Source organism: Ctenocephalides felis, unplaced genomic scaffold (assembly GCF_003426905.1).
Source record: "Ctenocephalides felis isolate EL2017-DRISC unplaced genomic scaffold, ASM342690v1 CF-g0.4_SCAFFOLD_01886, whole genome shotgun sequence".
NCBI classification, from domain to species: domain Eukaryota; kingdom Metazoa; phylum Arthropoda; class Insecta; order Siphonaptera; family Pulicidae; genus Ctenocephalides; species Ctenocephalides felis.
The window spans coordinates 89,955,671-90,027,759 of NW_020538040.1; the positions used below are offsets into that span (position 1 = coordinate 89,955,671).

The following is a 72,089-nucleotide window of genomic DNA, read 5'->3' on the forward strand; positions in this document are numbered from 1 at the left end:
CCATTTACTTTATTTTGAATACCATAGTTACACCAACTTTGTAAAGTAATAATTATTAACTTCCCGTAGGGTAAGTTATAGATAGTAATCGAAAAAAATCGAAAATGAAGATTTTTGCATATCTTTACGTTTTAGAAGTTTCAACACATACTTTAGGAAAAAAGGATGTATGTATGTGTGTGTGTGACACAAATTCTTATTGACGATTTCGGGAACATGGATCAACCAATTTGAATAATTCAAACAACATTCGATTCGTATTTATGGGGAGACATGCTGATTAGTTTTTGACAAAGGCAGCAAAAAACATTTTACTTGATCGGCGAAGTGAAGAACTGATTAAATTTTTCCAGCGCTTTCTTAGATCCAAAAAAAGGGCAAAAATGCACATTTCACACTAGACATATGCACTTCAAATTATCAGATATTTTATAGAGATTTTAATAATAAGTACAAGTTTTGTTTACATTTCTATGCGCTTTGTTTGTGCTTATGTTTATCTGTTATATTTTTTGAAGAATCAACTCACAATACTCCAAGAAATAGTTTAAAAACGAAATTATGCAACAAACTAAATATATATTTTTTTAGGAATTAAAAATGCAAGTTATACCTCAGAGAACATCACATGAATCTTTATATATTATATATACAGTATATTTTTTCCACATTTTCTATTAATTCGTTCCAGCACAGTGTTTTTTGTATAATAAAAACAAATATAATAAAACATTATTGCTAAGAGCAAATACATATTCTGCAAAAAATAGCAGATTACTAAATAAAAAATGACTAAATCATCATTATAGTACTTTTTTTCTTTTTAAAAAACATCCCATGCGCATTTTTTCAAATTATCATATAAGGAAAATGAGTTATCCATGTTACGTCAAACAACTCCGATACTCCAGTAGTAGACCAGTAGCATCTTTTAAAGAGTCCAATTTTAATAATCATATCCAAAAACTTATCAACTTTGTCCTACATTGAACAATGCACAAAAATAATGACACAATTAGTATTAATTAATTGAATTTTTTTTCAATTTCAAAATAATTTACTTGATTTGTATTATAGTTAAATACAACTTGACATGCAAAAATCTTTGTTACAATCGATATTAGATGAACCTGTTTTATTTGCACCTCCATAAGCTTGCTTTAAGCCTCTCACTCGAACGTATCTCGAATTTTGCTCATATAACGAAGCAACGAATCCCTCCTTAGACGGCTCGTATGACGAAACAAACGAGCCCGAATTTTGGCGGCTCGTATCTCAAAACAATTGTATAAAAAGTCGCTCGTATAGCAGGGTACGGCTTTATACGTATATATAGTTAATTGCATCGTATAAATTCGCAAATTTTTTTTTACGCCAAATAAAGTTTTAAAAAAATCGTCATTTTTACGGTTACTGTTCAATACATATATTCAAGTTTTATCTACAAAAACACACAAGTTGCCTTATTAACTATATTGTTTATAGCATTTAAAGTCAGCATTTAAGTTACTACTGTGGCCCTTTAGTGCAATTCATATAGAAGTTTTTACTACTTGCAACCGGCCATTTTGTTTATGACTTAATGTGAGTGCTTCCTCATGTGTGCATGTGAGCGCGTAGATGTACGCTAAGCGCTCCTCGTAGCACTTCCGGCTTCCGAAACGTACTTGTAGTAAATGGCATCGCATCGAAATAACGAAAATGTTTTTTGGTCAATTTCGAAGTAAGTAAAAGGTTTTTAGACAGAATTTCACAAAGGCATCAACCCGTCATCAAAGTCTTAAAACGCGTTTAAAATTTTTTACAACAAAAATGTTTAAGGGGGGCTTTAGAGGCTTAAAAAAATTGTTTTTTTTGTAAAAATATCTTCCAAAACTAGCCAAGATTATATCTCTAGTTTCAGCAACAAATTAAAATTATTTGCGAAGTTATAGAAAAATAATTGAGCAAGAGTTGAGCATGTATACGAGCGGAACGAAAACTTCGACGGCGATTTCTCGGTTTTTCATTCTTTCGATTTTACCTAATATGCGGGAAAAATACTGAACTTCCTATCAAAACAAGCAAAAATTGTTTATATTCAGTATTAAATTCTCTTCTAGTTGAACCGAAAAAGGTTTGAAGAAAGTTATAATTAACCCACTTAATAAACAATTTAAAGTGAAATTTTTTATCAAAAAACATGATTTTTTAAAGTTGCGAAAAATTGGCAAATATCTCACTTTTGATTTTAAGATACTGCCAAAAAATAGCTAAAATAGGCCATTTTGAGGCCAAAACAAATATTTGCTTAATGCTTTAAATCCTTCAATACTATGTAGGGAATGCAATACCGATGGAAAATTTCAATACCGGTATTTCGGTAATTTTTCATTTTAAAACCGGAACACCGGTAAATTACCGGTATTTTTATTATCTTTAACAAACGTAAACAAAATTGAAAGTTACTAGTACAAATATAAAAAAATGTATATTCAACTACAACAATATTCAACTAAACGATAAAACATTAAGTAACATAATAACATAAAACATTAAGTTTATTTTTTTAATAATAATTTAAAAAATTATATCCAATTTAATTAATTCATTATCACTATCGAGTATATTGAGTTTACTTTTCACCAAAAACAAACTTATGAGAAAGACCAAAAACTCATAGAAGATCACATCGCATTATTATAATAAACTGTATTGTCTGTATCCGATGTGTTAAATTAGCATAATCTCCAATATTTAAAAAAAAATCTACAAATATATAATTTAGGATCGGATACTTTGTCGAGATAAATAATAAGTTACTATAATTGTTGAGTATTGCTATTTAAAACAATATGATGCTTCTATAGTATTTTCAAACTTCGAAACGTTTTCGAAAAATAATATTTTATAATTGTAATAAGAAGCAAGAATATTTAGTAATTATCATAATTATTATGTATAAAGTTAGAAAAAAATAAAGATTACGCAGGGGTAATCTGATATAAAATATTTCGGCGCAATTATCACTTAAAGAACTGTTACATTTTTACATAAGATGAAACGAACATCATTATCTATCAGTCGAATTCTATTTATTGTAACACGATATGTAGCCCTTAGTAAAGCAATAAATATTCAGTTTAATGACAAGTTGAGATAATATTTGACATTTGTTTATCTTATAGAATCACTTGAAGATATAGCTGTTTATGCGATTATGGAATTTAAAGATAAATTTGGTCCGAAAAATGTAAACTTTAATGTATTATGTATCGAAAATACCGGTATTTTTGGGATGAATACCGAAAAATCGGGCGGTTTACCAGTAATTCGGTATTCCCTAATACTATGCAAACATATTATCCGCAAAATTTTGGGTTGTGTTGCAATAAATTAGAAAAGTTCTTCGTAGCACTTACGGCTTCCGGAATGTACTTATAGTAAATGGCATCGCATCGAAATAACGAAAATGTTTTTTGGTCAATTTCGAAGTGAGTAAAATGTTTTGCGACAGAATTTCACAAAGGCATCAACCCGTCATTAAAGTCTTAAAACGTGTTTAAATGCCAGTTAATTTTTTACCACAAAAATATTTAAGGGGGGAGCTTATAAGATTTATGTAAGATTCAATTACGTAGCATTAAAATATTCAAGTTTGTATTTCGATTTTTTAGTAGGATAATTTAAAAATCAGACAGGAAAAAAGCGGCAGGCTAATTGTCCTTTCTGAGTATAACCAGACATTATATTATATTATATTATAAAATATTATATATCATATCATACCGTATCATATTATATTATATATTATATCCACATACCTGAAATAATACACAAGTTGCATTGACCCTTAGTAAGTAGGGTGCGGTGGACAGACGTGGACCACAGGGTAAAACTAGTGATATTTTGATCTTGCTCAATTTCAAAAAGCATTTGGAGGTTATAAACATACTCTCGCACTGTACATAAAAACGCGCTAAGAATTTCGTCGAGAAAGTTTTTACCGTCGTACGCTCTTACGTGAATTGTCATCGAATTTTCACGAGAAAAATACAAGTAAATATGCAGTATATTATATAAACATATAATCTTTGAAATGCAAAGTGGTTTTGCCGATTGTCTACATGGTGTTTTTGTGGAATGCATATGCAAAAAAGGCGTTTGTAGATAGAAGTGGGCTACTATTTGTGGACAGATATGGGCCACTTGCGTAATGCCGTTCTTTGCACAGTAAAGTGTTTTTATGAAATAATCGAACTTCTTGTTTACTTATTTTTGTCTCTTCAGTCTCAAAAAAACAGAAAACACCCAAAAAGTAGTGAATTATGAAAAATTAATTATTGCTATAAAGGAAGTGAAAATAAACAAAATATTGAAGCGTGTTGCTTCTGTTGTTACCAACATTAGTGGATTGTCTGTACAATGCATCCATACATTCCCTAAAAACAGAGAGGTTGCGGCAGAAGCAGCACAGGGTCAAAAATGGCAAGTACCAGCGAATGTTTCCAAGAAGGCCAATACTTCACAATCAGCTGTGAAAAACCAAAAAAATGAAATTCTTCGATTTCTTCAAATGAAGACATCGATTTTCATGATAAAACTCCATCGAGTGCGATAACTGCGACTGACCCTTCCACTTGGAGTGCGTCGATATGACCAAAACTGCACCGACTTAACGTGCACCAATTACGCCTAGAATCTGTGTTTTAATGTTGCAAAATGTTTTTTTCAACAATTTTATCATTCCAACTCTATTACTCCTCTTCAGACATTAAATGAACATTTTTACTGAAGTCACTCTTTTTTCAATATCTACCCTTCATTTCGTGTTAACGATTTTGTGAATTTGACAACGGATTCGTAATCGGCGTATTCGAAAACCCTTAGGGTAAGAATTTGAAGCATATAGCAGCATTTTTTCAGATAAAAATTTGGGTAGCCCACTTTTCCCCACATTTTCGGAAAATACGGTAAATACACTTTTTTGCCATTTAAAAATAGAAATACTTCCAAACATAATTGCAACCATTTGCTATGATAAAAAGTTGCATTTTGGAATACCCTTGAAACTAAAAAAAATAAGAAAATATTTTCATTTTTAACCATTTTACAACCAAAAATAAAAACGTGGCCCATTTCTGTCCACCGCACCCTAATAATTTTTACTGTGTATTATTCTAGAAGTCTAGAAGTTGTGGGGGTTTTTCGTCATAATTTATAACTAGTGGTGCATGGCATTGTGCCTTAAGGCAAATTGCTGGCACTTCCCGTAACGTAATTACACATGAAGGAATGAAAATAATCATTAATTGTTTTAAATCATTTCTTCTACAAATAACTTATGTGTATGTTTACAAAAAAATTGTTCATTTTTTTTTAATTTGATTTTATTGAATTTTTTTCAAAATTTTGAAAATTTTTTAAAAGTTCAAAATTTTTTGAAATTTTTGGAAAAAATCGTTTTTGAAAATTTTCTAAATATATTTTTCATCGCTAAACGTTTGCCAGGCTAGCTGGTATATATGCGTATTACATATTATATTTATAATAAAACTTAAGGCAGTGATTTCCAACCTGTGGGGCGTGCCCCCCTGGGGGGGCGTCATACCGTCCCAGGGGGGGCGCAAAGCTGTTTCAAAAATATTATTTTTAAATGCTGAGTAAGTGTCAAAAACAAATCAACAAAATATTTAAAGTACTTCTAAGAGTGTTTGAACTCAAAAAAGAAATTGCTATATTTCTTGCTAACAAAAGAGACGGAGCAATCTTGTTTTAGGACACAAAGTTCCTCGCAAAATTTGCGTATTTAGTTGATATTTTTCAAAGACTTAGCGATTTAATTAAATCAATGCAAGGATCTCAAATTCGTGCTTTTGTTCAGAAAGACAAGATTACAATAATTACGGCTTTAATGAAAAAAATAGATCTGTGTATAGCTAGTATCAAATAACTTTATAACTTTAACATGTTTCCCACTTTTAAAATTACTTGTGTTACTGATGAAATAGAAGTAAGTAAAGATCTTATTATTATATCAGTCATATGACTAGTCTACGAAACCAATTTTCGCATTACTTTATCTAATTACGTCCAAATACGAATGGATTAGAAATCCATTTGTCATTGAGAAACATGATGATTTTGGTAATTCAACAGCAGAGCAGAAAATGATAATTGATTTATCTAGTGATAGCACATTGACGCAGATGTTTCAGGACGAAAATATATTGTTAAGTTTTGGTTACCAGTAAAGGACGATTTTCCTACTTTGGTAAATAATGCTTTAGAATTTTCATTACCATTTGTGAGATCTTATTTATGTGAAACAGAAAATTCTTATAATAAATAGTTAGGTTTGTATGTATTTTTTATTTATTTGGCATAATTTCAGTTATATTAAGTATATTTAAATTAAATTGTTAGAAAAATAAGAATGGGAGGGGGCGCAATATTTTTATCATTCGAAAGGGGGGCGCAAGGAAGAAAAGGTTGGAAACCGCTGACTTAAGGTATAATACGTATTCTATTCTTTATCACTAAATAAAATATTTATATCTTGCAGTTAAGTTTTATTATTAGATGCGTCATCTATAGAAATGTTCAAGAATACTGCTATCAAAACAAGAGAAGAATCCCACCTATAATTTTTTTTATGTCAAATGATAAAATACTTATCCAAAATCTAATTGATAACTATCCAATTATCCATGTAAGTTGATCCATTAGTATATTGGTATATTTTTCTTTTTCTTTATAATAATTATAACCAAATTGCAGACGGCGCTATCTAGATGAATAACGAGAACCTGTCAAGTTTGACATTTGCAAAACTTAAACCCAATTTATAAAGAAACAATTGTGATCCAAAACAAAAACAAAAAAACACTGTTTTGTATATTTGTTAGTAAGTTGATTTTCTGTTCAAGTATTAACGTGACCATTTTCCACAGGTAAAGTTATTTTCTAGAAACGTTCGAAACCAAATTGACAATCAACTTTTTATTTAGAGATGGCTGATTTGAAAAAGGAATTGGACGAATACTTGTTATTAAATAGTGAGCAAAAAAAGTCGAATGTCCTCAACATTCCCAAGTTTTCAAAACCCGACTTACGCAAGTTATTTAACAGAGATGGTGATACTACTGTTAAACAATCTGATCCCGAAATAAGTTGTTGCCCCACAATGGTAAATAAAAGGGTTGAACTATATCTCTTTCAGCGCAGTATTATTATTTATTACATTATTTAAGCTATAACACTCAAGTTTACTGATACTTCTGCAGAATCGTTCTTTTTACAATGTAATATAGAAACACATTTTGAAATTTGTGAATTTGAACTTTTTGTGTACTTTTTCAATATTTATTCTAAAATCATAAATAATAACTTACTATTTTCTGTACATACATTTCTTTACACATTTTTTGTTATCAGAGAAAAGTTTCCAACAACACCTTCTAATTTTTTTTCTATTTCAGACGAGAGTGCAGAGATTAATCAGCTTTGTAATATGCTTGTCGATAGGGTTATTATGTTTTAGCTTATCTGCTATGTATATTCCAATGCTCGTGTTTAAAGCAAGAAAGTTCGCACTTTTGTTTACCTTGGGGAGTTTATTCTTCATATTCAGGTTATTATATGCTCATATATATATGTATATATATATATATATATATATATATATATACACCTAAGTCTGTTTTTACACGGTCTTTTTGTACACGGTTTTGATATAACACGGTTTGAAAATTGAATGTTTTTAATTTTTTTACACGATTTTATTCCATTTAGCACGATTTGCAATTTTATGTACTTAAATTTTTTTTGTCAAATTTAATTTTTGCGAAATATATTCATATCACAAAAAAGTATTTATGATAGAAAAAAGTCTGAAACCATCGACAGTATCGATAGTTTGCGAACACTAGCTTAAAGATTTAAGTGAATTCCCCTTTAGCGCGTACAAACAATTTTTACTGGTCAAAGCAAATGTGAATAGCACTAATTTAGGGAAACCTTAAAAATTGAATAACCTATTCTTTTCGTTCACAACATAGTTTTTTAGTTCCTGAACTTGCCATACATTTAATTTCTATTAATTTTAAGATTAGAGTGCATATCTTTTTTATCATTAATTACTATGCTTGTGAAAATAAGCATTATATATTTGATTTAATAAAATAAACATGAATTCTTGTTCTTAAAAATCCTTGTTTTTCACTAATTTTAATAGGTTTTAGAGATTAGGAACAAATCACCCATTTTTGTATAAGATCAATGTCTTTTTTTACACGTTTTTTTTTTACACGACTTCTTCTGGAACCAATCTACCGTGTAAAAACAGACTTAGGTGTATATATATATATATATATATATATATATATACATATATATACACAGAACCATTTATTGATATTTTCTCTTCTATAGATACAGTTTCATCATAACACTTTATCAATTTTCAACTATATTATCTATAGAGATTTTAGCAAGGTTTTATATCACTTAAAACACAGTAATAACATATTTACTACATTACTGTCATTGTTTACTCAAATATCATTAAAGTGAAATTCAATATTAATATATTTAATATTAAATTTAATATTATTATATTTGGTATCTCATAATAGTAAATATTTAATTATGTACAAAAGGTGACAACTATGATTCACAATTTCAGCGCATCATTTCTTTATGGACCTATAAACCATCTGAAGAGTTTGTTTTCTAAACCACGCATATTAACAACAACTTTTTATTTCGGATCATTGAGTGGAACTCTATACTGCGCATTATGTCTACAAAGTACTCCATTAACTGTGGTATTTGCAATATTGCAAGTTATAACACTCTTATGGAGTACTATAGCCAGTGTTCCAGGTGGCACAGCAGGACTTAAATTTTTGGGATCGTTATTCTCTAGATCTGGAAGTAGTCCTTTACTTCCAATTTGAGTCGCAGCCAAAGATTATTTAATTATAGAATAATGAGACTGATAATCAATTGAAATTCAATTGATTTTAATAATATTAAAGTTTTGTAAATAATATTTGTATTTAAAGGACATTGAGAAATATACTGTTAATAAATCCATGTTTTCGAATTGGCTATATATATATATATATATATATATATATATATACACGAGGGTTGTCTTTAATATGGGTATTTTCGAATTTTCTTGCTCCCAAGGGCTCAAATGGTTCCAAATTGATAAAAAACAATTCTCTGAAAGTTTTAGCTCTTAATATTAACTTTTAGATAGAGCGCAATTCAATTAAACTTCGTATGGAAATAGCATAGAAAAAATTTTGAAAATTAAATTTTTTTTTAAGTATAACTTAGCGACAAATGAATTAAAAGTGAAAATTTGTGTCACTTTTTATTGAAAATTTGATGCTCTGCAAAATTTTTGAAAATTTTTTCATGCTATGTCCATACAAAACTTTAATTGAATTTCGCTCTATCTAAAAGACAATATTAAGAGCTACAACTTTCAGAGAATTGTTGTCCAATGAATTTCAGAGAAATGAATGTTCATATTAACGACCACCCTAATATACACGCACAATAAGTGATAGTTGATTTTTTGTATTAATTCATTTTCAAGATTTTATGATCGAAGTATAAAATCCATGTATGCTACTTCTGAGATATAGTAATGGATTTTTAATCTATTTTAATTTTAAATGTAAATTTGGGTATGTCTGTACATAATCTTTGTATAGTATATTCATGTATATATATATATATATATATATATATATATATATATGTATATATAGAAGGGTTTTGGCTGAACGGAAAACGGAAATAATTCTACTAGTTCTTGAACAACAGATGTGCATGTATAACGCCAAGTCCATTCTACTTCATCATTAGGCAAAGATATTAAAAATATGTGATAGTAGTGATCCCTTTTTCGAAATATGAAAATGAACAATGTGATACTTTTCCAAAGTGAACTGAAACTATTTATAATAAGTGTTTTGAAAATGTTAAAATAGTTTTATATATTTCAATTTTTTTTTGGGTTTGTTGTTTGTACTAATTTTTCATTACCATCATATGAAAGAAAATATATATATATATATATATATATATGTGTGTGTGTGTGTGTGTGTGTGTGTATTTATTTATTTATAGCAGTCAGAATATTGTTTAATTCAATGTAGTGGAACATAATCAGAACTTGAAAAAATCTGAACCAAGATCTGCGCTTTCTATAAGAACACCTATGCCTGTGTGTCACTAGTGAACGAACTAAACTTGAATCTTTTTTATATTATTTTCACTGATATGAAGTTTAGATTAAATAAATAAATAATAAATACTAATGTTTTGACATACTCCCTAATACTTTTTTTAATATATATTCATATATGTGTTAATTTATATTAACTACGACATACTTGGCCATTGCAACAAGTGAAAAAAATCGCAGAATTCCTTTAATTTTCTTCAATTACTTTTTTAATCATACTTTAAGTCAGCAATATCACTTCATATTACACCCTTTTTACGTTAAACTAAGCATTACGTTATTGAAAATGTGCCAAACTGCAGGTTATGAATGCACAATTTCGCCCACGTGGTAAAAATGGAGTGTCATCTCTGCATTAACATTGAATACAAGTACTGTTTACCCGTGTTTCGGCTTTGTGTTTGAAAATATAGGTTTCCTTTTCTGTATGCAATCTGTTAACATGGTATCAGCTTCTAATGTTGCAACTTATTAGTGACATCGTTTTTCTGATAGCAATATGAATCCAAATGAAATAGCCCTTGCCCGGCATTGCTATATCCAAGAAGAAGTCATCAGAATTATTATATTATTATATCAGCAGTATTAGACTACCAATGCATTTATCAACAAGAGTTAGGCCCACCTTTGGCTCGCTTTCTAAAATCACGTTTTTCAGAAGTCATCACTAAGTACTTAACACGTAGCGGAATTAACACGTATTTTGAAGCCGGAGCGGCGTCATCCGAGTGGAAAGGGCTAACTTTTGATTGCTAGCAATAAAATGAATTTAAAGTATTACTACTTGCTTCCACTTTCCACTCCAAAAATGATAAATTAAATAAAATATAATAAATCATTATACGTCGGTACTAAAACCAAAACACCAAAAAGTTCTGTATGAATTATTTTTGTTCTACTTTTTTAGGCATATTCGGATGTTTCCATTATGGTCTTGAATTTCATAACTGGCTAGGTGGTGTTTATGTTTATTGTTATTATTATTATTATTCCTATTGTTATTATTTTATTATTTTTATTATTATGATTATTATTTCATTATTATTATTATTATCGTTATTATTATTTTATTATTGCTTTTAAAACCGCTACTTAATAGTTTTTTAAGCATGTTTTGATGACTTCTTCCTTTCTCTATTTGATATGTTTTATTATTAGAATTTTTCTAATTCTAACAATTATTACTTCGATGCGGCAATGCTTTTTGAAAACATAGTTTGATCCATATTTTCAGATGAAAACCATTATCATCACCGTTGCTTCACATCCGACTGTTTGAGGCGGATATCAAACCTAAAAAATATGAAAAATTATTTTATTATATTTTATTATTGAGATTATTCGGGTTTAAATTATTTATACAGTTTATTGTAGTTCATATCATACTCAAGATTTTTATCGAATTTCATGCCTGTAAAAAATAATATAATTATTAAATTACATTTTATAATATAAAAAATATATAATAAATTACGGTCTGCAGATATATTTTAAATATCTTCTGCAGTATGTTACCTGCATAGTCCAATCCACCCCGGATATTCCTGATCAAAAAAATCCAGCTACTAAAGTGATTAACTCTTGAAGATATGCCCTGTTTATGAATAGATATTTATTAGGCAGTTATAAGATATGTATTGTAGCACATAGCAAATACTTTGAACATTTATTATAATGAAAAAAAAATCTATGTGGCTTTATTTCTAAACTAAACTAAGACAAAATTATTCATTATTTCATTAATTTTATTTATTGGTAATGATTTTGTTAAAAGTGGCGACATTATCTGCTTGGGATATTCATAGAATATATATGCACTATCCCATCTCTTATCATTTTAAAGTAAAATTAGGAATTCACCAAGAGCTCATGCAGAACTGAGTTTTCGGTTTGAGTGCGTTAGCAATTATTGGATCATTTTTCGTTTTTTTTTCATTACTCGAAATTTTTCAATGCTAAAATTATCAAGTATTTTAACATTTTACAGAAATTGGTCTACACACTTTAGTACATTTTTTTCAAAGCAGGGCTTCTCAAATTGTGATATTTTTTTTGTATTGAGTCCTAGAAATTTTATTCACGGTTACGGTTACGGTTGCATAGTTTAAATGAACAAAATTAATGAAGGTTAACCTCAATAACCGTTAAATAGTCATAATTTCACCAAAGCCCTAGGTTGCACTTGAAATAGATTGCTCATAATTTATAAACAACGTGATATAATTTTTACGTTGCACTGTTGCATTTAAAAGCCTATAATTTCCGAATGAGATATTTTTTTTCTAATTTTTTTCAGGACAAGTAAGGTTTATACTATTATTCGTTTACGGCTTGACGTCAAGGTCTGAGATGATATATCTATATATATATATATATATATATATATATATATACATATACATATACACACATATAAACAGAGCCGGTCCTACATTAAATGCAATGCATGCGAAAAAGCGGGCGCACGCCTTAGGGGGCGTCAAAACGAGATTTGGATATGAAATTTATAATATAGTTTTTTCAATATCATTCAAGAAATATAAACTTTTCTTGCATCTTTTACTAATCTATGGACAATATTTTTAAAATACGTTAAAAATTTCACTTTGAAACAACAAATGGGAAAGTAAAGATGAATACATACAATTCGTCCCTTGCAATATCAATTAGGAGAAGTTTACCATGCAATTTTGGATATTTTAAATAATGAAAAATTAAATTAAAATAATCCAACATGAAGTACCAGCGCTATGTTTAATAATGAAAGGCTAGATTTTTTTAAAACTCTGATTTGCTTAATTCGGTAGTGCGACAACGATAGAAGACACAAAAATTTGATTATGAGCACCCGCTAGTTGCCTCGATCTTCTGAACAATTTTAAAATCAATGTATTTTTGCGTTTTTAGTTTACATATATCTAATTTTTTGTGTACTAAACACAGGATTATTAAAAAAGGATTTTAAAAAATGAATGCAAATTTTTGTATAATTTTGATGATGAACTGTTAAAACAGTTAAAATATTAGGGGGCGGGGCGCTGAGGACCCCAGGAATATATTCAATATATTCTTTTGATATCTGTTAAACACGATGACTGGAATGGATGCATTAAATAAACAATCTTCTTATTTGTAACAGGTACAAACGCAACCGACGGCTCCTCATGAATCGAAATTTGTGTTTTATTTGCCAAATATTTGTCACCGTTCGTGATTTATATCATAATAATTTCTTGCGCTGATCGACTATAAAACTTTTTTCGGAGCGCTTTTATATTCAAAATTTTATATACATATCTTATACATATATGCATTTATTATACAAAATATACATTTTGTTTTATAAGAAATTTATTTTTAATTCTTAAATTGAATACATGTATGTGAACAAAATCATATTTGTCATTTCCATATACAAATATTTGTTTGTAATAATATACATCGGATGGATCTCATAACAATATAAATATATAAACAATAATTATTATCAAATAACTAGAAATAACTAGAAATAGTGTTAATGAAGAAAAACAATATATTACAAAATCGCATAAAATTTTAATATATAATTCTATGATTAATCAATGCTTGACAAATGTTGAACGATACGTTATACCCAGTATAATATTATCGTTAATTTGTTTTATTCTTTATATTCAAAAAAAAAATATAAATATTATCACTCGTGCTACTCTTATATTGATAAATTAAAAACTTAAAAAACTATTTCAAGTCTAATACCAACGACGGTTAACATGATACGGTTTACAAACATGCTTTAACGTTCACATGTAATAATTAATAATAATTAATCTGATTAATTATTTTTTATAATCAACTATATATTTATATATACTTTTCCTCTGGTTGGAATTATTTATAGTTGATTTCGGAATATTGCACAATCCTGGCCGAAATTAACTTATCTACTAATAATTTTTATATATTATATTTATATGTAAATCACTGCTTTTTATATTGTTACGTTACTTATGTTGTAAATAACCTCTGCTAAAAATTTATACTACGTTTGTAATAAAAAAATCTCGATTGGAATGGCTGTTGTTAAAATACCAAGATTTCGTCTCTACATTTCTTTCATACATCATTGACTTTTCTTATTTGCAGGCCGTTTGGAAAAGGTGGAAAACTTGGAAGTGTTTGGCCATCCGTTTGATATTCAAGCAACGCCTTTTACAGAATAGACAAATGCCTAAATATATCTTGTTTTTAAGGCAGGGATTTTAAATAAAATCGATTTAAATACATCCAAATAATTAAAAATCAGTGATTTTTGTTAAAAATAATAACATATTAAAGAAATACTTTCAAATGTCTAGCACAATCTTACGTATATATATTTCTTATTTAAAAATAAAATAACATAATTCCATATACAATTCTTGTAAAGCAATTTAAAGATAAATATTTACAATTATATATACACAATAGTGTGGATATATAACACAAATTATCTTGACCTATTTATCCTAGCAATGCAAAGCAAACGCTCAAAACAAAATTATATTTTTAATTTAATTCAGATCTGACTTCTTTATTGATATTTTAAAAGATACGTTTTAAAATGAATATACAAATTTTCACTGTTGTGGTATATATATATGATAGAAATCTTTACCTGCATGGATACACTTATTTATTTTATTTATTTAAATTCTACAAACTATCAATAAAATATGGTTTTTAACACGATATAAAATGAGCACATTTTACAAATTAATATATTTCAATGAAATAACGAATAGAAAGTAATACAGAAAAATATTCTATTGAATTACTTATGACCCGCATATATTTGAATTAACTTAACGAGAAAACACTAACAAAAAGATCTATCAACAAAAAATTCAACAAACAATTGAATCAAATTGAAATCAAATATGTATTTATATGTAAATAAATACATATATGTAAAAAGTAATAAGATTGAATAGTTTATTTCAACCATTATTGTTCAAAATCATTCATATAAGTCTCTCCTAATATCATTCTACAAAAACAATTATAAAAATAGATATGGATTTTGGAATGATAGTCCATGCTATTACAATACCTAAATAGTATTTCTAAAAACGAAACTTGAAATAAGTACATATTCATGAATATTTGGCATACAAAACGCCTCTATTTTAAGAAAAAATGTTGAGGACAATTTATTTAAACCCGCTGCCCTGGTTGTTTTCAGGACTTAATTATGAAGTATTACTTAATAATTACAAGTAGATGACGATTTGTTAGTAACGTTAACACGCTAACGTAAATTTTCTAACGATCTCAACAATGCAGTCCAAACTTGAGTCTTTTAGGTACTTGGTTTGAATAAATATATTGTTAGATTTTAGATTGAATGGATTTTGGCATTTGAAGAGATCGTTAGTGAAGTGAACGTGTTAATATGCACAGCACAGCCTTCACAAGCACACGATTCAGATTCAGTCAAATATACTCCAAGTATGCTGTAGGCTGATGGCGCTACGACAATGATTGTAGAATGGCGGCTGGTTCTCGTCTTTTCAAAATCTCCGTAGGTCCCGCGGCGCAAACGATCTCGTGCGTGAATCAGACGGCCGCGGGCTGCTCGACCAGGCTCAGTCGAACGACGGTAAGTCCCTGCACGGTTTGCTGTTGTTTCTGTCAAGCGGCATGTCGCGAAAGTGACGCAGGCAGTGCGCCCATCCCGCACGCTTTCAGTTCGGTGAATATTTCAGTGAAATAGCCGGGTTCTGCATTGATTCTCAGCATGTCCGACGATAATCGATTGACTATCAGTAGACAGCGGTCCCAGAATGGCTCTTTGCGATCTTCGACCAGGAACGGTTTTAGTGGATAACTGATCTCGTTGCCCATATACGAGTATGACAGGTAGAGGCAGGTCAGCACCACAGCTTGTAAGTCTTGCTCGCTGTCCAGCTCGTCCCCGTCGACCAAATCGCGTACTAGCATGTACACGAACACGACGTTCGCCGGGTTAATGAATGCTACATCCTAGAGACAATAAATACAATATTAGTTAGGCTATTTATAACATGCATTTGTTATGAATTACATTTATATTAACAGATTGAATATTTTTAACTTCCTGTAGGGTAAGTTATAGTAATCGCAAAAAAAGTCGATAATGAAAATTTTTGCATATCTTTACGTTTCAAAGGTTACTGAACATTTTGGCATACCTCAGAAAAAATGGATGTATGTGTGTGTGTGCAGAATATTTCGATACAATTTTTCGTCCACGATTTTGGGCGCACAAATCAACCGATTTGAATAATTAAAAAAAAAAACATTCGATTCCTATTGATATGAAGACGTGCTTATTAGTTTTTGGTGAAGACAGGTTTAGCTGTTTCGGAGATAAAGGGCAAAAAGTGTCAAAAACGATAATTTAGTTTTTGAGAGAACGAAGTACTTGATTTGAATGATTCAAAAAACATTTTACTTGTAATGACGAAATGAATAATTGATGAAATTTTTGGTAAGGCAGGTCTAGCGGTTTCGGAGATACGGTGAAAAAAGTAAAAAAAATGATATTTGCTGGTCGAATAGACGTATGCATATCAAATTATCAGATATTTGATGATTTTTTTTAAAAATGAGTACTAATTTTTTTGGTACAATTTTGTTGGGTTCCGTACCAAGATTTTCAAAAAAATGTCAAAATTTTCAAAAATGAATTTTAAAAAAAGTTTTAAACATGGATTTTAAATTTACAATTCAGTTTCAAAATGTATATATGTATTTCAAATGCGTTATTCTAATCGTAAATATTTCCTCAAATGGATTTATTCGGCGCATCCTCCTAATGTAAACTTTCTCAAGTGTTTTGAGCAATAAGATCGTCACTGTATATTTTATGAACGAGAAAATATATAGTGATTATAGTTATCTGTTTGAAAATGTATAAAACAATTGTTGTGAATCATTAATCAATTTTTATTGATTACTGATTTTTTTTCTCGAATATATAATTCTGGTACGGAAAGTTCCAGCAATTTGCCTTAAGACACGATGCCATACACCACTAGTTATTGAAGTATTCATTGGTTGAATTTATAAAATTATACCAAAGTTAAATTTTGACATACCATACCATATGTAGAGAGGGAGATATACTTGATTTGGCAATGGCAATAACTTTTTACATCAGTGATATAGAAGAATGGAGTTTATGTCAGAATATTTCAATACAAAACGTTACAATATGTATGAAATTTATCCTTTATAATTCATTCGCTGTATTTATCATGTTGAAAGAAAGTAGAAAGTACACGTATTCTTCCGAAGGTATGCCAGCATCATTATATCATTTTTATGAAAATCGAAATGATGATAACGATAAAATAAATAATCGTCCGCCAAATGGCATTTTTTTACTTTTTTTATTGGATCTCCGAAACCACTACACCTGCCTTTCACCAGTGCTTCATTTTGCCAGTACAAATAGAATGTTTTTTGAATAATTCAAATCGGACGTTCTGTTCTCTCAAAAATTGAAATACCATTTTTGGCACTTTTTGCCCAGTATCTTCGGAACGGCTGAACCTTTCTTTGCCAAACAACTAATCAGCACGTCTCCTTATCGATAGGAATCGAATGTTTTTTGAATTATCCAAATTGGTTGATTTGTGTTATCGAAATCGTCGACGAAAAATTGTATCCGCACATACATACACATACACATACATCTATTTTTTCTAAGGTATGCCAAAATGTTCAGAAACTTCTGAATCGTAAAAATATATAAAATTGTTCATTTTCGATTTTTTTGCATTTACTATAACTTACGCTACGGGAAGTTAATATAGTAATGTATAGCATTGCGCTTTATAATAAATTTAAATTTGACATGTTAGTGGCACCAAATTTTAAATTTATTACATTAAATTGCATATTAGTACGAAAACCCAAAAAAAATATACTTATGAAACTGACTTATTAAATTACTCAATAACATTCCTTCAAGTCTCCAAATGATCGTTTAGAGAGAATCTTATAAGTAACTTGAAAAATCTCATTTATTTGTATGAAACTTAAAAATGATCGGAAAATTTTTGGAAATTTTTTATAATTTAAGATGAAAATGCAATATGCTCTAACTCCGAAATGGCGCAACTTGACTTCACCATATAAACGATAAACGTGAACAGTGCGCATATTCAATATGAATCGAATGTTCTATTCAACCATCCGTATTGGTTCAAAATTAACTGCAAAAATACTTTACCACTGAGTAACCTGTTTTTCATATAGTAACTTTCTATATATAAGTCTTAATAGTTACTAAATGTATGTGTTATAGGTAAACGGATTTTAATTGTATCAAGAAAAATAAAAATATGTTTCGTAAACGTCAATTTCATTGATTCAAACTCTGTTACTTTTGAACGGTGCGCCCATTTTAAAAAAGTGTGTTATTTATTTACGCTGTGTCGAGCAAAAAGCAGTTGACAACCACCAATCAATAAAGTTGCTGAAGCGGGCACAAAGGAAAATTCATTCATGCGAGAGTAGTACAAGCATGTGAAAACTAACGTACATACACCATCGCACAAAAGTTTACGCTTTGAGAAAATACTTATTCTTTGTTTTCTTTAATGAATAAGGATTTTATATGAAATAACAGGATTATCTTCATAGTACTACGTTGTGTACTAAAATATATTTCAGATCAAACAGCAGATTATCTATATATTACAGCGAGGCTTCATTCCACGAATCCTCTTCTAAACAATTTGATTCAGAATTCGTGTGTTATATTGGCTAAAAAAAAAGTATATGACATCCATTTAAACATTGAAGTAATTTTGCACTCATATAGCATTTATACGTTGTTGTTATACAAAATTTTAACTCTTAGTTTTCCTTTAGTTATCACTAAAGGAAGTGTTTTTGTTTATTTTGCCATCAAAACATTTCTGTATTATTTTCACGTGAGGAAGAGAGAAGTTTACCAAGAAATCAGGTATATTTATTTTTTACATGATTTTTTTTTTTAAATTTAAACATTTTCAAAAAAAAAAAAAAAACAATTTTTTCGTAACTAAGAATGGGGGTAATTTTGAAAATCACCATAAATCACTAAGGGGGTGAAGTAGGTTTCAAAAATCCCTAAAAACTTGATTACGTGATTAATAGACACCCCCTTATTTAAGTTTTTTCTTCAATGTATGAATCATTATGTGTGCAAGATAGAGCGGGGCTTAAAGCTTCGTAAAAATATCTTAAAAGCAAGAAAGTTATGAATTGTTTGATAAACAATATTTGAAAGTAGAGAGTAATAGATGTGTAACTAGCAGGGGCGTAGCTACCGCCGTATCAGCCGTATCAAAATACGGGGCCCCCAAGCTGGGACGCCCTCAACGAGCGTAAGCAAAAATCGATAAAAACTCTGATGCAAAATATTGATTTTTCAAAAGATTAAATAATTTTGATAAAGTTAGCATTTTCTTTTGTTATCAAGATTGAACTTCAACTTGTAAGTTAACGTTTATTTCTGCTGCATAATATTTAGAAAAAAAATTATAGCTTTGTATGTACTTTTCAAATACGATGATAACCATAATATATTTCAAATTAATTATACATCTGTTTTAAACTTAGCATATAATCAGTCCCAAGCTCTAGAGTAAATAAAATATTATAGGTGAAGGCTTTATTATTAATTACTGCTGCAATCAATTAGTAACATGTACATCTAATAAGTTAATATTCCTAAAAATTGTAGATATGAGCAAATCTATAAAACTTATCCAGTTTATACATTCTTCATCAAACATTAGAATTTAGAATTTTCAATGTTTGATGAAGACATTTTTTGATGAAACATTATTCAAAATTGTTATATGATGTATTTATTAACTTCCCGTAGGGCAAGTTATAGTAATCGCAAAAAATTCGAAAAAGAAAATTTGTATATATCTTTACGTTTCAAAACCTTCTGAACATTTTGGCATACCTTAGAAAAAATGGATGTATGTGCGTGTGTATGTGTGCGCGTGTATGTGTGTGTGTGAGTGTATGTGTGTGTGTGTGTGTGCGGATACAAATTTTTGTCGACGATTTCGAGAACACGGATGAAGCGATTTGAATAATTAAAAAAACTTTCGATTCGTATTGATAAGGAGACGTGCTGATTAGTTTTTGGCGAAGGCAGGTCTAGCCGTTCGGAAGATATGGGGCAAAAAGTGCCTTTTGATTAATTCAAAAAACATTTTGCTTGTATTAACAAGATGAAGAACTGATCAATTTTCATGAAGGCAGGTCTAGCGGTTTCGGAGATCTAGTAAAAAAAGTAAATAAAAATGCACGACGGCTATTCAAGAGCGAATGACGTACAGTTCGTGCGTAACGCAATTTCCGTTGCATTCTGACAGTTTTACACCTTAGTCGCGCCTAAAGAAGTTTTACTTAAAAAATAGACGTTTTTATACAGTATTGAAAAATAAAATCGAACATAAAAATATAACAAAATTTTTATTTCAAATATAATCTTCGTGGAAGTCGAAGTCGCTCGTAAATTTAGTTACTATAACTTACCCTACGAGAATTTAATAAGTGAAATTCTAAAGCATTTCCAACAACCATATAAATAACCGTAAATGATTAATGTAGTAAAACAGAAATTAAAATAAAATATTAAGCAAACTAACATGCGTTTTAGGTACATATGAAAATATATTAAGCAGTACGAAATAACAGCAGTAAATGTTGTGCTTTATTCAAGGGCGCGTGTTATAAAGACCTTCGTTCTGGCACGCTATTCGGTCATCTTCAAGCTACATCGTATAAATTTTATTCCTAAATTAATCGAACACATTTTATTTATGTTAGTATTTAATATAACATAATATAACATTAAAGTATATTACCGACAAAGAAAAAGAAGATAAATGATCTTATATATGAGCGTGGTAAAGGCTACGCCATAAATCCACTTTCACTGAAATTGTGTTGTAATCCGCACGGCTCATTTATTACCAAAAAAGATATCATAAAATATATTATAGAAGATTAATATATCACGTTTTGTTTAATAGTAAATTTATTGTGCCTTACTGATCTGGAATCAGCATTTATATAAGGATACAAAAATTATTTGCAACAGTCTTAGAATTGATGAATATATATAAAAAATAAAGTAATATGGATGTTAATAGTACAAATGTGCACTCTGCTTCATATTCAATATACAACAGTACCGTATAACACGAAAATCGTAGATAAAAGCCATAAATATGCTGACATCTGAGTGAAGTATTTCATTTTAATCTATTTATATTCAATATTCGCAGCCGATCCGATTTTTATTCATATTTTAATCTAGTTGAAATGGTTCCAAAATTTAATGAATTGTTTACAATGTATATAATTAAATTTGTAAACCATTAACAAACTGTAAGGCAATAAATACAATATTACTATACAATTACTCGATAAATCATAGTTAATTGTTATGTGCACGTAAAAGCTCGACTGTAATATCACAGCTAGTAGGTACCAATTTTGACAATCAAATTACTGTATCCAGGACTTTTTATTTGATCAGTAAACTAGCTGTAAGTGGAATTCTGTCTTAGGCAATTAAGGCATCGTGCCTTAAGGCAAATTGCTGGAACTTCCCGTACCAAAAATTATAATTTTTTTAAAAACGATTAACATTTTTGAAAAAAATTTACTTCGAAAAAATAAGATTTTTGACAAACAATTAGACAAAAAATTACTTTTTTTTAAAAAAAAAAATTTTTAATTTTTTTTTTTTTTTTTGAAAAAAATGTTTTCTTTATTTTGACATATTTTGAAAGATCTAAACTTTTTTTTAAAGCAATCGTAATACTTTAATTGCATAAAGACGAAATATCAAACCGCGTAAGCGCCGCGTCGACGTCTAACGCGTAAACATTGGTACGGAACTCATAGGAATGTAAACCAAAATTATACTTATTGTTAAAATCTCTATAAAATATCTGATAATTTGATGTGCATATGTCTAATGATCATTTTTGACCGCCAAACGGCATTTTTTTTTACTTTTTTCATTAGATCTCCGAAACCGCTAGACCTGCCTTTATTAAAATTTGATCGGTTCTTCACCTTGTCAATACAAGTAAAATGTTTTCTGAATTATTGAAATCGGACGCTCCGTTCTCTTAAAAACTGAGTTACCGTTTTCGGCACTTTTTGCCCCGTATCTTCGGAACGGCTAGACCTGACTTCGCCAAAAACTAATCAGCACGTCTCCTTATCAATACAAATCGAATGTTTTTTGAATTATTCAAATCGGTTGATCGGTGTTCCCAAAATCGTCGACGAAAATTTGTATCCGCACATACATACACACACGCACACACACACACACAGACATACATCCATTTTTTCTAAGGTATGCCAAAATATTCAGAAACCTTTGAAACGTCGAGAAATGCAAAAATTTTCATTTTCGATTTTTTTTGCGATTACTATAACTTGCCCTACGGGAAGTTAATAATTGTAATTGAGCTATATCTAATTTCTTACCAAAAGTAAATAATTTAGAAAATTGACTTTGTATGAAATAGTGCGATGCAAACAGTAAAATAGTAACAGATTTGATATAGTTATTACTCATAATTAATTTGATAAAATATTAGTAGTAATATCACTTAAAAGATAGCTGGATGTAATTTTTGAAATCAATTTTCTTTAAATACTATAAGTAATCGCATAAAAATCGTAAATGAAAGTTTTTGCGTAGCTTTACGTTTCAAAGGTTTCTGAACATTTTGGCATACTTCAGAAAATGTATATATATATATATATATATGTGTGTGTATTTGTATGTGCGAATACAATTTTTCATCGACGATTTCGAGAACACGGATCAACCGATTTGGATGATTAAACAGATATTCAATACATATTGATAGGGATATTAGTTTTTGGCAAAGGCAGGCCTAACCGTTTCGCATAAGCGGGGCAAAAAGAGCCAAAAATGGTATTTCAGTTTTGAAGAGAACAGAGCGTCCGATTAGAATGATTTAAGAAACATTTCGCTTATATTGACGAAATGAACAACTGCTGAAATTTTTGGAAAGACTGGTCCAGCGTTTCCTGAAATCCAATAAAAAAAGTGAAAAATAAGCCGGCCATTAAGCACATGCACATCAAATTATCAGATATTTTATAGAGATTATAATAATAAGTACAACTTTTGTGTACTTTTTACGGGTTCCGTGCCAATGTCTTCACGTTAGACTACGATACGACGCTTACTCGCTTTGATATTTCGACTCTAAAACAGCTATGCAGCGCGATTGCTTTAAAAAATGTACATAATTTAAAAAAAAAATCAAAATAAAAAAAAATCAATTTTTCAAAAAAGCCATTTTTTCAAAAATTACAAAATTCTCAAAAATTTATTTTTTTCAAAGTTTTGAAAAAATTTTAATTTTTTTTTAAAGATTTTAGTTTTAGATACGGGAAGTTCCAGCAAATTACCTTAAGGCACGATGCCATGCACCGTACATGCTCAGTTTTAATAGTGTATCTAAGCGGTCAATAACGTTAAAAATATCTCTAACGTATTTATAACTTTTGGACGAAATATAAAATTTTATTTACGTAGTTAACTGTTGATTAAAAAAGCGGCCAAAAACCTAACATTAATTATTAAATCATATTTTCCAAATTATTATCAAATATTTGAAATTTTTCCAATATCTTTTATAGAAAAAAACATTATTCTAATTTTAATTCTAATAACTATTTCGCTAGATTACTCATCTTATCAAATGCATCTCAGTAGATATAGTTCTTGAACTTAAAATACATTTTTCATCTCAATAACACTTGCTACGAAATAAAAAATACAAAACGACGAACATATTGTGGGGCGCATCTGCCGCTTTCCGACTCCCCATCGCGCCGCCTTTTCACTTGGGGTGAAATGGCTATTGAGCAAAACATGGCCACTGTTGGGTGAATCGTATAAATCTACCTTTTGTCTTTTATAACCCCTGCGTGATGGCGTGTTGAATATAAGATTGATGTAACGTGGGTATAAAATGCAAAACGCGAAAGTTCGCCGAAATGAAAAACAGGTTAGCCTTGAAAAATGCTCATATAGCTACATTTCTTATCAGCAAATTACGATACAATTCTGTTGCTTTATCACAGTTCCATATTCTAGTCGGAATTGTACAGATCACATATATTTCAATTAATTTTAATTTTATTTAATAGAGTAGGGCGGAGCACACAAGTCCAATTTGACTTTGAGCAAATATATTGTGAAAACCAAATCACCTATATCACAACAAATAATGAATATCAAACAACAAGTATCTGCCTCTACTCAGTCAAACTCCCATTAAATTTAATTCATCATTGTAGAAATGCGTTTTTTTGCAAATAGGTCCAACGTCTTGACAAAATTTATTAAATTTTTTACAGGGAATTAACATTAAATATTAAGAAACAATTAAATAAAGTATATTTAAAAATTATAAGGTCCAGTTGTTTTTTATATGTGTTTTTTGTTGTGATATAATTGGTTTTGTTTTCACAATATAATTACTCGTGAAATTGGACCTTTGGCCCCGTCCTAACTTACATCAAATTGCAATGAAAAAATATTTGAGATCTGTTCCAGTCCTTTTTTGTAAAATGTTTGTCTAATGATTTAATTTAGTAATGTTGCAATTACCAAATGCAATTTTAGATTATTATTTGATAATTAACTAAATGAAAATTATTTCAGCTCAGTTTTTTAAATTTAAATTTTTTTTGCTGTCACTTATTCGACCGAATTTTTGGACTTACAAAAATTTGCGGAATATAGAGAAAATATTGTTAAATCATATAATAATATGAAAAAATGGGCAGAAGTAACGATAGAAAACGGTGCATAAATGGTTTAAAAAGAAAGAAATTTTCTATAACTGTGAATGTCTATGAAAATGCAATTTGCATTAAATGTAATCTACATTAGTTCTATGATTGTGCGTTTTATCGCACTGGCATTTCTTTATCGATTTATTTTCCTTCTATTTAACTTCCCGTAGGGTAAGTTATAGTAATCGCAAAAAAATCGAAAATGAAAATTTTTATATATCTTTACGTTTCAGAGGTTTCTGAACATTTTGGCATACCTTAGAAAAAATGGATGTATGTGTGTGTGTGTGTGTGTGTGTGTGTGTGTGTGTGGGTGTGTGTGTGTGCGTGTGTGTATGTATGTGCGGATACAAATTTTCGTCGACGATTTCGGGAACACGGATCAACCGATTTGAATAATTCAAAAAACATTCGATTCGTATTGATAAGGAGACGTGCTGATTAGTTTTTGGCGAAGGCAGGTCTAGCCGTTCCGGAGATACGGGGCAAAAAGTGCCGAAAACGGTAACTCAGTTTTTAAGAGAACGGAGCGTCCGATTTTAATAATTCAAAAAACATTTTACTTGTATTGACAAGATAAAGAATTGATCAAATTTTCATAAAGGCAGGTCTAGCGGTTTCGGAGATCTAACGAAAAAAGTAAAAAAAAATGCCATTTGGCGGTCAAAAATGATCATTAGACATATGCACATCAAATTACCAGATATTTTGAAGAGATTTTAACAATAAGTATAAATTTTGTTTATTTTCCTATGGTTTCCGTATCAATGTTTACCCGTTAGACAGCGACGCCGCGCTTACGCGCTTTATATTTTGTCTCTATGCAGTTAAAGCAGTACGATTGCTTTGAAAAACAAGTTCAAATCTTCCAAAATATGTCAAAATGAAGAAAACATTTTTTTTTCAAAAAAAAAAAAAAAATTAAAAAATTTTTTTCAAAAAAAAAATTAGAAAAAAAAATTTTTTTTTTCAAAAAAAAAGTAATTTTTTGTCTAATTTCTATAGTTTCTCAAAAATCTTATTTTTTCGAAGTAAATTTTTTTCAAAAATGTTAATCGTTTTTAAAAAAAATAATAATTTTTGGTACGGGAAGTTCCAGCAATTTGCCTTAAGGCACGATGCCCTAATTGCCTTAAGACAGAATTCCACTTACAGCTAGTTACACTTTTCTTTGCAAGTACTTATTTATTTCCTGGGAAAGATTCGCCATAAAGATTGTTGCCGAATAAAGTTAGCTCTCAGTCAATGTGAGGTTCGATCAATGAACTATGTACTCATTTCTTTTGTCGCGAATTGTATATTATGAGAGGTACAACTTTAATTATTAATTGAAATAAATTCTATATATTTTACCAATTGTACGGTTTTTCATATAATTTAGTTAAAAAATTATTTAGAGTTTCAACCGAAGTTTAGGGTGAAATTATAAATTGAACGTGCTTTTGTACATGCAATTGAAGCTAAGATAGATTTAGGGATGCCATACCTGTATTACCTACAGAGCGATTCTGATATATTGTACATTGGAATTCTAAAGCTTAAACTGATAAGCGTTATAATTCTATGTTTTTAATCAATTTACTTCTGTTCTTGTTTTTAATCAATCTACTTTGTTCAGTTTTCAATACATCTATTTGATGTTCAGAAGACTTTTTTAAGGGGGTTGTTCTTTTTTTATTTTTCTTTGTTTCGGTTTTGAGATTTTCTGATATTATGAAAGCTAAAAACCTTAGAATTATTTAAAAAAAAATCATCTCAATATCTATTTTTTTGACGAAGTTATAGATATATTTATCTCTATATGTATGATCCTCTGAAAGCGTTTTTTTATCGCTCCGCGAGCTATCGTATGCCAGCTGCCTCTTTTTCATTATAATACCTCATGCACATGACCTCTTTAATGTGTCAGCATTTTTGAACACCATGGTGTATTTAGTACATTAAATTAAATGGTGTATTTAGTACATTATATTAAAAACTTTAAATACGTTTTTCTCAAATTGACTTTTTTCAATGCGGTGCCACAAATTAAAAAAAAACTACAAGTCGGATCGACTTGCATTTTTTTTAATTTGTTTTTTAAAATAGCTGCCATTTTTTTCCTTCTTGCTTTTTTTCTTTCATTTTGGTAGGGGGACTGGATTCAAACTTCTTCTTCAACGTAGTTTCTTTTTTTTGTTTCGGGCGATGCGCAACAGATTTATCTATGGCACCGCAAAAGAGATCGATTTTGCAAGACCGACTTTGGCGCCCCCTGGTTAAAAAATGACGGCGCAAAAGAAAAGAAGAAAATTACGTAATATTCTATGACTTTGTATTTTTTGTTCAAAAAACCGCATGTCTCTATGATAAATACATTTCGAGAGTAAAAATTCTTAAAATAATTAATAATAATTAATTGTAAAAATTCGTTGAGTAAAAATTTGCTCAACTAGCCCCGCCCTACCCTACACACATACATCCATTTCTTTTAAGATATGTCATGTTCAGAAACGTTTGAAACATAAAAATTTTCATTTTCAATTTTTTTGCGACTACCATAACTTACCCTACGAAAAGTTAAAAAATACCATTTGGCGGTCAAAAGTGATATTTAAACATATGCTCAACAAACTATCAAAAAATAGATACAAATTTTGTTTGAGAAGGATCGCTATCCTGCGATGGCGCCTTCATAGATGTTATGTTATTTTTTTTACTACAAAATATAACATAACATATCTATGAAGGCGCTATCGCAGGATAGCGATCCTTCTCACGCAGTCAAATAATATATAACTGTAACAAATGTAGCTGAATGTACTTTGTATAGCTTGCTATGAAAAATAAATCAAAAAAACAAAAATTGTTTACATTTCTATAGGTTCCGTACTAATGTTTATCCTTACGCGCTTCGATATTCTGTCTGTGCGCAGCGCGATTGCTTTTAAAAAAAGTTCAAAAATTTCTAAAAATTTCGAAATATAAAATTATACTTCTAACATTGCGATAATTGCAATATTTGATTAGATTAGTATCAACGTGTGATAATATGCGCGATATAAGTATACGTTTCAATATGAGCAACTACCATATAAGTACATTATCTCTATTCTTTTCAATAGTAAACTTGAAAATAAATCCGAAGGTGGTCTCATTACAACGTCACTCCGAATACAAAAATAGATCTATGAATTGAATCAGTTGTTATAAAAATAACAACGATCGTTAGGTTGCAAAGGGTTGACATTCATATTCTCCGATAATAGACATACAATCGTAAATTGTATTATTAACCTATTTATTCCACGACAAAGAGTGAAAGCGAGAATTGATCAGTTGTATATTATATAACTAAATTGAAAAACACGCAAGATAAACAATATTTCACAACAAAGTAGAATTTTCTGACTATATTGTATTTTTTTGCTTTACAACTGATTTCTTCAGTCTTCTTTTCTTCTAAATTTTACCTTTACATTCTTCAATCTTGTTTTTCTTGTTACTTTTAGTTCTTTCTAATTCCAACTTAACAATTCAAATTCTATTTTAATTTCAACGTCAGTGCCAGGACTCGAACCGAGAATCGCTGGTGTGTGAGCCCGACACGATACGGACTGAGCTAGGTCATCCACGACAATATATGTATTTTTTTATAAAATATGCAATAACTTGTCATTTATATTCTGCATAAGTCGATTAAATTTCAACTGTGAATAATTCTGCAATCAAAATCAAAAATTATTTGTAGAAAAATGAATAAAAGATTTTCATTATTTTCTGCTTTTTAAATAGAATTCTTAAATATGCAATATGCAAATGTTGCGGGTATAAATATAGAGTAGGTACATTATATCTAAATTTATATCTCTTCGAAGATATTTTTGTATATGTTGGAAACTTTGAATTATGTTCTTTTTATTATGTATTTTTATTATTAATAATGGTAAGCCTTTTATTCTTGTTAACTTCCCGTAGGGCAAGTTATAGTAATCGCAAAAAAATCGAAAATGAAAATATTTATATATCTTTACGTTTCAAAGGTTTCTGAACATTTTGGCATACCTTAGGAAAAATGGATGTATGTGTGTGTGTGTGTGTATGTATGTATGTACGTGTGTGTATGTATGTGCGGATACAAATTTTCGTCGACGATTTCGGGAACACGGATCAACCGATTTGAATAATTCAAAAAACATTCGATTCGTATTGATAAGGAGACGTGCTGATTAGTTTTTGGCGCAGGGAGGTCTAGCTGTTCCGAAGATACGGGGCAAAAAGTGCGGAAAACGGTAACTCAGGTTTTAAGAGAACGGAGCGTCCGATTTTAATAATTCAAAAAACATTTTACCTATATTGACAAGGTGAAGAACCGATCAAATTTTCATAAAGGCAGGTCCAGCGGTTTCGGAGATCTAATGAAAAAAGTAAAAAAAAAATGCCATTTGGCGGTCAAAAATGATCATTAGACTTATGCACATCAAATTATCAGATATTTTATAGAGATTTTAACAATAAGTATGAATTTGGTTTACAGTCCTCTATGGGTTCCGTACCAATGTTCACGCGTTAGACGGCGACGTGGCGCTTACGCGCTCTGATATTTTGTCTTTATGCAGTTAAAGCAGTACGATTGCTTTGAAAAAAAGTTTAGATCTTCCAAAATATGTCAAAATAAAAAAAAACATTTTTTTTTTCAAAAAAAAAAATTTTTTTTTTTTTAAATTTATTTTTTTCAAAAAAAAGTAATTTTTGGTCCAATTTATAGTTTCTCAAAAATCTTATTTTTTCGAAGTATTTTTTTTTCAAAAATGTTAATCGTTTTTTTAAAAAAAAAAAATTTGGTACGGAAAGTTCCAGCAATTTGCCTTAAGGCAAATCAAAAAAAAGTAATTTTTGGTCCAATTTATAGTTTCTCAAAAATCTTATTTTTTCGAAGTATTTTTTTTTTTCAAAAATGTTAATCGTTTTTTTAAAAAAAAAATTTTGGTACGGAAAGTTCCAGCAATTTGCCTTAAGGCAAATCAAAAAAAAGTAATTTTTGGTCCAATTTATAGTTTCTCAAAAATCTTATTTTTTCGAAGTAATTTTTTTTCAAAAATGTTAATCGTTTTTTTAAAAAAAAAAATTGGTACGGGAAGTTCCAGCAATTTGCCTTAAGGCACGATGCCTTAATTGCCTTAAGACAGAATTTCACTTACAGCTAGTTATATTTTTGATTATTTGGAGCGAATTCTCTTCGATTCATATCTGCACATGCGCTCCACCGAACCCTAACAATAAGATTTATTAAAATTCACGCTCGATACTGATCATGCGCTAACCTTAAATAGGGTCTGTATCATTTGAATTGTTTAATTAGATATGCTTACAAAGTTCTATATAAAACCCTACATTCTATGGTTAAGATTTCTGTAATAAAGTTGAAAGTTTTTGTAATAAGAAATTTATAACCCATAGCAAATATTTCATAGCATTGTTCAGATGTATTGTTTATGCTTTATTTTTGTTACTTATGTTAGAACTTCTCGTACCGATTTTTTTTTTAAATTAATGAATTTTTTTAAAAAATAGTTTTTTGAGAATTTTTGAGAAAATTTGACTTTCTTGAATTTTTTCTAACTTCCCGTAGGGCAAGTTATAGTAATCGCAAAAAAATCGATAATAAAAATTTTTATATATCTTTACGTTTTAAAGGTTTCTGAACATTTTGGCATACCTTAAAAAAATGGATGTGTGTGTGTGTGTGCGGATACAAATTTTCGTCCACGATTTCGGGAACACCGATCAACTGATTTGAATGGATAAGGTAACGTGCTGATTATTTTTGACGAAGGCAGGTCTAGCAGTTCCAAAGATATGGGGCAAAAAGTGCCAAAAACGGTAACATAGTTTTTAAGAGAATGGAGCGTCCGATTTTAATCATTCAAAAAACATTTTACTTGTATTGACAAGATAAAGAACTGATTAAATTTTTGGGAAGGCAGGTTCAGCGGTTGTGGACACTCAATAAACATAGGTTAAAAAATGCCATTTGGCGGTCAAAAATGTTTATTGGACATATATGTACATCAAATTATCAGATATTTAATAGAGATTTGAATAATGTCTACACATTTTGTGTAATTTTTTTTTGGGGTTTCGTACCAAGATTTTTAATTTTAAAATTTACGTATATAGTTCAAACAAATGTCCTCGACATTTTCGACAGTATGGAATAACCGATTTGTATAATTGAAAAATCATACGCGAGTCGTTTTTGCAAAAGGCAATTTTTCCGTTTCGGAGGTATGGAGCGCAAAGGGCGTAAAAACGGTTATGCAGTTTTTAAGAAAATTGATCATCCGTTTAAACTAATTCAAAAAACATTTTGCTTGAGTGGACGGTGTGCACAAAAAAATTCAAAGGTTCAAAAATTCAAATGAAAATGAATTCCAAAAAACTGAATTTTGGAAAATTTCCAAAATATCAAAATTAGAAAAAATCGATTTCTTAAAAAAATCGAAATCGAAATTATTTTTTTTTTTTAATCGAAAAAATTTCAAACTTCTAAAAAAATATATATTATATATTATAGTATATATTATATAAAGTCATAAAAAGTATTATTTCATTTTAAATAATATAAATTATCAATAATTTATAACTATTTACTTTTAAATAAATACAAATTGATTATATCTCATAACTTTAAATAAAATTACGGAAAGCGTACAACGAAAATAAGGAATAAAGCAATAGATTAGCTTCCATAAAATATAAATGATGTATTGCTTGGAACCACACAAGGTCATGGTGAATCAGACATTTTCATTCTATAAATGGATGGTAATTTCATCGCAACTAACTATATCTATCCGAGTTTTTCTCACAGATCGTTACGCACATGGTGTGATATATGATTACATAAATTTAGTCTATTTATATATATATATATATATATATATATATATATATATATATATATAAAGTAGAGCGGAGCTTGAAGGTCTGCGGGTAAAAACGTCCACCACTGATATCTCAAAAACAAGTCAAGTTAGGAATTTGTTAACAGCATTATTTGAATGTAGAGAGGGCAAAAGATTGATAACCAGCCAACACCTTGATTTTTACGACGTTGCTATCAGGAGAAAGACGGCGATGTTTGAAAATCCATAACAAAAGTGGTTTTGAGCATTGTTGTTGTTGAGTTTACGAGACCTTAATATAATTTTTAAGAATACATTGTTTAATTGTTTTGCAAGATATATTGTTCTCTTCCCGTAGGGTATGTTATTGTAATTGTCCAAAAATCAAAATTGAAAATTCTTACATTTCTTCACGTTTTGAAGGTTTTTGAACATTTTGGAATTTTGGCAAGAAATGGATGTGTGTATGTGTATGTATGTATGGATACAATAATTCGTCCACGTTTTCGGGCGCACGGATCAACTGATTTGAATAGTTCAACTAGTGGGGCGCATGGCATCGTGCCTTAAGACGAATTGCTGGAACTTTCCGTTCCAAAAAATATTTTTTTTTAAAAAAGATTAACATTTTTGAAAAAAAATTACTCTGAAAAAATTATATTGTTGAGAATCTAAAAATTTTTGACGAAAATTTACTTTTTTGCAAAAAAAAAAGACTTTTTAAAGAAAAATTTATTTTGAAATATTTTGGAAATTCTGAACTTCTTTCAAAGCAATCGTACTGCTTTAACTGCATATATACGAAATATCGAAGCGCGTAAGCGCCGCGCCGCCATCTAACATTTGTGCGGAACCCATAGGAATGTAAACAAAATTTATACTTATTGTTAAAATCTCTATAAAATATCTGATAATTTGATGTGCATATGTCTAATGATCATTTTTGACCGCCAGATGGCATTTTTCTTACTATTTTTACTAGATCTTCGAAACCGCTACACCTGCCTTCATGAAAATTTGATCAGTTTTTCATCTTGTTAATACAAGTAAAATGTTTTTTGAATTATTCAAATCTGACCAATCCATTCAATCCATTCTCTTAAAAACTAAGTTACCGTTTTGTTTCATTTTTTTTTTCAAAAAAATTTTGTATATCGAGAATAATTCAGCATATAATTGTAATTCTGTCTCAAGTTCTCATATACTTAACACAAATATTTTTAACTTTGAATTTCAGTTTATATATTTTTTATAAATATTAGACAATGTTACAGTATTTATTTAAAACTAGATGATCCGACAGATGTTGTCCTGTACTCATGTCTACAATTTTTTAATATAATATACTAATATTTACCGTTTACCTAAAAATAATAATTATTGTTTTTTAAATTACTCTTCACGCCAAAATGCATATACGAGCGATGTTAAATGTAGAACTGCTTTGAATAAAATGTTGAATCTCAATTCCCACACTATATTGGAAATTGAAGTCTTTAAACGGTATAACATAACCATAACCATAACATAACACTGGTGCTTCATGTTGGATTAAATTAATTTAATTTTTTATTATTTAAGATATCCAAAATTGCATCTTAAACTTCTCCTAATCGATATGGTAAGGGCCGAATTGTAAGTATTCATCTTTACTTTCCCTTTGTTATAAAGTGAAATTTTCACGAATTTTAAAAATATTGTGGAAAGAGTAGTAAAAGATGCAAAGAAATTATATATTAAAAAAAAACTATATTGAAAATTTAATATACGAATCTTGTGTTGGCGCCCCCTAAGACGTGCGCTCCTATTTTTCACATGCTTCGCATTAAAGGTAGGCCCGGCCCTGATCAATACTTAATTTCATATTTTAAGTATTTTAATATTATTATAATATCTGGCATATCTCAGCTGCTTTTTGGCAATAATAAGGTAGACATTTCATTTTTCTTATTCACAATCATTCATAAATTTATTATACATATTCTAATATTGTCTAGGTTCATAAGTAAATTGAAATTTTTAGCAGATGATAGTTTTCATTTGTTTTCAATGCAAACAATGACATGTCGTTTTTTGCATTTTTTTTCATTTATTTCTACAATATTGCACATGCATCCCAGTACTTTATAATCACATACATCTTAGAAAATTTTCTTAACATGCTTCAGAAATTTTCATCACAATCCGAATAATCGTTTAGAAGGAGTCTACAGTGAGTGCTTGTAATTTAATATGAACTTTATATAATAGCAATAAAGCTCAAATTGATTCTACGTTTTAGTTAGAAAAGGTTTGTTTGAGAAAAGGAAAAAGGCTGTTTTTAGGGTTTTCCCGGCAATGATTCGAATTTTTCTCGCTGTAAGAACCATCCTTGGACTTTAACGAACATTTTAAAAAAAGAATTGGCCAAATTGGTCGAGGCGTTGTTGAGTTATGCGCTTACCAATACATTCAGTGATTCATTTATATATAACTAGCCGTCCCGACAGACTTCGCCCTGTCAAAAAAAATTGTAATGTGGCGGTGTTTTGTGCCTACCTTTTTTGTTTGATTACCTAGCGCATAGACAAACAAATCTGATAGTTTTCCAATACGGGAACAAACAACATACAATTTTCCATGTGAGAAACATGGGTTTTCTAAATTAATACCACAAACAGTTAATGATACCATAAACGCACTGGAAACGCATTGGGATGCATGGTGCGAGAACATCTTCTGCTTTATACTATCCTTTGAATATAGTTGGTCGATATTTTGCAACATTATAATTGCAGATCCAACCTTTAATTGAAGATTGTGAGGTGACAATCCAAGCAAATCCAGCGAGTTTAAAAACTCCGGTGGATCGTCTTGGTTAGTTGCCGAATCAACTGATTCGCCTGTAATTTGTTCTTGATTTTTGAAATTTAATTCATTTACATCAATGTTTTTGGCTGCCAATATAGCTCGTTAATTAATAGAAAGATATTTCTATCTTTATATAAATATATTCAAAATTAGATTATCAAAAACTGCACAAAATGTCATGACATAGATCATTGTTTTTTTTTACAAATTGCGTTGCCTACTCGATTAAAGAAGAAAAGGGCTGTTTTTAGGGGTTTCCCGGCAATTATTCGTTTTTTTCTCGCCGTAACAACCATCCTTGGACTTCAACGAACATTTTAAAAAAATAATTGGCCAAATTGGTCCAGGCGTTGTTGAGTTATGCGCTTACCAACACATTTTGCGATCCATTTTTATATATAAGATAAGATAATCTATTTGAAAACATTCAATATTTCTCGAACATTTTGTTACGGTACGGGAAGTTCCAGCATTATGCCTTAAGGCACGATGCCATATACACCACTAGTGTTAAGATAGATTCAACAGTTTTCTATATAACTTCTATAATAGCTTACAAGTAGGTGGAGTAAAAAACCAACTGAATCTTTACCCTGACAAAGGTGTAAATAATATAAAAATAGTAAACTAGTGGGGTGCATGGCATCGTGCCTTAAGGCAAATTGCTGTAACTTCCCGCACCGTAATGAAATTCGGGGGATATTAAATGTTTTCAAATAGATGATTATGAATAAATACTTTAACATTGTCTAATATTTATAAGAATTATAAATTACTATAACATTGTCTAATATTTATAAGAATTATATTAACTGAATTGCAAAGTTGAAAATATTTGTTTAAAGTGTATCAGAACTTAAGACAAAATTACAATTAAAATCAGAATTATTTTCTATATACAAAAAAAAATTGAAAAAAAAATTAAAATATTTTTTTTTCCAAAAGAATTATTTTGTTAAAACAAGCAGAAAAATCTTTGAATCATTCAAATCGGACGCTTAGTTCTCTCAAAAACTGCCCTTTTGCACATTTAGCTCTGTATTTCCGAAACCGCTGGACCTGCTTTGCCAAAAACTATTAACCCTTTTTCTCGTCATTACGATATGAATGTTTTTTAGATTATTCAAATCCGATACTCCGTTCTCTCAAAAACTCGATTTATATTTTCTGCACTCTTTGCTCCGTATCTCCGTAACAGCTGGATCTGCTTTTGCCAAAAACTAATCAGCACATCTCCGTATCAATAGGGATCGAATGTTTTTTCAACCATTCAAATCGGTTGATCAGTGCGCCCTAAAACGTGGACGAAAAAATGCGGACATACAAAACACACACACTCACATCAATTTTTTCTGAGGTATGCCAAAATGTTCAGAAATCTTCAAAACGTCGAGAAATGCAAAAAATTTTATTTTCGCTTTTCGGCGCATTACAATAACTGCCCTACGGGAAGTTAATGAAATTTAATTTGCCGTATGTAATACATAGATAATTTACTACATTACGAAATGCACTTTTCAATCAATGGCTGCATATAAATGTAATTCGCGTGTAGTAGGTACGTCATGATAATACAAAAAGACAATTCAAGGTTGGTTTCAAACCGTATTTCAATGTAATAATTATCGTCTCTATCGTATTAACCATTTTTCCAGAAGGTATTACGTTATAATAGCATTAATAGCTTTTTACTTTAGTCAACTTTCGGCGTATTATTGTGTACGTATTGTAAGTCTTCGGACTTTTATCTAGGGTGAAAATTTGAACGTGTGATAATTTGCTTTGCGCAATGACACTAATTAAATAAGTCCTAACAATATTAAATCTAATAATAAGATTCGTGTTTGCCACTTTTGTAGAGTTATTTTTAAGCTGAGTATTTTTATTTTTTTTTTTTTTTTAATTTTTATTTTCAATAGCAATCAGAATACATAACTATTCTATGAGCTATTTGGCTTATGTCATTCACTCACACACATACACACACACTTGTAAACACACATATAAATTTATCGGATCCATATTACAATCATATTCAGAGAATCACTTCAATAAATGATTCAATTATTCTGTTTATATAAGGTTGTGGTAGTTCTATGGTTCCTCCATATTATCTTCGGGCAGCTTCTTCTTCAGTCTTCTTGAAGTTGATGTCTCAAGAAGCTGAGTGACTATATTGTTGAGTATTTTTATGATGTTCTTATTTTGTCATTTGTTCTGTTTTGATTTACGATTATTTTGAAACAAAATAAATTTCAAAAAAAGATATTATTTTTGTATATCACAAATAGCAGTTACACAAAATTAGTACAATAATTATGACAAACAATATAGTTATTTTTGAAAAACATTCTAACAAAACACTTATTGTTAGAAACTTATGTGTTTCAACCCCTGTTAATGTGACGTATATAATATTCAATTATTTTTTACTTACTTACTATAAATAAATTGATTAAACTTTTGTGACAACGTCATTAGCAATAAGACATAGTAAAATAAAAAATACCACATAATGAGTTGGAACGGTGAATAATCTAAATCAAATAAAAACAAAATTTTAATTTGGATTCATAAATAACATTAAGTTTTCAAAATTAACGAAAGGAAAGTGTAACAAAGATTATTATTATTATTATAGAATAATAAAGATTATTATTTTTACCTGTAAGAGTCCGACACTTTTTCATGTAAAATAGTAACGTAATACGTAACAATTAATAAACATTGTCCGATTCTAATATGTAGGCTTTTTAATGCTGGCTTTAATTGACTAATCGTAAATAAATATGTATTTGATAAATTTAAATATTGGATGATCTCATTAAATTGTGTAATATAATCGTAACTATAAAAGTCCCGTAAAGAGCAAGCTTTTAAATTTGTCAAATATTTATAATTAATTTAAATGCTTTCAAAACTAATATTATTGCGATTACCACGAATTTTTCAAGTTAAACGATGCTTAGTTTGTTTCACAATATTCATATAAAATATCTCTAAAGACATGTATGTTGTATTCTCAGATAAAACAGAAGAATTTGATGCAATATAGACATACATATCAATTGTAATCCGCAAATGTATGTCATCATAAAACGTGATTTTAAAACGTGATGAAAACCATTACGTTTTAACCAATATCCATATTAAGGGAGCAATTATTTTATATCGTAATTGTACTCTTGATATAAAGTTACATCAAAATAGAAAATACATTGCAGAATGAATGCATTGTATTATAAATGAATAAAATAGAGTTAATACAATTATATCAGTATAAAATTAGAATAGATTGTATCTATTCAAATGTAGACTTGCATTTACAAAAAAATTTATTTTTTGACGAAAAAAAATTGAAATTTTTACAATAAGACAAGTAAACGGAATACAAAACAGAAAATTCTTATAAAATTTGTCATAAAAATAGGTAGATTTCAAATTTGCAAATTGCAAATATCAATGTTAAACAATTCTTAAGAAATGATTTAGTAATAAACTAGTTGCAAGTGGCATTGTGCTTTAAGTCAAGCCGTATGAACTTCCTGAAATATCTAAATAACCGACTTCATCAATAAGATTTAGATAATCAAACAAAATTTTTAAGTGTTATATATATATATATATTATATATATATATATATATATATATATATATATATATATATATATTTGCTAGTAATAATTGATGATAACGAGCGGAGTAGTGAGCTAAACGCGCGGCTCATTATTCCAAACTTTGATATTTTTTTATAATTTAAAAGCTTATTGTGGACCTATTATAGCTATTAATTACAACAGCACGATTCTCGGTTACGAATTTTTTTCAAAAAGGTTGAGGAGGACACTTTTACATTCCGAAAAGTCTAAAAAAAACAACTCGGCCGATTGTCATACAGAACTAATTAACCCCAATCCTTATTGAGTTTTATCAAATTGTTTCTAAAATTTTCAAATCGGCTCAACCGTTGAGAAAATATTGGCAAAAGGTCAAAACTCGGTTCACATATACACACAGACATTTTTTGTTCAAATTTGGGATCTAACGATTCAGAATCACTTGAAACGTAGAAAAAACATAAAATTAGAATTTCTCCTTCTTCTTCAGGAAGTTAAAACAACTATTAGTAAATTTAGAATAATTTTAATGTTAAACTAGTGGGGCGCATGGCATCGTGCCTTAAGGCAAATTGCTGAAACTTCCTGTACCAAAAATTATATTTTTTTTTAAATGATTAGCATTTTTGAAAAAAAATTACTCTGAAAAATTAGATTTTTAAGAAACTATAAATTTTTGACAAATATTTACTTTTTTTTGAAAAAAAGACTTTTTGAAGAAAAGTGTATTTTGAAATATTTTGAAAATTCTGAAGTTTTTTTCAAAGCAATAGTATTGCTTTAAGCATAACCGCGCCGCCGTCTAACGGATAAGCATTGGTATGGAACCAATAGGAACAAAATACTTAATGTTAAAATCTCTATAAAATATCTGATAATTTGATGTGCATATGTCTAATGATCATTTTTGACCGTCAGATGGCATTTTTTTTTCTTTTTTTACTAGATCTCCGAAACCGCTAGACCTGCCTGCCTGCCTTCATGAAAATTTGATCAGTTCTTCATCTTGTTAATATAAGTAAAATATTTTTTGAATTATTCAAATCGAACGCTTCGTTCTCTTAAAAACTGAGTTACCATTTTTGGCACTTTTTGCCCCATATCTTCGGAACGGCTAGACCTGCCTTCGCCAAAAACTAATCAGCACGTCTCCTTATCAATATGATTCGAATGTTTTTGAATTATTCAAATCGCTTCATCCGTTTTCCCGAAATCGTCGACAAAAATTTGTATCCGCACGCACATACACACACGCACACACACACATACACACACACATACATCCATTTTTTCTAAGGTATGCCAAAATATTCAGAAACCTCTGAAACGTAAAGATATATAAAAATTTTCATTTTCGATTTTTTTGCGATTACTATAACTTACCCTACGGAAAGTTAAAAATAAAAAAATTTTTAAGAAAAAAGCTTTTATCCAAAATCATCGTGCAATTTGCTGGAACCCGTAATAAGAATTACATTTTTTAAAAAAGCTTTGAATTTTTTTTAAAACTCTGAAAAAATAGATTTTTGAAAATTTTAAAAATTGACTTTTTAAAAAAAAAAATTGAAATATTTTTTTATATTTTGAAATTTTTCGAAAATTTTGAACTTTTCTAGAAAAATAATCGCGCTGCGTGGCTGCGTAGGGACGAAATATTGAAGCGCGTAAGCGCCACGGCGGCGTCCCATAGAAATATAAACAAAATCTGTACTTACTATTAAAGTCTAATACGCATCTGTGTAATTTCGATTAATAAATAACGTTAAATAACAAATTATTTAAATAATAATATTTGAAAAAAAATAGCTTTGTTAACTTCCCGTAGGGCAAGTTATAGTAATCGCAAAAAAATCGAAAATGAAAATTTTTATATATCTTTACGTTTCAGAGGTTTCTGAACATTTTGGCATACCTTAGAAAAAATGGATGTATGTGTGTGTGTGTGTATGTATGTACGTGTGTGTATGTATGTGCGGATACAAATTTTCGTCGACGATTTCGGGAACACGGATCAACCGATTTGAATAATTCAAAAAACATTCGATTCGTATTGATAAGGAGACGTGCTGATTAGTTTTTGGCAAATGCAGGTCTAGCCGTTCCAAAGATACGGGGCAAAAAGTGCCGAAAACGGTAACTCAGTTTTTAAGAGAACGGAGTGTTCGATTTGAATAATTCAAAAAACATTTTACTTGTATTGACAAGATGAAGAATTAATCAAATTTTCATGAAGACAGGTCTAACGGTTTCGGAGATCTAATAAAAAAAGTAAAAAAAAATGCCATTTGGCGGTCAAAAATGATCATTAGACATATGCACATCAAATTATCAGATTTTTTATAGAGATTTTAACAATAAGTATGAATTTGGTTTACAGTCCTATGGGTTCCGTACCAATGTTTACGCGTTAGACGGCGACACGGCGCTTACGCGCTTTGATATTTCGTCTTTATGCAGTTAAAGCAGTACGATTGCTTTGAAAAAAAGTTTAGATCTTCCAAAATATGTCAAAATAAAGAAAACATTTTTTTTTTTTAAAAAAAGAAATTTAAAGAAAAAAAAAATTTTTTTTCTTAAATATTTTTTTTTCAAAAAAAAGTAATTTTTTGTCCAATTTATAGTTTCTCAAAAATCTTATTATTGCGAAGTAAAATTTTTTCAAAAAAATAATTTTTGGTACGGGAAGTTCCAGCAATTTGCCTTAAGGCACGATGCCTTAATTGCCTTAAGACAGAATTCCACTTACAGCTAGTTTTCCATACTTTTCAATCATTGCAAATTGGTCCATGTGTCGGCGCCCCGTTTCAACATTCGGCTGGGGTCTTTCGTTGGCTTCACGAGCAAACGTCATCGCTTTAGTGGAGATAACGTAACGACAAGCCACCCCCGAAGTAATGATAAATAAATGTGAATCCGCGAAGGCGGTGTTTATGTATTCATGAGCTTTTCTTTCCAAATGGTAGGGTATTGAATTTTCCGGTTTATCGAAGTACGGGAAAAAAAAAAGTCTGGCGAACGAATGTTAGTCACTAACTAGCTGTAAGTGGAATTCTGTCTTAAGGCAATTAAGGCATCGTGCCTTAAGGCAAATTGCTGGAACTTCCCGTACCAAAAATTATTATTTTTTTAAAAACGATTAACATTTTTGAAAAAAAAAATTACTTTGAAAAAATAAGATTTTTGAGAAACTATAAATTGGACAAAAAATTACTTTTTTTTGAAAAAAATTTTTTTAAAAAATTTTTTTTTTTTTTAATTTTTTTTTTTTTGAAAATTTTTTTTTTTTTATTTTGACATATTGTGGAAGATTTGAACTTTCTTTTCAAAGCAATCAATCGTACTGCTTTAACTGCATAGGGACAAAATATAAAGCGCGTAAGCGCCGCGTCGCTGTCTAAAGCATAAGCATTGGTACGGAACCCATAGGAATGTTAACAAATTGTATACTTATTGTTAAAATCTCTATAAAATATCTGATAATTTTATGAGCATATGTCTAATGATCATTTTTGACCGCCAAATGGCTCATTTTTTTACTTTTTCCTCCATATCTCCGAATCCGCTAGACCTACCTTCATGAAAATTTTATCGATTCTTCATCTTGTCAATACAAGTGAAATGTTTTTTGAATTATTCAAATCGGACGCTCCGTTCTCTCAAAAACTGAGCTACCGTTTTTGGCACTTTTTGCCCCGTATCTTTGGAACGGCTAGACCTGCCTTCGCCAAAAACTAATCAGCACATCTCCTTATCAATACGAATCGAATGCTTTTTGAATTATTCAAATCGGTTGACCCGTGTTCCCGAAATCGTCGACGAAAATTTGTATCCGCACATACATACACACACATACATACATACATACACACACATACACACACACACACACACATACATCCATTTTTTCTAAGGTATGCCAAAATGTTCAGAAACCTCTGAAACGTAAAGATATATAAAAATTTTCATTTTCGATTTTTTTGCGATTACTATAACTTGCCCTACGGGAAGTTAACAAAGTCGTATGAAAATTCATCGTCTCATATTATTTGCAGTATCACAATTTTCTAAGTGATCAGAATTCTGATATTTCTGTTGTTCGATATTTTTACTGTAAAGCATTATTATGATATTATTTATATCAACCATTATAAGAATAAATGTAATGGCTGGGTATCATCTTTACCCCTATTTATAAATATTGTTATTAAAAAATTCTTAACTTTATTAGTTTTTGAGATATCGGTCGTGAACCTTTTTACCCGCGGACCTTTAAGCCCCGCTGTACTTATAGTTAAATTATAGTTAAATCAAAAGTTAAAAGTGTAAAATTAATATTGCAGCTCGTACCTGCCATCCTTGGAGCAATAAACTCCTATCCACTGCTCTCAGCCACATAACAGCATCCCCCGCCTGAAATATTATAACAGATATTTATAAATAACTTATAATAAGACATATTAAAGCACATCAACAGTATATAGAGCTCACAAAAATATACAAAAATATTATAATAGATTTTGCTCTATAGTGGCAGGTGATGTATCAAACGAAAACAAAGTAATATCATTCAAGTCAAATTCTTAATAACCCGATTAAAATCACATTTTATTGATTTATAGTCAACCCGAATTAACCCTTTGGTTTTTCTGGTTTTTGTTTAATCTATATTCCTATCCCCATATACAATATAATTATATATATATATATATATATATATATATATATATATATATATATATACAGGGATGTCGGAACCGTGTGGGCTGGGTGGGCTGACCCATGTTATTTTATGGGTATTGTCTAAACAAGCTCACACTGGCTGTCTAAAAAAATCGAGCCCACCCTTGTTTTATTAGTTTGTTTTTTCATGCAAAAATGTCTTTAAAAATTGTGTGTTGTGTTTTTTTCTGCTTAGATATATGTATTGATATTTTTATTTGGTATACCTTGTAATTTTTGAAAACTTTATCAAATATTTAGAATTTGTTGAATGATGACACACGTACATAATAAACAAACAATGTCAAATAGTTTTTAAATTTTCAAAAAAAATTTCATGCTATTTCCATACAAAGTTTGATTGAATTACGCACTATTTAAAAGTTAATATTAAGAGCTAAAACTTTCAGAAAATTGTTTTTTATCAATTTAGAACCATTTGAACCCTTGGGAGCAAAGAAATTCGAAAATGTCCATATTAAGAACCACCCTAATATATATATATCCCCGTTAAAACAACCACGCTTTATGCGATTTCTTACGCAATGCGTCACTTCATGCCGATTACTGCACTTTGAAACATATTGTTGTTATTCCACAAAATACGCATCTTAAAGTACCTACCTACAAAAATTATAGAGATTAACAAAAATGCTTAATTTTTAACAATTAGGCAGCATACTATCAAACTTAACTGTTTCATTAGAATATAGTTACTTCATAAAATATTTAATAATTTACCTCATCCACTATTGTCAAATCACTAGTGTTTGAAAATTATGTGCAATATAGCGATAATAAAGTAAACAAGAACACTCGTTAAACACGTCAAGTATAAAAATATGACATACAACCAATAAAACATTTTTAATTTCATAATAGATAACTAATACAAAATCACTAATATCACATTAAATTTTTTTTTCATATATATATTATTGTCGATAAAAATAACATTATTTCTTAAGACAATATGCTGGTCTTTATTATTTTCATATGAATGATACTATTTCTCGTAAGAAAAGACAACGCATTACTCATTGTCAGAAAGAAATGTGTAGGAAAAAATTATCACGAGCGATATCAGATGTTTACACTTCAAATTCAAACAGATTATTCTAAATTATTGATATTGCAGATCCATTTAAAGATATTTAAATCAAACTGTATTTACATCCAAACTGACAAAATTCATTTTCATGAGTTGAATTTGTCAATTCTTTTATTTAATTTGCAAAATATTTGCATTAGTCATCAAGCGCTTATTTAACATATCTGTAATCCTGGCACACTATTAGTTAACGATATTGCAGTGACACAACTATAAGGTGGCAGAAAAAATTGTTTTGCATTGTACCTGAGTATTTTATTTTGCTCGAAATGTATATTTTATATTTAAAGATCAGCTTAAAATTCAAAGTTATATCATTTCAAGTTTATCGTCAACAATTTCAAAACGTTACAAAAAAAGACTTTTTACATTTTAGAACTCATCCACTACGAGATTATGGATTTGATATTTTTAGGAAAGCTCAACTAACGGCGTATTTTAGGATGATTATTCTGACAATTTGTAATTTTTAACTTCCCGTAGGGTAGTTATAGTAATCGGCCGAAAATCGAAAATGAAAATTTTTGCATTTCTCGACGTTTTGAAGGTTTCTGAACATTTTGGCATACCTCAGAAAAAATGGATATGTGGCTATATGTGTGTGTTTTGTATGTCCGCATTTTTTCGTCCACGTTTTCATGCGCACTGATCAACCGATTTGAATGATTCAAAAAACAATCGATTTCTATTGATAGGAAGATGTGCTGATTAGTTTTTGGCAAAGGCAAGCCCAGCCATTACGGAGATACGGAGCAAAGAGTGCAAAAAATACAAATCGAGTTTTGCGGAAGAGGTGATTAGTTTTTGGCAAAGGCAGGGTCAGCCATTTCAAAGATACAAAGCTAAATGTACAAAAAATGGCAGTTTTTGAAAGAACTAAGCGTCCAATTTAAATGATTTAAAAAACTTTCTGCTTGTTTCAACCAAATAATTGCTTTTGGTAAAAAAAATTTTGTTCCAAATTTTTTTTTTCAAATTTTTTTTTGTATATTGAAAATAATTCAGATTTTAATTTTAATTTGAACTAAAGTTCTGATATACTTTAAACAAATAATTTCAATTTTGCAATTCAGTTTATATAATTCTTATAAATATTAGACAATGTTACAGTATTTATAATTATCTATTTGAAAATATTTAATATTCCTCGAACATTTTGTTACGGTACGGGAAGTTCCAGCAATTTGCTTTAAAGCACGATGCCATGCACCCCACTAGTTATATTTGAGTTTTCGTAATTGGTGGCTAAGTAATTTTGTTCATGGAGTTAGATTTTGAAATATCTTTTTCTTGATATTTAAGTGGAAGAGAAAAACAAAGACAAATGAAAGAAAAAAGTAAAAAGCTACCTCAAATTAGCCCATGCATGAAAAATTTTGACTTTTATGATAAAAAGACGGGTGAACAGTGCTCCAAAAATAAGTAATTAAAACAAGTATATCAGAATTACGAAATGTAGCACCCAACACCACTATCATATCCAGGACAAACAGGTAAAAAAGAATTATATTTCAGGTAAAAGACCTGTACCATACGGATAAGTGCAAAGCAGCGTGATTGAAAACGGACATAAGTAAAACTAAGAACCTTTTCTTAAAGGTAGTGACATAAGATCTTTTCTAAATTATGACAATGTTGTTACAAAGTCTGTTGTAAAACCTACATGGCTAACGTCACCGTGAAGATTATTTGCGCAATTCGGGTTTAGATTGAGGGCTATGACGACAGGAAACATTTTGTATATTCCATACAAACTCACCAGACATCAAAAATGTATTTGGATTTTTGTACTTTGTATCAAAAGTGCTGACCACATTAATCTTTCGATAAAGAGCAAAAAAATCTTTTTGGCTAAAGCTCCTTGATTTTATTCGCACGCTCGACGTGTATTTAGACTTGTGTAGCAAAAAATGTAATGTAGATGGCAGTGATTCAAACTTCTGAGGAAACGTTTTGAGTCTTGTTGAACTGTTAGGAAATACGATCCAATTACAAGAATTATCAAGTAATTTAAAGGCCACAAAAATACTCAGTTAAAAAAAATAAAAAACGATAATTTTTGTCCTAGATCTCGAGTAGTCATAAATAATAAAAATGCCACACTATTCGTCTCCCTTGGTTCGCTATAATAGTCCAATGAACTTTAAAGAAAATAATTCTGTTAAACAGCAAATCAGATAAAGATGATAAAAATGAAGCTGTTTGACTCAAAAGAGATTGAAATTTATAAATTCATTATGTTATAGGTTTTTCATTATAACATCTTATCAACTATCAGTACGGCCTTCAGAGCGATTCAGTGTAAAGCCAGCGATCTCTCAAATGACTTAAAATGTTTGAAAAAGCGGGATTAATTTCAAAATTAAAAATGTAATAAAACAGTGTCAAGAAAAAGACTATTAACTTTATCTACTCCTGATTATTTTATCAGAAAAAGGTGACCATTTTAACAAGCTTTGCGAATATGAAACCAAGATACGGAAAATTTGTCAAAGGTAACATACTTTATCAAGTATTAGACATTTTTATTGATCATTCTTAACATAATTATCAACTGAAATCGCGATTTTTTACTACTGTATCAAATAGATTCAAATTTCAGTATTTATTCATCTTAAAAAAATTTAAATTATAGTGATCTATTAAAAAAGGGAAATTACAGCAATTTGCGTTACGAGACGACACAATGCCATGCATCTAATTTGATTTTTTATTTTAACTTAAATTTCTCTGATGTATGATTTTTTGCTGAAGGTTTTTAACATAAAGTAGTTTCGTCAATAGCGCAAATGCAAATAAAATAACCTATGTAAAATGATAGGTTGTAATGTACCAAAAATCAATTGAATGCATTTATATTTTAACATGCATTAACCTTGGGCAATAAACTAATAATAAACCTTGATCAAGCTGTTTTACATCGAAATAGTTGATAAATTATTTTATACTGAATCAGCAAATAGATAATTTTATATATAATCAGTCTTGACAAATGAATCAAAAAGAAGAGGTATTATTAACTTCCCGTAGGGCAAGTTATAGTAATCGCAAAAAAATCGAAAATGAAAATTTTTATATATCTTTACGTTTCAGAGGTTTCTGAACATTTTGGCATACCTTAGAAAAAATGGATGTATGTGTGTGTGTGTGTATGTGTGTGTATGTGTGTGTGTATGTATGTATGTATGTGTGTGTATGTATGTGCGGATACAAATTTTCGTCGACGATTTCGGGAACACGGATCAACCGATTTGAATAATTCAAAAAACATTCGATTTGTATTGATAAGGAGACGTGCTGATTAGTTTTTGGCAAAGGCAGGTCTAGCCGTTCCGGAGATACGGGGCAAAAAGTGCCGAAAACGGTAACTCAGTTTTTAAGAGAACGGAGCATCCGATTTTAATAATTCAAAAAACATTTTACTTGTATTGACAAGATAAAAAATTGATCAAATTTTCATAAAGGCAGGTCTAGCGGTTTCGGAGATCTAACGAAAAAAGTAAAAAAAAAATGCCATTTGGCGGTCAAAAATGATCATTAGACATATGCACATCAAATTTTCAGATATTTTATAGAGATTTTAACAATAAGGATAAATTTTGTTTATTTTCCTATGGGTTCCGTATCAATGTTTATCCGTTAGACAGCGACGCCGCGCTTACGCGCTTTATATTTTATCTCTATGCAGTTAAAGCAGTACGATTGCTTTGAAAAACAAGTTCAAATCTTCCAAAATATGTCAAAATGAAAAAAAAATTTTTTTTTTCAAAAAAAAAAAAAAATTTTAATTTTTTTTTAAAAAAAAATTAGAAAAAAAAATTTTTTTTTCAAAAAAAAAGTAATTTTTTGTCCAATTTCTATAGTTTCTCAAAAATCTTATTTTTTCGAAGTAAATTTTTTTCAAAAATGTTAATCGTTTTTAAAAAAAAAATAATAATTGGTACGGGAAGTTCCAGCAATTTGCCTTAAGGCACGATGCCCTAATTGCCTTAAGACAGAATTCCACTTACAGCTAGTTTTAAATTATTACATATCTTTACGTTTTAATTGTTTCTGAAATTTTGGGCATACCTTATGAAAAATGTATGTTGTGTGTTTTGTATGAGTATGTATGTGTGAGCACATTTTGGGCACAACTCGAAAAACTTTCGATTCTTATTGATGAGGAGACGTGCTGATTAGTTTCTGGAAAAGGCAGGTCCAGCCGTTTTGAAGATACGGAGTAAAAAGTGTCAAAAATGGTAATTCAGTTTTTGATCAATGATTCAAACAACATTTTATATGTATTGGCAAAACGAAGAACTAATCAAATTTTTGAGAAGCAGGTTTAGCGATTTCCGAGATCTAATAAACAGAAGTAAAATAAGCCATTTCTTGTCCTTTTCGGGTGAAGATTGAACAGATAAAGAAATCTAATAAAGACAGAATACGAAAGAGTGAAAAAAAGAAAAATTAAATACAAGATAAATAAGATTTCACAAAAAATACTAGTAAACTGTGTTTAAAAAATTATATTTTGTTATATATTGTAATATTTTAATTGTAATTGTTGTGTTCCATATTATTGTTATTAACGTCAATAAAAGTCGTTAAAATACATTTGGGTGTTTATGCTTATTGTTTACCTATTTTTATACCTTTTTAACCCGAGGGACGGTTGTGACACTCGCCCTTTTCTTGTATAATTTGATTATATGACTGATTGTATTTAAGGACAGTATTTTAGTATTTTTATTTTTCATCCATCTAACTGGTAAATTAACAAAATGATGAAATGATGAAATAAGCATTTTCAACTTCCCGTAAGGTAAGTTATAGTAATTGAAAAAATAGAAAATACATTTTATTGCATATATTTACGTTTCAAAGCTTTCTGAACATTTTGGCATAACTTAGAAAAAATTGATGTGTGAGTGTGTGTTAGGCTTTTCGACAAAAATTATAAAAATTGAAAACCGTTTTTTTAGCGGAAAATTGGTTTTCACGGTATAAATGGAAAATGACAAATATACTAGATGGAAGCAAACATTTTGATACTTGGAATCTTATCGGTTCGATAAAATATGGAATCATATCAGTCTGTTTTAGTTTGTCTAATGTAGAAAGGTTTTATGTTATCTTTTGTCTAATGTATATCTTCATTTAAATTATTATATCAATGTATCTATTAATATAGACCAATGCGACTACTTGTTGAAGAAGTGAATTGCTCTACTCAAACTTTAGAAGAGTTTAGCCCTAGAAGCAACAAATAAAAGAACAAAATATTCAAAATTATTATATCACGCTTTAAAAATGATTAGACCTAGTTCGGTTGCAAGTGAGAGTGTTTTCTATTTCGGAAAATTTTGTGAGTAAACAATGGACACTTCTAAATAACAAATAGAAAGGCGTCCTCAGCTTTTAGCAATCATATTTCATTAAATCAAAAAATAATTAAATATTTGAAATTAATTAATTAAAATTGTTCGGAATAGAATAAACTAGGGGTTTTGTTTAATTGTGTTTAGAACTTGAATTGATATTAACTTATGTTTAAAGTATATTTCAATATGTATCTAATTTTTTTAAAATTAACAGTTAAGTTTTTTATTTAAAAATGTATTATTTTTATTTCAAACTCTTTTATTTCACTATCATAAAAATATTTATATTCTTATATGTAGGAATGACGCATGAATAACGAAAAATCATTTTCAAAGTTATTTAATCCAAATCAACTATTATATTATCTTTGTTCTACCATTTAAAATTAAAATAAATTTGTTGACTATTTGAAAACCGGTTTTCCAAAATGTCGGTTTTTGTATAAACCCCAGTGTGTGTGTAGTACGTATGTAATGCGAATACAAATTTTCGACGACGGTTTCGAGAGCACAGATCAACCAATCAACCAATTTGAATTATTTAAAAAACATTCGATTCATATTGACGCGCTGATTAGTTTTTGGCTTTAGCAAAAAGTGTCAAAAATGGCAATTCAGTTTTTGACTGAACGGAGTTGCGATTTGAATAAGTCAAAAAGCATGCCATTTGTATTGACGGAATGAAGAATTGACAAAATGTTTAGGAAGGCAAGTCCAGCAGTTTCGGGCCTGCAATGAAAAAAAGTGTGAAAATGTCATTTGGTGGTCACAAAAAAATCTATTCCTTCCAAAATTTCAAAAAAAAATAAAGCTTCTAAAAGTTTTAAACCACGAGTAGTTCTAGAAAATTGCCTTAAAACATCGCCATATACAACTAGTTTAGATTAAAATAAAATAATAAACAAATAATATCTCACATATTTTCAAATGTGTATCATAAAATATCATAAAACATTTTCGGATTTCTAAGAATTACACGTTTTTGAAAAAGTTATTACAGTTTTTGACAATTATGCTTCAATTGTGAGAATTCTTACAGTGCAGTCGATTAATTGGCAGGTTGACACAATTAGTAATCGAGGTCCTCGTAAATCTAATCTGAAGCTTTACCACTTTGAAATTGGTATATTAATGGAAACCTATTCTAACGTGTATTAACTCTATTCCATCATGTGGCTTAATGTGCCAATATCAGTTGCCACGGAATGGCTATTACCTAAATAGGTCAAAATCGGAAACAGGTAACACGCCCTTATAACATCTGCTCTATTTTCGCGCGATTGCACCATTAAAATCTCATACGGCCGCAAAATTCAACTTTATTACGTATATTTCACAATGCAAAATTAAAAAATAGCTTACGAAACATGAACATATTTAAATAATTAACGTTAAAGCATATTTTACGAGATATTCTACAATTCTCGAAATTACAAAGTGATACACGTCATTGTAAAGTACTGATTGTACTTTTATTAAAATTAGAACTGGTAAATGCTATAATAAGTTTAATGCTATTATGTAAACATATTACGTTCTTCAAAAAGTCAAAAAAACAATCAAAAAGTGTATAAATAAAATTATAAACTTCTCCACAAAGTTACTTTACCGTTGTAGTTTCTTGTTAAAGTATTTCTGTTCTTCAACTAAAACTTACAATATATTCAAATATACTTAGAACATTTCTATTATTATATGTAAATAGAAGAAAAAGTCATAAAAGTAATAAACAAATTTCGTGAATTTGCATTGTAATTTGAAAGAGTTTATTTTTACCGCTATATATATATATATATATATATATATATATATATATATTAATGCATAGATACAAGATTAGATCCAGCTATGAAATCAATAAAAGAAACTGAACAACGATTTTACAAGAAAACGGTAATATAACTCACCTGAAAGTCGCGAAGCCTGTGGCATCGCGCGTGTAAAAACATTCCCAAACACTTCAATAATTCGGACGTGGAAGCTTGGATAACTGTTTTTCGAGGTGCTGGCGGCGGCAATGATGCTTTTGGTCCTAATTTATCAACCGTTCGCGCAGCTCCGCAATTGTTGTTATTATTATTGTTTATATTGTTAATATTATTTATGTTATTATTAGCAACATTATTAGCACGGACAATATCTAAAGCAAGTCCAGCAGCAGCCTCGACGCCCGTTGCAGTCGCATAGAAACATGCAGCAGCGTCGACTTGCTGATGTCTAACATTTTTGTTTTTGTCTACAGTTGCCACCAACGGTCGAATATTATCCAGCAGTGGTTGTTGTTGTTGCTGCTGCCTGAACGCGGTAACGTTTTTATTTTTGTTATTGTTCTCTACTTTCTTCTTGTTGCCAGTAGCCGCAGCCGAAAAACGTTTCCAAGAAAGCGCATTTATGAAAAGAGAATGTTTTTTAAGATTTTTCTCTAATGCATTCTTCTCAGATAAAATTCGCGCGCTATCGTTTCTATCAACGCAGAGATTTAGATTCATATCTTGACTCTGGTTGTGATTGTGATGATGGTGATGATGGTGATGAAGTTGTATCGGTTTATTGTTCTCGCGGTTCTTGGCATTGTTTAATTGCTCGTAGGAATGGTTATTCATAAGCAGCGAAGGTCGGGTCAAAGACAAATCATCTTGGTCCGAATTATTGGATGATCCATTGATGTTTAGAGAAGCGGTAGCGGATGTCAGGCTCGGTATTGGGCGTCGCTCCCGTGGGCTGAAACTTAGCACGGTGCCCATGCTGGCGAGCCTGAAACTACCGTTTCCCGTGCACTAATCGGCTACGCCAATTTTCAATCAATCACTGAACCACGTTTTATCAGCTTGCTTTAACAAATATCAATGAATATAAATTATAAATAATATTGAAGCACCCACACACACTCGCGCCTTTGCGCGACGTTTATGCACTCGTCCCCGTATTGTCTCGATTGTTATTAGGCGGAGAGTAGTGTGTCCCGGTCCAGGTCCTGGGTCGATTTCCAACGATGCGCTCGAAGAATCACTCCAGTGGGGCGCAAGCGCCAACATGAGCGCGAGCAGCAAGCGACGCACGGGGGCGGCGGGGTGTCCTGCTGTTCTACTACCCCCCACGACGTTGCGCGGTGTGACGTCATCGGTCGATACGCCAGGGCTGCACCCCCATACACTACCCCTGCTGTATCGACACCCTGACAAAACTTGTTTTGGAAAAGAAACCAGTGTTTCTGCACCTCTGTTATAAGTGATAATATACAATTCAAATGCTAATTAATAACAAAATCAAATAATAATTAATTAATAAATTATTCTTAGTAAAGAAACACTTATTTTTTAAATTATTTATTTGTTGAAACTTGTATTTAGTTTTATTATTTTCATTATTTCTATTTCGTGATTTTGTACCTTCCCGACATTAATGACATTTTCTTAAACTTTCCTGTCAATGACTAGCACTGATAGTATTACGTGCTGATAGATCGGTCAGTAAGAAATAAATACTGTATAAAAAGTTGCCAAAATGTCGAATTAAAAAAATATCGCTAAAAATCCTGAACCAAATTTGAGAATTCTAAAACCGTTCGAAGACATCAATTGAAAGTTCGATTTTATATTATTCATCAATGGATATAGTATGGTCTTACATCAGTAACTAGCGCAAGGCACATAATTTTGCACTATCATATATACACTAACTTGTTTTTTTGTTTTTGTTGAAATAGCATAGCAACGTATTTGTGAAATATAATATATTTCGCGCGGAAAAAGTAGTTAATACGTATATCTCCGAAGCGAGAATCAACGTTATGATGAAGACATAAAATCCTACGTTTGGAAAAAATTAAAGATTAACTTCTAAATCTTTGCCTTTTATTTGTATTGCCCTTGAAGAACTTACTCATATTTCGCAACATCAAAACTAAATTCTTTAACATATATATATATATATATATATATATATATATATATATATATATATATATATATATATATATATGAAAAATTAGAAAGAAAGCAAAAAAAAAAAAGAAAAACATTTCCATTTCAACATTATTTTCATTACAGAGTACACTATACTTATATAAGATTATATGCATAATCATTATATACCAATAAAACGCATTATAGTGATTTTCTATTTTGATCAATTTTGATGTTTTTGTGTTCTCAAATTTTTTTTTATTAACTCTTTTATTTACAACTGTCTAGTAAAGGACATTCAGTAAATTCGATGAATTTACAATAGTCGGCCGAAAAGGGACATTGTATACTACATTGGCATGTTGGAAAAAACAACTCAGTAGTTGTTTTTTTTTCTATTCGATATTAAATTCACAATATTTTATTGATAATTATATAATTTTAACTATTTACTTATTGAATAATTTCTTATAAATAATGATTAAGTTATTTCCATTTTTTTTTCAGGAGAGTTAATGGCTTAAATCCGGTGGCGCTTTTCTTTTCAATCTTCTTGGATAGTTCTCTGTTATCAATGAGTTTGCTAATGTATTTGGGTGTTTCTATACTTCTGTGCTCTTTTTGTTACTACTTCATTTATGGTAGGTGTATTCGTGTCAGCATGAATCAACCAGTTGGGAACATATTTTAGAGTTCCTAAGGCAATTTTCAAATAATTGTTTTGAAATTTCTGTATAATTTCTATATTAGTCTTATGAGCACTGCCCCACAATTTTATACCATAATACCAAATTGGTTTGAATAAAGTTTCATATAAAAGTAGCTTATTGTATGAGCTTAGTTCGGATTTAGTTCCTAGTAACCAGTAAAGCTTTTTGGTTTTTGTCTCAAGCTGTTGTCTCTTTTTTTTATATGAGTTCGCCAATTAAGTTTTCTATCGAGGTATATGCCGAGATATTGCACATGGTCTTCTTGAGGTACTTGAGTATTTCCTATTCTTACTGGTAGGCAGGTCTCTCTTCTAAGCGTAAATGTGATATGTACTGACTTTAAGCAATTCATTTCAAATCTCCAGGTTTTGTTCCATTTTTCTAATAGATTTAAATGGTTTTCGAGTAACTCAGATGCAGAACTGGAATCTATATGGCTGGCTAGAATGCACGTATCATCAGCAAACGTAGCGATCAAAGTGTTAGTTGTTATTGGTATGTCAGATGTGTATATTAGAAATAGAATTGGCCCCAAGGCGCTTCCTTGTGGAACACCTGAGGAAACTGTCTTATTTGATGATTCAGTGTCTAAAATATTTACATAAAAATTCCTATTTGACAGATATGATCTTATTATTAAATATAGAGAGTACGTCAAATTAATTTTTTTTTATAGAATAGTCCAATATGCCATACCTTATCAAATGCTTGTTGTATATCTAAGAATGCTGCTGAACAGTCCTTTTTTTTCTAGTGATTTATTTATATAATGGACAATTCTATGAGTCTGCTCTATGGTCGAATGCAATTTTCTAAATCCAAATTGGTATTGGGGTATAATGGCTTTGCTTTCTAATTCGCTTAAATTTTTTTTAAGCAAAAGTTTCTCATAAATTTTTGAAAGAATAGAAAGTAAACTCATGGGTCTGTACGATTTCAGCATACATGGATCTTTTCCTTCTTTTTGGTCATTTATGACATGATAAAAGTTTTGTATAATACGATCGATATATCCCGATGAGGACTATCGTTTGTCAGTTTTTCGTTACGATCGGCTGTGTCGTTTCTTCAAAAATAGCAGAAAAGTGAAAAATTTCGATCACGTTTTAGCTCTCAATTCTAAATCGATTTTAAAAACTCAAAAGACAAATCATAATTATTTTTAATATTAATATTTAATTTTTTGTTTGTTTTTATTAATTCATATAATACATTTTTTTCAGAACAGTAGAAAATATAAACAATATTAATTAATTAATTAATTTCATATAAATTGAATATAATGAAAATTACAAACAAAATTCATCGCCAATGGTAGTCCATATTTGAGAAACTTTTTGTATTTTGCCCACAGTAGAGAGGCATTGAGCAATGACCCCACTCGCAACACCGCTGTTTATTTCAAATCCCTTCAAATGTAACTTTGGATGGTTATAAATTTCTTGGCGATATGTTAATATGTCATTACAATTTCTTTATGTGTATATAATCTCTCTAATAATAAAGGTGCAAAATGCTAGGAAATCTAAAAGCGCACATAGTCTATACTTATTATTAGTCTTTACTCGTTCTATCAGCGAATACTTTTCCTGCAGCTATAAAATCAAACAAAAATATGTAAATATTTATGTTACCATTTAATGTTCCATAAAATTCTTCTTGGAGTAGGTTGCCTATAACCACGTATTGATATTTATAAGATTGTTAATTTAATATAGTAATGTTTCTAACTTTCGGTTTTAAATTTTTCACGATAAGAGTAAAAGTATCGCCGGACTGTATCATTCAGTTTTTAGCGCATATAAGCTGGCGTCATTAAACACTGAATTGCTGCAAAAATGTGCAGTCATTATGACGTTAAGGCAAGTTGCACTAACTTCTCGATATAAGTAAATAATCGACCTAATCAAAAAATGATTTTCATATTATCTATCTGTCTAACAGTTTCTATTTGTTATATAGTTATTTGTTTCTAAGTGTCTACCAGTGAGTCCATAGTAAAGAGTAAAGCTAGCCTCCATCTTAAAGGATCCAGAAACATCAGATCCAAAATACTAAAGAACAAAATATGAACGGGAGGTCAAATTTAGGCTACTGACCTCCGGTCTCAGTAGGATGTAGGGGGCTGGTGTAGCAACCCTCCATATGGCTACAATTGTAATAGCAACCAATTGTATGATAATTGTAAAATAAAATCACTTGTATTTTGCCATCCCGCAGTGGAGTGTAAATATATAAATAACTAGTGGAGTGCATGGCATCGTGCCTTAAGGCAAATTGCTGGAACTTCCCGTACCGTAACAAAATATTAAATATTTTCAAAGAAATAATTATAAATACTGTAAGATTCTCTAATGTTTGTAAGAATTATATGAACTGAATTGCAAAGTTGAAATTTGTTTAAAGTATATTAGAACTCTAGTCCGAATTAAATATAAAATCTGAATTATTTTCGATATACAAAAAAATTTTTTTAAAAAAAATTAAATAATTTGAAACAAACATTTTTTTTCCAAAAGCAATTATTTTGTTGAAACAAGCAGAAAGTTCTTTAAGTCATTCAAATCGGAGGCTTAGTTCTCTCAAAAACTGCCATTTTTTGTACATTTAGCTCTGTATCTTCGAAATGGTTGAACCTGCCTTTGTCAAAAACTAATCACCTCTTTTCCCAATCATTACAAATTGAATGTTTTTTAGATCATTCAAATCGAATACTCCGTTCTCTCAAAAACTCTGTATTTTCTCTCATAAACTTTGTATTTTCTGCACTCTTTGCTCCGTATCTCCGTAATGGCTGGACCTGCCTTTGCCAAAAACTAATCAGAACATTTTCCTATCAATAGGAATCGAATGTTTTTTGAACCATTGAAATCGGTTGATCAGTGCGCCTGAAAACGTGGACGAAAAAATGTGGACATACAAACTACACACACATCCATTTTTTCAAAACATCGAGGAATGCAAAAATTTTCATTTTCTATCTTCGGCCCATTACTGTAACTACCCTACGGGAAGTTAAATATATATTATCAATCTGTGTTTACCTACGTTATATACTAAGCTTCTAATTTATAAGACCATAATTACACCTGCAAAAATTTATAATCATCCAAATGCAACAAGGGCTCATTTTCTGTAAGAAGACAAAAAACTGCTTATAGACTTAATGTAAAAAAAATGTTTAGAATAATCAATTGCTTATTCGAGCAATTACTACCATTTGTTTTTTATTAATTTTTATTTGTTTATTTTTCTTTATTTGCTATTTATTTTTATGCAATTTTATTTGTGTTTTTTATTTGTTTATTTATTTATATTTCTATGTTTTTTTCTCTTTATTACCTCGTTCGTATCGAAAAATGCCAGCTGCCAAAAAAGAAACTACTTGCAAATGGCACTTTAAGGAAATTTGTGAAACTTCCTGATACGTGTAAGTAGTTGAATTAATCAATAAGAATTAAAGAATTAAGGAGATGTAGCTATTTACTTAAAATTTACTTTTTAGATTAAGTGTGCCAAAATAAGTTTACGCTTTCACTAAATATCGAAAATCTAATCAATGCGATGTTCACTCAATATTAGAATTTCCAATAAGCGTATAATATCTATAAGTGTAAAAAATTAATTAATTTATTTAACACAGTCGCGAAGCAGATATGATCTGCTTGACGGAAAAGAAAAATTACATATTGCGAAAGATAAAAAGATATTGCTGAAGTTCCACCTTCTGTTACGTATTACTTTCGTGTATTTGATAAAGTACCTTTTGACTATAGAAAAATAATCTCAAATTTAATATTAAATTTAATATCTTTAAATTTCATTCCAAACCTATCAAAGCTGATCAAAATGACCTTTTCAAACTTTGTGTATAACTTATAATTAGACATTTTTAAAGGTTAAAATATCTTAAAATTAAACGTTTAAACGTTTAAATTAAGGTACCGGTTTGGCCGGGACAGTCCCTGATTTTTACCTGGTGTCCCGGATTTTTTTAAAAACAATGTTTGTCCCGGATTGTTCCGGGTTTCCGAAAAATATAGGTTTTGAACTGAAACAATTATTTGATGATAAAATTTCAACTACCCATTAAATACCTGAAAATGATGTATATTATGTTACAATTGTAACATAATGTATATCATTTTCAGATTGTCTTAATACATAGAGTATGCTTATAGTCTAAGAGCCAGTGAACTATTTGACTAACCTGTTTTCTCAGAGCTAGAATTTTTTTTTAATGATATTTTTATATCGACCCATTAAGAAAGTACCATTCTAGAAGTCATTCCGCGATTGCGTCATCTCTTCAATTTGTGAAAATGTCAAAAAAAAAAATTTCATAACTTGCTCCCACAAGGCTCAAATTTTGAGGGTGTATTCTTTCAACTGTTCAGAAAGCATTTGTAAAAAGCCAGCCCATTCTGACGGTTGCAAGGGTCTGCCAGTCGAGTACATAATAATCACGCCGCTTATACCAAACTTCAACTTTGTATCTCATCTTATGGCCGAGATATAATTGAAAATATGCCAAAGTGGCTCCTTTTTCAAACTCAATTTTTGGCGTAACCATAAAAGATAACGGGAAAAAAAATTACGTGATTCTACTCATATTGGCTTAGACCTTAGCTAGTATTGGCAGTACACCCGCGCGTAACGCTAATAGTAGCCCGCAATCCCGCATAGAATTCGTTCGGTCGGGAAGCAGTGCGCGATGCATTACGCGCGGGTGTACTGGTTCTGGTTTGTACAATTTTTCAATGTGTTCCACAAATTTCATTTGAACAATATTTGCAGTACTAAAAGAAAAATCAATAGGCTTTCAAATAACGCTAATAATAAAGTAACTAAACAAAACGCACTATCCGAAAACATTAATTAAAAAATTATTTTATCCTTTTTAGTTAATAATAAAGAATTATTTAGCATATATTAATATACATCATGTGTTCTAAGCCAATATTAGTAGAATCACGTATTATTTTCGATATCTTTTATGTTTACGCCAAAAATTGAGTTTGAAAAAGCGACCACTTTGGCATATTTTCAATGATATCTCGGTCATAAGGTGAGATACAACGTTGAAGTTTGGTATATCGGATGTTTTCAAAAAGACCTTCGAAATGGCATATAAATTATTGAAATACAAAGGTGTTAGTCGATTATGGTTGGCAATTGTTATGAACTCGACAGGCAGTCCCTTGCAACCGTCAGAATGGGCTGGCTTTTTACATATGCTTTCTGAACAGTTAAAAGAATACACCCTCAAAATTTGAGCCTTGTGTGAGCAAGTTATGAAATTTTTTTTTTTACATTTTCACAAATTGAAGGGATGATGACGCAATCGCGGAATGACTGCCAGAATGGTACTTTCTTAATCGGTCGATAATGAAATATGAATAAAAAAAAATTCTAGCTCTGAGAAAACAGGTTAGTCAAATAGTTCACTGGCTCTTAGACTATTATTAATAGGTTAGAAGAGAATGAATCCATACGTTATGAATGAAAAAGCTGCCGATTACAAAACTCCAAGGACTGGTTAAAAAATAGTTTCTCACATTAATAATTTCAAATTCAATTTCACGAAAATTAGCAGAAATGATAAAAACGGACTTTTTGACTACCTGGCACAAGTAGAAATTTTTGTAACATAAGTTAATTATGAAGAAAATTGAATAAAATTTTATACAAAACTCGGAAGCAAAATATACGGTTAGATCCAAAATTGTAATAAATTATATAATAAATAATAGAATATAATTATATTATATATTATTATATAATATATAATAGAATTAAAGGTATTTTTAATAGTCAGTAATGCTTAAAACTGATTTTTATTAACTTCCCGAAAAAGAAGTTTGTTTTCATCAAAAAATGCGATTCGCTAATTTTATGTTTTCTCGGAGTTTCAAGCTATTTTGAATCTAATGAGAAAAAAATAGGAAAAAGTATGTATGTGTGTATGTGAATAGATTTTTTGCCGTAAATCGACGTTTTCTCAAAAACGGCTGAACAGATTACAAAAACTTAAAAGCCATTCGATGTATCCTGATGAGGACTATTGTTTATCAGTTTTTCGCTACAATTGACCGAACCGCTTCTTTGTAAATAGAAGAAGAGTGATAAATTTTCGTCCACATTCTAGCCCGCAATTCTGAATCGATTTTAAAAATTCAAAAATCGTTCTAAAGATATTGGTTGGGAATCGTGCTGATTAGTAAAGTATTTGGTAAAGATCGGTCGGGCCGTTTTCTTGTAATAAAGTGTTAAAAAAAAATTTCGACGATTTTCGTGATTTTTTTTACGGTAGATACCATAGTCTTATAGCCATATATATCAATTATATCATACTAAAATATTACGACCATACGACAAGTCGTTTAATTTTGAAAATTCAAAAATTAGTATCGTTTTTTTTGGCGTTTGTCAAAATTAAAACTCTCATTGGCGTTTGTTTAAAAACGCCTGAACCGATTTAAAAAATTTAAAAGCCAAAGAATGTATTTCGATGTGGATTATCTTTTCCTAGTTTTGTGCGACGATCGGCTGAGCCGTTTCTTCGTAAATGGTGAAAAAACTGTTCGAAAGATATTGGTTGGGAATCATACTGATTAGTTTTAGGTAAAAATCTACCAGGCCGTTTCCTTGAAATTAACTGTTGCAAAAAAAAAATTAGCCGACTTTTATGAACCTTTTTTTTGGCAATAGATATCATGATCTTAAAAAACATACTAAAATGTTACGGCTCTACGACAAATAGTTTAATGTCAAAAATTCATCAAAGTTTGAGAAAATATTATAGTCAAAATTTGTGTCAAAAGTTGTTTTTGTGGTGTTATAAGTCTAAGATTAGCAATTCATTAATATTTAAAATAATAAGCTACAATTTTAGGGTAAACAAGCAGGTGTGTGTGCAATATAATTACAGATAATTCAAATGTGTTTGAGAAAATTCTATTCTAAATCGCAATGTTTAGATTTAATTGAAAGAGGTAACTTTATTTTTAAAATCAACAGTTGAAAATTTTATCTAAATATCTAAAATTTTAATTTCGATTGATTAAGTCAATTCTTATAAATTTCGGGAAGTTCATGCAACTTGCCTTAAGGCTAAATGCCACTTTCAACTAGTTTTATTAAAGTATTTGATATTTTATCACTTTATTTATCTATTTCCATGGCCCGGGTTAGCAAAACTAAAAACTGCCGCCCCGGTTTTGACTTAAAAAAAATAAGGTCACCTTATTATTATGGTTCGAACTATCGAATATAATATAGAATATCGAACTATATGACAATTCTTAGAATATACTAATAATATTTTCTTCACTCTTTGGTTTCAGATATTGTTATTTAGGGAGTTGTTTTCGTCTAAACCCTTCTTTGCACGATGATGGAAATTTCAATCATAAAATTTAGTCAACAAAAAATAGTTCTCAAAACCCTTGTACTATAAATTTGTTGTTGCTGGCGATCCTTTTAGGCGACTAATGCGTACAACAAAACGCAGTTGTCAAAAAATAGCAAATTCCACTATTAATTGCCAGGTCTAAAACTTGTCTTTTCGCTGTATGTTGCGACTGGAAAAAAGGATGTTGATTTTTGACGAAACGTAAATAAAGGGATATTGAAGAGATATTGAAGATTTTCTTAGTAAGTTACCCGGCGGTTGGCTCCCGGAAGATGACCTCGATGATCAAGATTCCGATGATAAAAACCCCGATTATGATGAAGTTATAAGAATGTTGCAAGATGAAAACGACGATGATGATAAACTGGATGATGTGGATAAAACTGCAGACATTGATCCTGCTCTTGTGGAAACAGAAGATCAAGAACCTTTTACCCATCAACATCATCCAATTTGCAGTCTTCATCCAGTTCTCCATTTGACAAAGTTAGAATAAAGTACTGCGCGGAGTGTGAAGTCAATTGTAAATATATATTAAGTGGATTTTCCTATTTGGAAAATGAGAAAAGAAGAAATTATTCAATTCTTCAATTTACCTGTCTACCGATTTACCTATCAACCTCTTTATCAATTCACCATTTTACCTACCTACCAGTTAACCTGACAACCTATTTTCCTGTCAACTTGTTCATCAATCCACCAATTTATCTGTCAACCTGTTTCTCCCTCTACATATTTGTCTTGTCTATCATTTTACATATCCTCCTATTTACCTGTCCACCAGCTTACCTATCTACCAATTTACCTGTCTGCGTATCTACCTATCTATCTGTTTATCTGTTCACAAATTACCTGTATATCAATTACCTGTCTACCAATTTACCAATCAACCTGTTTATCAATCTACCATTTTACCACTTTACCTGTTTATCAATGTATCTGTCATCCCGTTCTACATGTCTACCAATTAACCTGTCAGCCTGTTTATCTGTCTACATCTTCCTCTATCTACCAGTTGCCCTGTTTACCATTTTATATATCCTCGAATTTAAATGACCACCACTTTTCCTTTACTTTTATGTTTACTTATCTATGACTTTACCTATATTCCAATTTACTTGAATACCTGTTCATCTCTCTATGTATGTATCGTCAACCCGTTTAACTATTTATCTGTTTACCTGTCTGCTAGTTTACTTGTCTACCAGTCTGCTAGTCTACCAATTACCAATTAATTAAAAAAGATATACATAATTGCTATATTAATTCTTATAAATAGGGGTTTGTGGTAGGAGGTTAAAAATTTAGGATTATGTGTTTTTTCATTAATAAATTTAATGAAAATTTAGGGATAAATGTGTTTTTTATCAAAGCATTATAAAAATAAAAAAAACTAATTGGTATAGGTATTTTGGCTTGAGGCAAGTTACATGAACATCCCGATATGTGTAATTAATTGACTTAATAAATAAAAAATAAATTAATTTATGAGTGATTAAAAACATTCCGAGTGTATTTATTACACATAATTGAAAGCGAACGAACACGTTAACTCTGAGTATTTTCTAAAAGCAAATTTTCAAAGATCAATCATTTTTATAATTGAACCAGTTTCCTTAGGAGTTTAAGGGTTTAGTATGTTCATTAAGACCAAGTACTCTATCGTTATACCAAGTAAATCGTCTAATTTTAATTTTAACAAACGTCAAAAAACTACTCATTTTCTTAAACTATGATGAATTTTTAAAATTAAACTACTTGTAAGTTGTAAGGCCGTAGTATTTCAATAAGTTGTATAAGACCATGATATATATCATCAAAAAAAGTTTCATAAGAATCGACTCATTTTTTTTTCAACAACGAATTACAAGAAAATGGCTCGGTAGATTTTCATCTAAAACCAATCAGTATCATTCCCAACTAATATCTTTCAAACAGTTTTTGAGTTTTTGATTTTTTAATATTGATTCGGTAGTATGAGCTTAAATGTGGACGAAAAGTTCAACACTTTTTACCAAATTTCAAAGGAACGGCTCGGCTGATCGTCTCACAAAACGTCCTCATTGAGACACATCAAATGGTTTTTAAATTTCTGAAATCGGTTCAGGCATTTTTGAGCAAACGTCGACGAAAGGTCTAATTTTGACAAATACTAAAAAAACGATACTAATTTTTGCAAACTTTGACGAATTTTTAAAGCTAAACGAGTTGTCCTAGGGCCGTAATATTTTAGTATGATCTAGAAGACTATCATAAAAAAAATTCATAAAATGCGTCGAAATTTTTTTTTTTAACTTTATTACAAGATCTCTCTACCAAAATCTCATCAGCACGATTTTCCAACCAATATTTTTTGAACGGCTTTTGAATTTTCAAAATCGATTCAGAACTGCGTGCTAAAACGTGGATGAAAAATTTTTCACTTTTCTGCTATTTACAAAAAAACGGCTTGGCTGATAGTCGCGCAAAATTGATAAACGCTAGTCCTCATCGCGATGTATCGAATGGCTTTTAAATTTATGAAATCGGAACAGCCGGTTTTTGAGAAAACGTCGATTTACGGCAAAAAATCTGTTTACATATACACACACACATACCTTTTCCTAATATTGGAGGTCCTAAACAAACCAGAAGGATATTACTATCGTCAGTTATTACTTCGGTGCTGACATATGGTATCTCCATATGGGCTGATGCTCTTAAATCTCAAAAATCGAGGAGAATGGCAGGGCCCTTATATCGTCTCAGTGCTATAAGAATTGCTTGCGCATTTCGCACAATATCGGCGGAAGCAGTGTGCGTCATTTCAGGAACTGTGCCTCTCTTAGTCTTAGCAGAGGAAAGACGGACAATTTACCATAGAAGACATCAACAACTGTGTCCTGAAAAGCTGAGATTAGAAGAACGGCAGAACAGCATTGACCGATGGCAGCAACTGTGGGATGTCGCAGTAAAGGGCAGATGGACGCATCGTCTCATTCCTAACATCAAAGTCTAGCTAAGTCGCAAGCACGGCGAAGTGAACTATTATACTACGCAAATGCTATCGGGGCACGGCTGTTTTCGAGCCTACCTATACCGATTCAAGCACGATAGCTCGCCGGATTGCCCATATTGTTTGGGCGAAATCGAAGATGCTGAGCATGTGTTCTTCGTGTGCTCGCGATTTGGTGCTCTACGGGATGACGTGGAAGAGACATTGTGACGCAGAATTACTCACCTCAACAAATTGATTAACAAATGATGATCATCAGACTATCATAAGGCCATTTATGATTGCGATAGATATCAAGTAATTCAAAGTAAAATATAATATCAAGTAAAATTTGTCTTTCGATTGCAATGCTGCAAAAAGAACAGAAAGTCAAAAAGATTCTAAATAAGCATGTTAAACATTTGAAACTAATTAAGTATAAAAGTCAAACAATGCTAATTAAGTTTGTAATTTGAGAGGACAACATCCGAGTTGCCTTCTATAACCATCTGCTCAAATAACAAAACAATCCCTGACTGATTGTTAGTATATTATTTCATAAATAAATGGAATTTTGTCCTCATAATTTAGCCTGAAAGTTTTAATTGGTTCCACTCAATTTGAAAATTATGATATTTCATAGTATGTTGAAAAAACTGTACCAAACTTTAACCTTTCCTATTAAAACTGTTCTTTGGCGTTTCGCTTTGTGTAAAACTATGATGTGCAAATTCAGTCGAACTTCCAGCTTCGTATTGTTATCCCACACATTCTCAATCGTTTCTCCTACAGAAACAATAAATTTAATTTTAATGTGTTCATATGTATAATCTATGTGTTGATTCAGTGGTTAATACCATCTACTTAAACAATTAAAAATTATCTTTTTATAAAACAGATATGTAATATCACATATACTCAAGTAACACAGAAAATTAAACATTAAAATCCAACATGGTTTACTTCTCGGTTCCTTTATTTTTTTATGGATGACATTTGTATAACCAACATAGTCGTATCTCATAATAAAATCTTGCTAATATTCAACATCAAATTCTTTTTCCAGGTGCTTCATTTGATACAAATAATCAAATTATAATTCTTAAAAGAACCAGTCAAGTAACGAAGGTTCTTTTCTTAATTTACATTCAACAAACAATTCTATATGGCAGACTATACATATATAAACTTCAATATTATTAGAATGAACATAAGCAACTTGTTCATTGCAGATAATTTTGTTGAAAAAAATAATGCACTTTGAATACTATAAATAGTCTTATTTACAGCTTATTGTTCACTTAATTATTATATTGTAATATAAATCTAAATTCTGTACTTGTTCATAGAGACCATGACCCTAGTGTTATGTTAATTATTGATGTTAAATTTTTTAATCCAGTATTTTTTTGAATTGGTAAACTGAGTAGTTCAGGATGTATAATTTTTGTATATTATTATGATATGAACTTCATCATATAGATCTAGCATTCATTAATCATATCTATCTCAGAATAACTATATAGAAAGCCATTCATGTTAAGTGAACTGAGACAAACAGCCCTGAGATGATGGTGCACGAGGTACATAAGCCTGTAATATAATAATAATATATAATAATATAATACATAATTTTGCAAAATTAAAATTGCGAAATACAGATTTTATTATAGATTAGTTTTAAATTTGTTCATCTTCAGAGCACTTTACAGATCATATGATTATAAAAACCCTTAAATGAATGCTAAGTAAATACAAAAATCCATCCACTTCTCATCATCATTTAAGTAAGTCCCAAAATTCGTTAATAATGTTATAGAAATTATTTTCCATTATATTAATGAACTGAACATTTTTTATCAAACGTTCAAATGCTTTTATTAAATGTTCAAACGCATGCCTTTGAAGAATTCTTTTTAATATATTACTTTAATGTCACTAAATGAACCTTTTTTCTATAAGCACAAAAGAGCAAATAAAGCATTAATAAAATGAATTTAATTTGTGCATCGTGCCCAAGCCCATAGATAAATAAATATAAATAGATCGCTATCTCAGGCCATTTGACGCTACCTTTATTTTAATTTTCAATTTGACGAAGGCAGCGCTTGTACAGTATAATCATAGATAAAAGAAGAGCATAATTCATAGATAAAAGAAGAGTATAAATTAACCGCAGGTATTATTCCTAGATATGGTTCTTATACGTAATTCAAAATAAGAAAACCTAAATAATTTCTTGAACATAAATGAGAACAAAACATACGAAGCACAAAATATATTTTCAAATATATTCATTCCTTCATTTCATTTTCATTTATCTACGATGTGTCCATACTCTTCTTTTATCTATGGTGAGTCTAAAGAAAGCTTGGTCCATAGATAAATAAGCATTGGCTTGGTCGGATATTTATTCTAAGGTGGCAATTTTCTACTACACTTACATGTTTACTTATCTATGTTCTACTACTTTCCAATACTCACTCAACTCTCGATTGTTTTCTAGTTAAATCGAGTATACTAATGTAATGACTGAATCACTCCGTTACCAAGAATCAAAAACTGGGTTGTCAAAATAGAATTAAACTAAAATAATTGCAAATCATTATAAATTTCGTTAGTTTTGATTGAAAGTGATATTTTTTTCGGGTTGCGTCTCATTTATATAGCAAAGTGTATCACTATTTTTTTTGGAAAATTTTATTCTGACAGCAAGTTATGTAGGCATGAGTATGTGACAAGGGTGGCACAGATTGTTGGTTGTGGGAATCTATTATAATTCACTAAACAAATCAGTATTTTGTCAATTATGTCCAGAGTACCTAATCACGGAACAATTTAGAACTTTCTATAATCAGCTAATAGAAATTTTGCAGTGGGATAATTGTTGTTTTGTGACGAAATTCAAATAATTTGTTAAAATGTCAACTCCAGCAAGACGACGGCTCATGAGAGATTTTAAAAGATTGCAGGAAGATCCTCCAACTGGAGTGTCGGGAGCACCAACAGATAATAATATAATGATATGGAATGCTGTAATTTTTGGACCTCATGACACACCTTTCGAGGATGGTACATTTAAATTGACTGTAGAATTCACAGAGGAATACCCAAATAAACCACCAATAGTTCGATTTGTATCAAAAATGTTCCACCCTAATGTCTATGCAGATGGTGGTATATGTTTAGATATCTTGCAAAATAGGTGGAGTCCAACATATGATGTATCTGCGATCTTAACATCCATACAATCGTTACTCAGTGATCCTAATCCTAATTCGCCTGCCAACTCCATGGCAGCACAACTTTACAAAGAAAATCGAAGGGAGTATGAAAAACGGGTCAAGACGTGCGTGGAACAAAGTTTTATTGATTAACATTATGTGCACTGTAATATGATGTTATGGTTAAGTTTATTTAAGAAGCATTATGTGTATAATAAAGAACAAGCAAAATATATATGTGTACCAGTTAGAAACATTGTACTTTAAATCATTTATATTTATATATTAGTATATTATATTTATTTGACCCTATGCAAAAAACTTTTAGTTAAGTTTTTTTTTACAATTATAAAATTCAATGTATTTTAGTATTATAGAATATAATTTTTAATAATTATATAATAAATATCAACAACAAGAATTCATTTGCTTACTTAGCATCAGAGTTATTATTGTTTTTTGACATTTACTGCAATAGTTTTCTTTATATGATTCATCAAATAACATTAATTTTAATTTAAAAGTTTAGTTTTTTTGATACACAGTTTTATTTTATAAGTTTTTGATTTGTTTAATGTATATATATATATATATATATATATATATATATATATATATATATATAAACAGATTAAAAATTAATTAATGTTACTGCTAATTAATTTTCAGTGGATCAATTCAAACTGATTGAGGTTACCACTCAATCTTTTTCTTAAGTCTGCAATTGTTTCTAATCATTTTGTGGTGGTTGTTTTTCTACCTTGCCCAATTATAAAGTTATATCTTATATGGAGTTGAACAAATATATTTATACAAATATTAAGATAATAAAACTAATAATTTTATAATAATATAAAATAAAGATTTGTTTTGAATTTACAGATCTATTATTTTTCATATCACAAAATCTACAAATATAAATCATGTAAAATGTGATAAAAAATTTAATATAAATTTAAAAAAAATATAATATAAATGCCAATGGAAAATACGCATACATTATTTGAAATATTTCGTTTAAAACGCACAAAACTTCATATCATAAATTTTGCACTAGACAATGGAATACTCTACAATTTTGACATTTGATGACATCATTGACAATCTATGTTCTGTCTAATCTCCATATAATTTTTTGTTCGAGTATAACTAAGATTACTATACGTTTGGAATCTAAGATTTTTTAGTAATTACGTATTTTACGAATTGCTGAAATGATAAAATATAATACATATTGTTTACCCATTAAAAAGTTGTTTATTAATTTACATTTATGATTTGTCAAAGACATCATTCTCCTATGGTAAATCAACATGAATATGTAAGTTGACGTTAGTTTCTGATTATTGCGGGAACTATTTTTTATTTGCATTATATCTCTTGAGACAATGTTTAATATTAAATTTCTTTTAGAGTAATGAACGTTTCATGCAATTGAGAATTCGTGTAATCGCTGGCAAATCGTTGGCGAAGAAAGATATCTTTGGCGCAAGGTTAGCAGCTTTGTAAATATATCATAATAAGAAAAAGTTTTAAAAATAGTGCATTTAATATATTCTTAATTTAATATTAACAACATGCATATAGTTTTAGTGACCCATATGTTCGTATTGATGTAAAAAAAATTGTTGGGAATATAACAGTAGATTCTGCGACAACAAAGACGAAGAAAAAGGTAATACAAATTAAAACAAATTATCTCTTGCACAATTATTTTCTATCTTAATCTTACCAACTTAATTTTTCAGACATTGAATCCAGAGTGGAACGAAGAGTTTAAATTTCTGGTTAGTTCAATATTTTTTATTTGTTCTGTAATATGTTTCTCTTCATGTTAACCATTCATTTATATATATATATATACATATATATATAAAATAACTAAAGTGTATTGTAATATTGAATGATTTTTATATTATTAACATAAACTGAGAATAATTGATAATTTTTCCACCTTACAAAAAAAATATAATTGTCATACAAAACAGCATTTTTTTACGAATGTGATATGAAGAGGATAAGTGTTTAGCAAGTGAGATTATTATTATTAAATAGTTTTAATTAATAAGTGGTCTATTATAGATTATTATAATAATTAATGGTTTTAATAAGTGCATTATTCTTTAAGGTTAATCCTGACCATCATAAACTTGTATTTCAAGTTTTTGATGAACGACGTTTGACTCGCGATGATTTTCTTGGAATGATAGAATTAAACTTGAACAATTTGCCTCGGGAGCATCCAGATAGAAATATTCAAAGCAAAATATACAGTTTAGTCTCGAGAAGGTCAGTCGGGTAGGTCAAATATGCACAAAGTTTTTGCGTGTAAATTACAGTGAAAACATATATATATATATATATATATATATATATATATATATGTTTGACATTAAAATATATGGATTATTTAACAGCCATTGCCTCAAAATAAAATGCAAATGATATTTGTAAAAATCTTTCCATAAATTTCGAGGACATCATGTGTCTGAGCTAAAAAGTATGTACCATAATATATCAACATTAATTAATACAATTCTGTCAATTCAATCACAAGCAATAAAAAACACTAAACAATTAAACTAAATATTTTTGATTTTACTTTTGTTTACTTTTCAACTGAATGAAGTGACACATTTTGTTCTCAAATATTCTCTTCTATTTCTACAGATTTGCCTTTATTTAATCAAATATATAAATATACATATATATATATATATATATATATATATATATATATATATATATATATATATAGGCAAAATCTTCAGAGCAATGTATTTCAGTTTGTTTTGCGATTTATTTGACAAAAGTTAGGTTTATTAGACAAATGCAGTTTTTTTGTCATTATTCTTGGCTTTATGACAATTTTTTATTGCCTGAAGCTTCTACATTCCTTGAAGCTTCTACATGCTTGAGAAGTCAAGAAATTTTCAAAAAAGACGAACCGAAATCTTTAATAAACTGCCATACAGTTTGAAATATTATTATATATCATTCTTGACGTATTGCCTGAAGATTTTTTTGCTTATTATATCTCAATATCAAAAACAAACGAATGAAAAACATATATATGTATATATGTTCAAATTGGGCTTATCATATCCAAAGCCGGATTGGTTAGAATATGACTCTGCTTCAGAGAGGAGTTAACTTATTGAAATATGAGGGTAATTCTTTTGCTATAAAGGGTCCACAAGGCAATTAGGCAACCAAACAATTTATTAATTAAATGTCAATAAAATAACATGTAGTATAAAATATTTTACCAATAAATGTTGGGTCCTAAAATTTTTTGGTGGACCAAGTCATCGATCCTGTGACTCATTTTTTGCAGTATTAAGCAAAGTGTAAACAAAAAAGTTGAGAATCAAATTTAATTTTATAACTATTTTTGAATAGGAGAATTCGAATTTTTTAATTAATTTATTGTTAATATTTTTTTGCTGTTTGTATACCATTAAAATCACTGATAAATTTTGCAAAGTAAGATATGTTTATTGAATTTTGGGCTATGAAAATACCAGATTATATGCATCTATGTAGTTTTTGGTATGCACATCCCTGATAGTGGTAATTCATGGACAAGGATCATACCAGTTATCACCCATTACTATTGAATAAATTATGCATTTGAGCTGTTTACACTTCAACACTGTATTTTTGCAGTGAAATTTTTTTGTCACCTGGTCTGAATCAATATGGCCCGCAATAGCATTGTATCACAGAAAAAAATCATGTTCTTCAAAGTTTTTAAACTTATTTTAAATATTTGTTCTTTTAACTATATTCTTACAAAACATATTTATGTATAGAAATATATTCATATTTACATAAAATATACGAATTTCGTTATTTAAGGGAATATTTTAGTATAGAGACATGATTTTCATGTGATTTTTGAAAGGAGATAAAAAAGGCAAACAAAATCAAAATTGTTCATTCACGTTTTTGCAAAAAATCCTGAACCGATTTTAAAAATTGCAAAGTTGTTCAAAACATTTCTTTTCGGGATTTAGTTACTTAGTTTTAGTTATTTAGGCTTAGTTTAGATACATGGGTTTCATGTGATTTTTGAAAAGCTGTGAAAAAGGCAAATGATATTTTTACTAAAGATATCAATTAAAAATCACATTTTAGTGAGAGGGAAAGTTATATATTGGAAATAAAAAATAG

General features: G+C 29.7%; 4 protein-coding genes across 5 annotated transcripts in view; 3 read left to right on the forward strand and 1 right to left on the reverse strand.

The window, feature by feature from the left end:
- The first annotated feature begins 6,768 nt into the window (after positions 1-6,768).
- On the forward strand, positions 6,769-9,041 carry LOC113377610 (vesicle transport protein SFT2C). Its single transcript, XM_026617984.1, has 4 exons — positions 6,769-6,932; positions 6,990-7,168; positions 7,461-7,612; positions 8,666-9,041. Exons 2-4 carry the CDS (start codon positions 6,992-6,994, stop codon positions 8,937-8,939), a joined length of 603 nt encoding a protein of 200 aa, XP_026473769.1. The 5' UTR covers positions 6,769-6,932; positions 6,990-6,991; the 3' UTR covers positions 8,940-9,041.
- A 6,863-nt stretch (positions 9,042-15,904) lies between these two features.
- On the reverse strand, positions 15,905-52,522 carry LOC113375505 (cyclin-dependent kinase 5 activator 1). Its single transcript, XM_026615436.1, has 3 exons — positions 51,594-52,522; positions 42,838-42,900; positions 15,905-16,255 (listed from the first exon to the last, which is right to left on the reverse strand). The coding sequence occupies exons 1-3, from the start codon at positions 52,428-52,430 to the stop codon at positions 15,905-15,907; spliced, it is 1,251 nt and encodes a 416-aa protein (XP_026471221.1). The 5' UTR covers positions 52,431-52,522.
- A 14,633-nt stretch (positions 52,523-67,155) lies between these two features.
- Positions 67,156-68,216, forward strand: LOC113376481 (ubiquitin-conjugating enzyme E2-17 kDa-like). The gene has a single exon (XM_026616411.1). It carries the CDS (start codon positions 67,611-67,613, stop codon positions 68,064-68,066), a length of 456 nt encoding a protein of 151 aa, XP_026472196.1. The 5' UTR covers positions 67,156-67,610; the 3' UTR covers positions 68,067-68,216.
- An 836-nt stretch (positions 68,217-69,052) lies between these two features.
- Positions 69,053-72,089, forward strand: part of LOC113376480 (E3 ubiquitin-protein ligase Nedd-4) — a 13,517-nt gene continuing 10,480 nt past the window's right edge. Inside the window, exons 1-5 of one of the 2 annotated variants that reach the window (XM_026616409.1) lie at positions 69,053-69,234; positions 69,327-69,406; positions 69,501-69,588; positions 69,662-69,700; positions 70,042-70,211. In XM_026616409.1, the coding sequence (XP_026472194.1) occupies positions 69,187-69,234; positions 69,327-69,406; positions 69,501-69,588; positions 69,662-69,700; positions 70,042-70,211 (425 nt within the window). In that variant the 5' untranslated portion in view covers positions 69,053-69,186. The remainder of the gene's footprint in view (positions 69,235-69,326; positions 69,407-69,500; positions 69,589-69,661; positions 69,701-70,041; positions 70,212-72,089) is intronic. The other variant, XM_026616410.1, reaches the window with a different exon arrangement.

What these genes read in the sequence shown, in the direction of transcription:
- LOC113377610 (XM_026617984.1), top strand. Translation starts at nt 6,992, where the DNA reads ATGGCTGATTTGAAAAAGGAATTGGACGAATACTTGTTATTAAATAGT. An exon ending in TAAGTTGTTGCCCCACAATG is followed by an intron (nt 7,169 to 7,460) that starts GTAAATAAAAGG and finishes TTTCTATTTCAG; the next exon opens with ACGAGAGTGCAGAGATTAAT. An exon ending in AGTTTATTCTTCATATTCAG is followed by an intron (nt 7,613 to 8,665) that starts GTTATTATATGC and finishes TCACAATTTCAG; the next exon opens with CGCATCATTTCTTTATGGAC.
- LOC113375505 (XM_026615436.1), bottom strand. Translation starts at nt 52,430, where the DNA reads ATGGGCACCGTGCTAAGTTTCAGCCCACGGGAGCGACGCCCAATACCG. An exon ending in ACAGGCTTCGCGACTTTCAG is followed by an intron (nt 42,901 to 51,593) that starts GTGAGTTATATT and finishes ATAATATTTCAG; the next exon opens with GCGGGGGATGCTGTTATGTG. An exon ending in TATTGCTCCAAGGATGGCAG is followed by an intron (nt 16,256 to 42,837) that starts GTACGAGCTGCA and finishes TATTGTCTCTAG; the next exon opens with GATGTAGCATTCATTAACCC.
- LOC113376481 (XM_026616411.1), top strand. Translation starts at nt 67,611, where the DNA reads ATGTCAACTCCAGCAAGACGACGGCTCATGAGAGATTTTAAAAGATTG.